This window comes from Zalophus californianus, chromosome 6, assembly GCF_009762305.2.
Source record: "Zalophus californianus isolate mZalCal1 chromosome 6, mZalCal1.pri.v2, whole genome shotgun sequence".
Classification (NCBI taxonomy): Eukaryota; Metazoa; Chordata; class Mammalia; order Carnivora; family Otariidae; genus Zalophus; species Zalophus californianus.
The window spans coordinates 69,450,063-69,522,151 of NC_045600.1; positions in this window are offsets into that span (position 1 = coordinate 69,450,063).

Below are 72,089 nucleotides of genomic sequence, written 5' to 3' on the forward strand. Positions count from 1 at the left end.
AGAAAATGGAGGGGAGGAAGAATAATGTTTCCTCTACCCTTCTTGGTTCTTGGCTGAGACCCCTCCCACCTCCCATATTGGAAGATTAACAGGAGAAAAACAAACACGTTTAATAACACGTATATCTCCTATATGCGTGGGAGAGACACAGGAAAATTGAGTAACTCCCTGAAATGTCCCAAGCTTATAATGTAATAAGCTCATGAAGGGGAACAAAATATACCACCCCAAAATGTGTCTCTTTGGCATAAAGTTTATCTTGAGCTGATTATTTTTAAGTAACAGCAGATATAGGAGAAGCTCTGAAAATGGAGTAAGTTGCCCTTTTGTGTGACACCTTTACATTACAAGGGAAATAAGATCTCACCTGAATATGTGTCCATTTCTGCATCCTACACTTTGAGACATATTGATACATTGTAGTGTTTCTGGGGTGGAGAATAAGAATAGTTGGGGGATTTAAGGAAATGTCCTATGAAGAACAGTCAAAGGAACTGGGGAGGCAGCATAAAGAAGAAATGATGTCTTAGCTATTTCTTTTGAGAGCCCTCTTCAAATGTCTGAATGGCTGCCATCCAAAGGTAAAAGTTAAACTAATGATATATGTTAAAATAGGGTAAAACTGAACCCAATATATATTTTTTCAAAAGTGGTATAGGTTATTTGGGGGCATTAGCAAGCTACCTGTTCCAGATAATTTAAAAAGTGGAAAATTACAGACTGAAGATACTATTAAAGGCATTAACTTGTCTGATATGGCCCTGGGCTAAATTAGTTTTTCATATTAATGAGTTTCTAAACATTTTTTGGAACCAAATAACATTAACATTTATCCTCATTAAATGTTTGTTATTTTATTACTTTGGCCCAATCATTATTTTGTCATATCTTATAATTTGGTGTCATTTACATTTACTTTATTGATGTTTTTATGTTTTTATTTAAGTTATTGATATACAAATGTTAGCTATGTATCTAGAGATTCAGTTATTATTCAACACTTCATAGATTGTGAAAGCCCATGAAGGAAACATTTGTTAAGTACACATTTTACTATTTTATTTTCCAAGATATTACAGAAGACTTTACTCATTGCTTTGCAATCACAATTCTTTGATCTTCCACCTTATAATGTTATAGCAACCCAAAAGAAAGAAGCAGGAAGGATGGGGTGGCTCAGTTGGAGGATAGAGGAAGGTAGTTTGGTATGACCCTATGAGCGCACTTGTGCTGACTGTAGGTGTTACCAGACAAGGGATTGTTACCTGATGTGCAGTAAGCCAAACACTGACACTGGTTTTGCTTCAGAGCAAAAGGGTTTTATTGCAGGGTGTCGAGCAAAGGAGATAGGAGAAAATTTCTCAAATCCACCTCCCCTAAGAGTTGGGATTGGGTGTAGTTTAAGGATCAAGGTGTCAGAATGTCCTGGGCATGTAGGTGGAATGGATTGTGATGATTGGATATAGGGACAAAGGGAGGTGGTCTCCTTTGTGGACATGTGCATTCAGGAATTGCCTCCTCATGGGACACATGTTCAAAAAATGGCAGCATAAGCCTAATGAACAGGGGGAGATCTTAGGGTGGGGGAGATCTTGGGATGTGTCATCACAGAAGTTACTTTTGTTTACTCCTGCTCACATTTCAGTTGCAAGAAAGCTTCCCAGTTTGCTCTAGTCTTAGCTAGTCTTATCAGTGATTGGTCTGTTTGTACAAAATAGGCTTGTAAATCAGTCAGATTAGCCATGGTTCTCTTAGGGTAGGATCGTCAAGCATTTGTTAACTTAACATGTTGTTTTCATACGTGTGTTAATCTCTACATAGGACCCACTGGAAGCTGTGGCCCAGGTTGAGGGTTGGGGTCAGGGCACAATGGACTTCAGGTCTTGGGTCTGCTAATGGGGGACAAATCTTTTAAGAAGAGTCCTGGGGTTAAGCTGTGACCATTCAGTCTGAGATGTGAAAATAATGAAGGGAGGGATAGCTAGGAATGCAAAACGAAGCCGTGGTTTGGAGGAGGTTGGAGACGTAGGGGAATAGAACTTCCATATCCAGAAAATGACAGAAGCAAAAGTCGGACTAGGGTGGTGGAAGTGCTTGGTCAGCTGCAGAGCGGACAGTGCGAAGAGAGGGTTCAGTTTGGAGGATGAGTCCAAAACAAAATTTATGATCAAATCAGCTTCTGTTCCAGCATTCACTTAGATATGGACTTATTGATCCTCAGAAGATGGAGTGTGGCCAGTGATAAACAGTCACAATTCATTTGTTCTGTAATGTTTTGTCTGCAATAAACTTTTCCTCCTTTTGAAGATTAGGATTTTTGTACATTTCTGATCCTAATTATCACCTTTAAATATCCATAATTTTTGAAATATTCTAAGCAGTGACATAGATTGCAAATTCAGCCCATGAGGTATAACTCATTTTGGACCTGGAAATTTAAATAATTTCCATTTCATCCTAGAATCCCCCAAACCTAAAAGGTTCTGAACCACTACAGTTTTTTTCTTAAACTTGGTGCTTTCTCTTAATCTGAACGGAGGTAAGCCGTTAGTTGTATCTCAGTGCTACTACCACATCCCATATGTTTCTACAGAGAATGGATATTTTGTGGTTTTATTGTTATTTTTATTTATATTTGGGTGTAATTGTATTAAGAAATGACAGAAGAAAAAAATGCTGCCTGTGGTTCAGAGTGAGAAAAAGAAAAGGAAGCACCTGACAATAATAGTGTAGAGAGTGGGTTACTGTAGATGCTTCAGTGTGGTACATCTATGAAGCATGTTACTTTTTAAAAAATTTTTTTTATTGTTATGTTAATCACCATACATTACATCATTAGTTTTTGATGTAGTGTTCCATGATTCATTGTTTGTGCATAACACCCAGTGCTCCACGCAGAATGTGCCCTCTTTAATACCCATCAGCAGGTTAACCCATCCCCCCACCCCCTCCCCTCTAGAACCCTCAGTTTGTTTTTCAGAGTCCATAATCTCTCATGGTTCGTCTCCCCCTCCGATTTACTCCCCTTCGTTCTTCCCCTCCTGCTATCTTCTTCTTCTTTTTTTTCCTTAACGTATATTGCATTATTTGTTTCAGAAGTACAGATCTGTGATTCAACAGTCTTGCACAATTCACAGCGCTCACCATAGCACATACCCTCCCCAATGTCTATCACCCAGGCCCCCATCCCTCCCACCCCCTCCACTCCAGCGACCCTCAGTTTGTTTCCTGAGATTAAGAATTCCTCATATCAGTGAGGTCATATGATACATGTCTTTCTTTGATTGACTTATTTCACTCGCATAACACCCTCCAGTTCCATTCACATCGTTGCAAATGGCAAGATCTCATTCCTTCTGATGGCTGCATAATATTCCATTGTGTATATATATACCACATCTTCTTTATCCATTCATCTGTCGATGGACATCTTGGCTCTTTCCCCAGTTTGGCTATTGTGAACATTGCTGCTATAAACATTGGGGTCCACGTACCCCTTCGGATCCCTACATTTGTATCTTTGTGGTAAATACCCAGGAGTGCAATTGCTGAATCGTATGGTAGCTCTATTTTCAACTGTTTGAGGAACTTCCATACTGTTTTCCAGAGGGGTTGCACCAACTTGCATTCCCACCAACAGTGTACGAGGGTTCCCCTTTCTCCGCATCCCCGCCAACATCTGTCATTTCCTGACTTGTTAAATTTAGCCATTCTGACTGGTGTGAGGTGGTATCTCATTGAGGTTTTGATTTGGATTTCCCTGATGCCGAGCGATGCTGAGCACTTTTTCATGTGTCTGTTGGCCATTTGGATGTCTTCTTTGGAAAAATGTCTGTTCATGTCTTCTGCCCATTTCTTGATTGGATCATTTGTTCTTTGGGTGTTGAGTTTGATAAGTTCTTTATAGATTTTGGATACTAGCCCTTTATCTGATATGTCATTTGCAAATATTTTCTCCCATTCTGTCGGTTGTCTTTTGGTTTTGTGGACTGTTTCTTTTGCTGTGCAAAAGCTTTTTATCTTGATGCAATCCCAATAGTTCATTTTTGCCCTTGCTTCCCTTGCCTTTGGCGATGTTTCTAGGAAAAAGTTGCTGCGGCTGAGGTCGAAGAGGTTGCTACCTGTGTTCTCCTTTAGGATTTTGATGGACTCCTGTCTCACGTTTAGGTCTTCCAACCATTTTGAGTCTATTTTTGTGTGTGGTGTAAGGAAATGGTCCAGTTTCATTCTTCTGCATGTGGCTGTCCAATTTTCCCAACACCATTTGTTGAAGAGACTGTCTTTTTTCCATTGGACATTCTTTCCTGCTTTGTCGAAGATGAGTTGAACATAGAGTTGACGGTCCATTTCTGGGCTCTCTATTCTGTTCCATTGATCTATGTGTCTGTTTCTGTGCCAGTACCATACTGTCTTGATGATGAGAGCTTTGTAATAGAGCTGGAAGTCCGGAACTGTGATGCTGCCAGCTTTGCTTTTCTTTTTCAATATTCCTCTGGCTATTCGGGGTCTCTTCTGGTTCTGTACAAATTTTAGGATTATTTGTTCCATTTCTTTGAAAAACGTAGATGGCATTTTGATGGGGATTGCATTGAATGTGTAGATTGCTCTAGGTAGCATTGACATCTTCACAATGTTTGTTCTACCAATCCATGAGCATGGAACGTTTTTCCATTTCTTTATGTCTTCTTCAACTTCTTTCATGAGTATTTTATAGTTTTCTGAGTACAGATCCTTTGCCTCTTTGGTTCAATTTATTCCTAGGTATCTTATGGCTTTGGGTGCAATTGTAAATGGGATCGACTCCTTGATTTGTCTCTCTTCTGTCTTGTTGTTGGTGTATAGGAATGCCACTGATTTCTGTGCATTGATTTTATATCCTGCCACTTTACTGAATTCCTGTATGAGTTCTAGCAGTTTTGGGGTGGAGTCTTTTGGGTTTTCCACATACAGTATCATATCATCTGCAAAGAGTGAGAGTTTGACTTCCTCTTTGCCGATTTGGATGCCTTTGATTTCTTTTTGTTGTCTGATTGCTGTGGCTAGGACATCTAATGCTATGTTGAATAGCAGTGGTGATAGTGGACATCCCTGCCATGTTCCTTACCTTAGGGGAAAAGCTTGCAGCTTTTCCCCATTGAGAATAATATTCGCTGTAGGTTTTTCATAGATGGCTTTTATGATATTGAGGTATGTACCCTCTGTCCCTCTACTCGAAGAGTTTTGATCAAGAAAGGATGCTGTACTTTGTCAAATGCTTTTTCTGCATCTATTGAGAGGATCATATGATTCTTGTTCTTTCTTTTGTTAATATACTGTATCACATTGATTGATTTGCGGATGTTGAACCAACCTTGCCGCCCAGGGATAAATCCCACGTGGTCATGGTGAATAATCCTTTTAATGTACTGGTGGATCCTTTTGGCTAGTATTTTGGTGAGAATTTTTGCATCTATGTTCATCAAGGTTATTGGTCTGTAATTCTCCCTTTTGATGGGGATCTTTGTCTGGTTTTGGGATCAAAGTAAGGCTGGCCTCATAAAATGAGTTTGGAACTTTTCCTTCCATTTCTATTTTTTGGAACAGTTTCAGGAGAATAGGTATTAATTCTTCTTTAAATGTTTGGTAGAATTCTCCTGGGTAGCCATCTGGCCCTGGGTTTTTGTTTGTTGGGAGATTTTTGATGACTGCTTCAATTTCCTTAGTGGTTATAGGTCTGTTCAGGTTTTCTATTTCTTCCTGGTTCAGTTTTGGTAGTTGATACATCTCTAGGAATGCACCCATTTCTTCCAGGTTATCTAATTTGCTGGCATAAAGTTGCTCATAATATGTTCTTATAATTGTTTGTATATCTTTGGTGTTGGTTGTGATCTTTCCTCTTTCATTCATAATTTTTTTGATTTGGGTCATTTCTCTTTTCTTTTTGATAAGTCTGGCCAGGGGTTTATCAATCTTTTTAACTCTTTCAAAGAACCAGCTCCTAGTCTCGTTGATCTGTTCTACTGTTCTTTTGGTTTCTGTTTCATTGATTTCTGCTCTGATCTTTATTATTTCTCTTCTACTGCTGGGTTTAAGCTTTATTTGCTGTTTTTTCTCTAGCTCCTTTAGGTGTAGGGTTAGGTTGTGTATTTGAGACCTTTCTTGTTTCTTGAGAAAGGCTTGTATTGCTATATACTTTCCTCTTAGGACTGCCTTTGCTGTATCCCAAAGATTTTGAACAGTTGTGTTTTCATTTTCATTGGTTTCCATGAATTTTTTAAATTCTTCTTTAATTTCCTGGTTGCCCCATTCATTCTTTATTAGGATGCTCTTTAGCCTCCATGTATTTGAGTTCTTTCCAAATTTCCTCTTGTGATTGAGTTCTAGTTTCAAAGCATTGTGGTCTGAGAATATGCAGGGAATGATCCCAATCTTTTGGTACCAGTTGAGACCTGATTTTGACCTAGGATGTGATCAATTCTGGAGAATGTTCCATGGGCACTAGAGAAGAATGTGTATTCTGTTGCTTTGGGATGGAATGTTCTGAATATGTCTGTGAAGTCGATTTGGTCCAGTGTTTCATTTAAAGTCTTTATTTCCTTGTTGATCTTTTGCTTAGATGATCTGTCCATTTCAGTGAAGGGGGTGTTAAAGTCCCCCACTATTATTGTATTGTTGTCAGTGTGTTTCTTTGCTTTTGTTATTTATTGCCTTATATAATTGGCTGCTCCCATGTTAGGGGCATTGGTATTTACAATTGTTAGATCTTCTTGTTGGATAGACCCTTTAAGTAGGATATAGTGTCCTTCCTCATCTCTTATTACAGACTTTGTTTTAAAATCTAATTAGTCTGATATAAGGATTGCCACCCCAGCTTTCTTTTGGTGTCCATTAGCTTGGTAAATGTTTTTCACCCCCTCACTTTCAATCTGGGGGTGTCTTTGGGTCTAAAATGAGTCTCTTGCAGACAGCATATTGATGGGTCTTGTTTTTTAATCCAATCTGATAGCCTGTGTCTTTTGATTGGGGCATTGAGCCCATTTACATTCAGGGTAACTATTGAAAGGTATGCATTTAGTGCCATTGTATTGCCTGTAAGGTGACTGTTACTGTATATTGTCTGTGTTCCTTTCTGATCGATGCTGCTTTTAGGCTCTCTCTTTGCTTAGAGGACTCCTTTCAATATTTCTTGTAGGGCTGGTTTCGTGTTTGCAAATTCCTTTAGTTTTTGTTTGTCCTGGAAGCTTTTTATCTCTCTTTCTATTTTCAATGACAGCCTAGCTGGATATAGTTTTCTTGGCTGCATATTTTTCTCGTTTAGTGCTCTGAAGATATCTAGCCAGTCCTTTCTGGCCTGCCAGGTCTCTGTGGATAGGTTTGTTGCCAATCTAATGTTTCTACCATTGTAGGTTACATATCTCTTCTCCCGAGCTGCTTTCAGGATTTTCTCTTTGTCTCTGAGACTCGTAAGTTTTACTATTAGATGTCAGGGTGTTGACTTCTTTTTATTGATTTTGAGAGGGGTTCTCTGTGCCTCCTGGATTTTGATGCCTGTTTCCTTCCCCACATTAGGGAAGTTCTCTGCTATAATTTGCTCCAATATCCCTTCTGCCCCTCTCTCTCTTTCTTCTTCTTCTGTGATCCCAATTATTCTAATGTTGTTTCGTCTTATTGTACCATTATCTCTCGAATTCTGCCCTCGTGATCCTGTAGTTTTTTATCTCTCTTTTTCTCAGCCTCTTTATTTTCCATCATTTGGTCTTCTATATCGCTGATTCTCTCTTCTGCCTCCTTTATCCTAGCAGTTAGTGCCCCCATTTTTTATTGTACCTCATTAATAGCCTTTTTGATTTCGAATTGGTTAGATTTTAGTTCTTTTATTTCTCCAGAAAGGGTGTCTCTAATAAATTCCACGCTTTTTTCAAGCCCAGCTAGTATCTTTAAAGTCATGATTCTGAACTCTGTGTCCGACATCGTACTAATGTCCGTATTGAGTAGGTCCCTGACAGATGGTACTACCTCTTGTTCTTTTTGCTGAGGTGATTTTTTCTGTCTTGTCATTTTGTCCAGAGGAGAATAGATGAATGAGAGAACAAAATGCTAACAGGTTAACAACGTCCCCAGCAAAGTTACTCTATACAAATCAGAAAGGACCTGAACCCAGGGGAAAAGAAAGGGAAAGAAAGAAGAAAGAGAAAAAAAAGAAGATAAAAACAAACAAAAACAGAACAAAACAAAAACAGAATATGATCAAATATGATCAGACTAGTGTATAGATCAGTGCCTCACACTAGATTTTGGGCGTATTTTGGTCTGTTAGAAGAAAGTGCCTCCTAAAATTTTAAAGGAAGAAAGACTTATGTATGTACAAAATAAGGATTGATACAGTGAAGCAATGGAAGATGACTGTAAAGATGAGAATTATAAAAGATTTTATAAAAGGAATTGATAAGAAGTTGTTTGAAAAAAGAAAGAAGATTAAAAAAGAAAAGAAAAGAAAAAAAAAGGAGAGAATGTGATCAGGCAGGAGACTAGAACAAAGCCATACACTAGTGATTTAGGGTATATTTTGATCTGTTAGAAGAAACTGTATCTCAAAATTTGAAAGAACAACTTTATATATATATATATATATATATATATATGCCAAAAATAAGGGTAACTACTATGAAGGGATAAAAATATGACTCTAAAAATGAAAAATATTTTTTTTTTAAAAAGGGATTAATAAGATGTTGGTCGAAAATGGGAAAAAGAAAAATTCAAAAAAAAAAAAAACCAGTTAAAAAAATTAACTTTGAAAAACTAATGAATCATGGCAAAAAAGCCGTGAATTCCATGTGCAGTATTCCCTTAGCACTGGAGTTCTCCCCTTCCCCTTGATGGGTAAACTTGGTCTTGGCTTCCTGGCTGTTCGTGGTGATCTTCTGGGGGAGGGGCCTGTTGCCATGGTTCCCAAATGTCTTTGCTGGAGGTGGAATTGCCCCGCCCTTGTTGGTCTGGGCTAAGCAATCTGCTCGGGTTTGCTCTCAGGTGTTTTTGTTCCCTGCAAGCTATCGGTACAGCTTTGCAGGACCAGAGTGAAAATGGTGGCCTCCCAATCTCCGCCCAGAGGAGCTGAGACCTCGGGGCCCCGCTCCTCAGTGCACCGCTCCTCAGTGCGCCCCCAGAGAGAAGCAGTCACTCCCGTGTCCCCAGTCTCTGGCCGCACTCCATGCTCACCCGGCCTGTGACGGAGAGTTTCTATCTCTGGCACCCAACCCCATGTGGAGTCTCCAAACCCAGCAGATCCCTGCGGGAGGTCCCGCGCCGCTCCTCCTGGGGGAGGAAGAGGAGTCTCCCCGGATCTGCTGCTTGTTGGGTCCCTGCTGGAGGAGCAATGGCCTGACTGGGCTGGGGATCACAGTTTATGGCCACCCCGAGCTGAGAGCCCGCGCCTCGGCTCCGTCTCTGCAGCCGGCTTCCCCGCTCCGATACCTGGAGCTCTGCCGCACTCAGGCACCCCCGGTCTTTCTGTGACCTCAAGGGTCCTGAGACCACACTGTCCTGTGAGGGTTCCACCCCCACCTTAGCCACTGGAGCAACGTACCTCAGCGGAGCCGACTTCTGAAAGTTCCAATTTTGTGTTCTGCGGCTCTATCACTTGCCAGCAGCAGCTGATGGAGGCCCCCTCCCCCACCGTCTATCCTCCCGAATATTGCCTCGGATTCACTTCTCCGCACGTCCTACCTTCCAGTAAGTGGTCACTTTTCTGTTCAGAGAGTTGTTGCTATTCTTCTCCTCGATCTTCTGTTGAGTTCGTAAGTGTTCAGAATGGTTTGATCCCTCTTCAGCTGAATTCCTGAGACCAGACGAAACCCAGGTCTCCTACTCCTCTGCCATCTTGCTCCACCCTGAAGCATGTTACTTAAGGGTAGAGTGTTGGAATGACCACCAGGCAAAATGTGGGAGGAAAAAAAAAAAGTTGTTGAAGGTTTACATGATGAATGTAAACAATGAAAAAATAGAGAAAAATTGCATATGGCAATATTTAAATATCTTAACCATTCATTGATCAAGTGAACTTATATTAGGAAGAGAATATAAGTATTGACTGGTATGTTGGTCATGAACAAGGTAGAATACACCAAGAAAAACAGAACATTGAAGGTGAATGGAATATTAAGAAAGTTGTCTACACAGAATTTAAGGACTATCATATTATAAGATTTTAGAAAATCTATTGGAAATGGGTTATATAGGACATGATGCAGCTGAAAATCACACTGATGGATTTGACAGGATAATATAAAAAAAAAAAAAAAAACAACCCTACATGCTGAGCAAGTTTAACATGCTGATGCACTGTGGCTGTCTTCCTACAAACACCATAAACATAGCCCATGAGAGAACACCAACAGAATAAGAATAATAAAAGATCTGTTTTCTAAATCTGTGGGCACACACCAACTGAAGATATCATGGATTGCAAAAGTTACCATGAGATCTCTGAAACACACATGCAATTTACCTTTATGTTATTATGTGGACAAGAAATATTTTTCTAGCAGCACAAGCACATTGCAGGAAACCTAGAATGGGGAAAAAACACATACAATTTTATTGTTTCTGAATAGAAATATCTCTCTTGAACTTCTTATAAAAAGAAATGTTTTGGCATTTAATTTCTCTTGATGAGGAACTCAGCCTTGTGACTACAGAATGTTGCTCTTTCCTACTCCAAACTGATATGAATGACAGTTGTGACACTTGTAGGAGGGGAAATAATATTTTCCCTTTGCCATCTTAGATTTATTAGTTGGAGCCCTGTAAATTAGACTGGCAAAAGATAGATTACCTAGACAAAAACAAAGACAAGTTAATTAACATGTGAATCACACATGCACATAGGATCACTCAAAGATAAGTAACTCAAAGGGATAGTTAGAACTCAGGCTTATGTAGCATCTTAATAAAAGAACAATATTTTTTTTAAAGATTTTTATTTATTTATTTGACAGACAGAGAGAGAGGGAACACAAGCAGGGGGAATGGGAGAGGGAGAAGCAGGCTTCCCACGGAGCAAGGAGCCCCATGCAGGACTCGATCCCAGGACCCTGGGATCACAACCTGAGCTGAAGGCAGATGCCTAACGACTGAGCCACCCAGGCATTCCAAGAACAATAAATTTTTAGAGAAGTGAGATGGCAAAGGAAAAGGACTTTGAGTTTCTAAAGTGGCAGATTGTGGGAAGGTAGCCAGATGGGGGAACTAGTTGAAGATAAGGACTAGTTAGTAACTAGTTTGTTAGCTAGATTCCTTTGATATCCTCTCTGGCCTGATAAGGTTAGCTTCTGTCCTTCCTGTCAGGGAAGAGGAGAACACCGTTACAAATTCATGTTCTTTTAGACAAATAGAATACAGAGAGTTTTTCTTATATCTGCTTCTCAGTTGCCTTCAGGTCAAAATAATCATTGTGTGAATGTGACATAGTTTGGGGTGGCATGTTCTGCTACCCTTCACACTGATGTAGTCTTTAAGACCCTCATGTAAACAGATGTTGTAAACATTTATGGAATGTATAGCACAAGTCAAATTAGTTTAAACTCATGTATGTTTAAAACTTTAAAAAATTAGAAATAAAAAGCAATAAAATGCTTAACATCTCTATCAGTTTATTTCTATATACATACACTGTAATAATTATTGTTTTTATTTGACTTTGGGTGATTATTCTTACATTTTATGGGAGGAATTTTAATGTTGATTATGAGGTATTGCTGTACACTCTACTGTTGTTTGAATGAATATATATCTCATTTATAAAACCTAAAAAAAAATTGAATTTTGAAGTACTTCTGACTTGGCAATTTTCAGATGCAGAGTTATATATATTTATTATCTATGTGATTATTTATTATCTCACTACTAGATTATAAGCTCCAGGAAAACAGCAACTATAGCTGCTTTCTTTTTATTTTATTCTGATCACATTTCTATATGCCTCATAGGGAATAAATATCTATCTAAGAATGAGTTAAATGAGATGTTACTCAATTTTCTCCTCTCCTCTCCTAAGGTATAATTCCTCTTTATCCTATTTTTTCACACCAATTTGAAGGCCACTCACATTCTGGTAGGTGATTATTGGTTTGTATACTCTCAGACTGATATCCTGATGTCCTTTTCCCTGAGCATCAGCCATATCCCTCTCTTCTTTATTAGTTATACTGTTTAGAATGTAGATTTTGAAACCTTGTTTTCTTTTCTTTTTGAATGCTTCCCCCACTGAACCTATGATCATGGTAAATGTTCATTTAAAAAAGTAATTCATAGGTTAATGCCAAACTTTTGTGTGTGTTCTTGGTCTTGTGTCTCTCTTTCAAAATGCACATGTCAGTTTAATCAGATAGCCCTCTGAGTAACTGTAGGATTTCTTTGAATACTTTTTTCTTACTGTCATTTGCAATTGTATAATTCCAATGCCATTTTCTCGAATCTTTTGCTTAGGCCACATTCTTTCCCAAAGTTTCTTATCCTGGTGCCATACTAATCCTTTCTTAAACTATTTGAAATATTTGTTCCTAACCTGAAGAAAAAGTAGAGAGAATTGAGTTGTTAGTATTCACTAGATGTTACCTAGCTTTTACCAATAGTATCTCATTCATTCCTTATAGTGAGTGACCTTAAAAGCTGGCATTCTTATTTTACAGATGAAGAAATGAAAACTCAGAGAGATTAAGTAAATTTTCCAGGTCTTTCTAATTCCAAAGTCAGGTACTTTCACTCCATTACACTACTTACATGTCCAGCCACATCTAGTGTTATCTTTGTTCATTGTCATGAATTCCTCGTTAACCATGTCACTCCTACCCAAGTTCCTGTACCCTTGAAGTAAGCTTGTTTTGTTTTGTCTGTTAAAATAATATCCTATATAAGGTTTTTTTTTTTGTTTTGGGGTGGTTTTTTTTGCATTATTTCTTTTGTCGTCTGTGAGACTGTAACTGTCAAAAAGTTATGAATTGCACTATTTATTTTTCCAGTAGAGTTGAAACTTCTTGCCTCTGTTCAAGTTTTGGAAACTTTATTTGGAAAGGAAAAGTGGGAGTAGGAAACTATAAGTTGTTGAGTGTTAACTATGGCAAATGTTATGTTAAGTACTTAATTTTCATTAGCTACTTTGTTTTTTAGAAAACATATGATATTATTTTCCACTGGCTGTTCTTTTTCTTTCCATTTAATCGAATGAGAATGTTTCTTTCAAAGAAATGTGATTAGGCAAATCTTCTTCCCAACCTTACCCCCACTTCCTCTTCTTCATAGACACTCAATAAAAAAGACTACTGGAGAAAAAGAAAGAGGTATCTTTTGCCTAAAGTACTAACTAAGAATTTCTAAGAGTTGGCATGGAGAATAAAGGACTCTTGCCATGGACAATTCAGAATATTAGAGGTGATTCTTCAGGAAAATACTGAGGTTTTCCCTTCACTCCTACAATAAACATATAATGAAAAGGTAGTATAGCTAAAAGGTTATATTGAGAGAAGACTCAGAAATATATTGTCATTTAGGTAGTAATACAATTTTTTGTGAAATCATCTCTGTCACCTTTAGCACAGGACATCACCTAATCCACAGACATAGAAAATATAAGTAGGGGTCACCTGGGTGGTTCAGTCCATCAAGCATCTGCCTTCGGCTCAGGTCATGATCCCAGAGTCCTGGGATGGAGCCCCACGTCGGGCTCCCTGCTTAGCGGGGAGCCTGCTTTTCCCTCTCCCTCTGCCTGCCACTCTGCCTACTTGTGCTCTCTCTCTCTATCAAATAAGTAAATAAAATATTTAAAAAAGATCATGCTTAAAAAAAAATCAGTAGGCCAAAAAAATCTTCTTAGGTTCAATTGGCCAAATGGCCTGTTTCTCATGTCACCATGGCTACAGAGGTATTAGATTATGCTAAATAATAGTCCTCTCCCAAAGCTGTATCTATAGAAGAGGTGATATATTTCCATTGTCTCATTATAAACAAATTTCATGTCACCAAGTTTCAGAGGATGTAACACAAAAAACATTTCCTTGTTCAAAATTTCAGGTTAACTTTGCTATCTAGTCTATAGATTGGCGTATATTCAAAGATAATCAGAAATCTATTTTTTTCTATTATATTTCCTGATATTGTTACCTGAGAATATATGGAAAAAACCTCTACTAGTATAGTCTGTCACATGTGTTATTGTCCATTGTAGCTGTTTCAGATTTATTTATGAATGTAATGCATTTTTCTTATACCAGCCAATTCCCTTTAAGTCTTTGATCAATTACGCAACTTACTTGCCAACCACATATTCCCTAGTGCTCCTTCCATGTATTCTCTTGTATCTGGGAAATGATTTTACTTTCAGAAATAGAAAGCTCTAATGAACCCTTAGGAATCTTTGTTCAAAGATGTCCAGTCCACCAGGGATCAGATAAGAAGGTGTCTGAAGTGTGAATTACTTACTGATTAGAAGCCAACACTAGATTTTTTTTTTCTATTTTTTGAGGTCACCAATCAAATTCAAACCAAACACCATGTCTTAAATTGCACCCAACACCAAAGCCCCTTTTTTAAACAAAGCCATTTTTTTTTCATTCTTTCTTGCTGAGAAGAATATTTCAAATTCACAGCTTTCAAATTTTGTGGTAAATGAAAAATAATGCTTTAATAAACCTTGACCCTTTCACAAATGGTATACCATTAGATGGTTTAAATAATGCACTTGCTGACTCCTCAGATCTAAAATGCTTTTTATAGACAATGTGATTATTACTAAATGGTAAATTATTAGAAATTAGAAGGTTTTTAAGCATTTTATAAATACAAAGTTTTAAAGCATTTTAAGCATTTTTAAGGCATTTAAAATACAGAGAATACCAAAGAGTGGTGAGTCAACCTCTTTAGTTCTTCCTTTCACTGAATTGAAGAAAAATTTAATTAGCTGGCAAAAATATGGGAAAATCCATAACCATATATACCTTGAAGTTCTTTCTCATTAGACAAAAAGCAACACCAGTTGAGATGCTATTTAGACCAGATGGAGCTTAGTCTGAATGAGGAGTCAATTTTCTTAGGTGGCCTGATAAACAGAGCATTATTTTTTGTGTATGTGGGGATCTATCTCCAAATCTGTGTCAAGACTTGTTTCTCCACTCCTGAGATGAGAGTCCTTCCTAGGAAATCTTAAGTGCTTAATGTTATGAAAGAAATTCTTTATTTGGGTGGGGAGGCGGTAGGGGAGAGGGAGAATGGGAGATGGAGAGGGAGAGGAAGCCTGCAAATGTCTCAGGGCTATAAAATCAAAACAATACGGACATCCTGTATCACAACAGCCAACGAGGCTTTAAGCTATAGCCAATCAATAAAGTCCTTACTTTTTGCTTCTGCCTTTTTAATGTAAAAAAATCCTCCCTGAGCTCCTGTAGATAGAGAACTCCTAACCACTTCTTTTTGGTGCTGCCCAATTCAAACTGACTTTTGCTGAAGAAAACTTTTAAAATTTTTAACATGCTTTGGTTTCTTTTAAGAGAAAAAAGGTAGGAAGAAAGGTAGATAGAAAGGGAGGAAATCATTAAAAGGTAACAAAAACAGGAATAGTAGTTTGCTTCTCTCCCTCTCCTAGGTAGAAAAAAATTGTTACCTTGTGTCATTAACACGTGGAGTTCTCCATTATTTAGTCAGTTTCATTTTCATGTTAATGGCTGTTATTTAAAAGTTTCAGGGAACTCAGAGAGTTTGGTGTCATCGGAGGTTAGGTTGAAATGTCTTAAATCCACTAGTTTGTAAAGCTGCTACAATTTAAACTAATACCACTGGTTGGTTCATCTTATGCAAAAGAGATACAGATCTCCCTGAAAGCTTCTATTTTTCTTTCCTGCCTACCTTCTGCTTAGGGAACTGAATAGAAACTTTAAAGCTTAAATTAAAAGAATCTTCTCTCATTCAATTTGGAGGTGGGAAAATGGAGAGTGCCTCGACTGGAGAATTTTCAAAGGCTTGATACCTAAATGTATTCTTTGGGTGGATTTTTCCCAATGATGCGACATCATTTGAATACACTGAAGCCTCATCATTTACCAGGTTGGTAATAATTTTGATACAAAAATAGGTCTCCATAGGAAAGCGGCTTGAACCAATAACAAGCAACAGTGCTTTCTTTGTGATAAATTGACACTAAAGCCCAATCCTGAAAATCTCTTATATTATTTAGAGGAGCAGTGATCAAAGACGGAAGAGAAGAAAGGACTGGCAGCCTCGTATATTCTCCACTGATGCTGAGATAGTGTCAGTAATAGGTAATGCAGTTACTACCGGGGAGAGCCGGAGAGCAGCTTTAAACCTCACATTCATATATCTTGTGGAAAAGTCAGGGCAGGAGTGAAAAAAAAAAAAAATCAGCACAGTATCTTCCTGAAGTTCTTTAAAACTAGCTGTACAAATTGCTGCTCTCCAGTAGGATGAGGGCAAATATAAATTTAAGTAGAACAAAACAAAATAATTGGAATGTCACTCGAATGCTGATGAGAATGACAAGAAAATTCCAAGGGTTGGCTAATGAGGATGGTTTCAATCCAGAAAGAATCTAGTCACTCCCTTTCCCAATTCATACAACTCTGTTGTCAGGCTACTCTTCTTAAAGTCTGATTTTCTCCACATTGCTTTTTGCTTAAAATTCCCTGTGCTTTCCCGTAGCTTTATAGACTCTAGTGTTGCAGGATAGCTCCACTGAATTATTGGACACATTAAAAAATTCATGACCAAATTCAAATCTCAGGATATAAAATGTTCATTGACAACAATCTATACTACAGCTTCCTAAAATTTTAAAACATTATAGCTAGTGTAACATATACCATTCTAGCAGATCTTAATCATTATCAATAAAATATTAATTCACTTATATATTTGCATTTTCATTATAAAAACAAACATTTCTTTTCAGAGAGGACAAATAATTCAATGATCTAACCCTCCAAAACATGTATGTGGCAGTGTCTATAAGTAAAACATATTTCCAGTTTATTCTCCTCTATATATTGAAGCTTAGTGATCATTTGAAGTGACGAGATCCATTCAATTACTTCTACAGTGTTGTTTCACTCTTGCTCTTTCTTTTTCAGTTTTTTTCTTTTTTCAATATTCTCTATTGATTTTACAGCCAAGTTTCCATTCAATTTTATAATCTGTATTCTAATATTTTGCTCCATGTTTTTTCAGTAGTCTTACAAGATCCCATCTATGTTTATGCTTCTTAGACTTCAAAGGATTTAAGTAAATAAAAGTTCAGAAATGTGTGAAACTTTATATGTCATGGTTACATTTAAATAAACTTATATAAATAATATCAGAGGACTCATGTTACAAATTGGAGGATGGGCTCTATTTTACCACTTTTGTGCTAATAACATATAATTAATCTTCATAAAATAAAGGGCAGAGGCACATACATATATAAGTACATGTGTATATATCTCTATATATCCATTGACATCAATTGGTATGTATTTTTTTCTTTTCCTCCTTCCTTTTCTACCTTTTTTCCTTCTTGTCAATTGGAAGTGGAAATTTCCGATGACTCATAACGTTTTTTCCAGCTTCATGCTGGTTACTTTTCCATATAAGCCTTCTACTTTAACTTGAGTGCACCATCTAATCACAAGACAGTCTTCCTGTTTCTCAACCTTGCCTATATCATTTCTCCCATAACAGTACCTGACCTTCTGTTTGCTCCTTCCAGAACTACCTACTGTACATTGGTCACATCTGTCATGCCCCAGTCTCACAGATGCCTTCTTTGATCTCCTGAAACCATGTCATCCATCCCATTTTAAAAATTTTTTTTAATTTTATTTTATTATGTGGTATTAATCACCATACATTACATCATTAGTTTTTGATGTAGTGTTCCATGGTTCATTGTTTGTGTATAACACCCAGTGCTCCATTCAGTACGTGCCCTCTTTAATACCCATCCCATTTTACCCTTATTCAGAGTCCTGTGCATGTGCTTTGCTAGAGGCTTGCTTTGTCATGCAACTATCCATGCCTTTATTTCCTGCCTCTCCCATTATATTCTGAATCCTGAGAGGACAATATGTGGGTATTCCACTTTCATAGCATCTAGTAATACTTGGTGACTCATGGGGAGTAGCTCTTGCACTAGTAACTGCATAGAATAGCAATAAATTTTCCAGGTTGTCTGGGGGATTATCAAAGTTTTTAAGATTTGCTTTTGATGTCATAGTTCTTTCCTTAAATGGAACAAATAAAAGGAAGAAAAAGCAGAGGACTCTTGCCTCTGACATCATGAGAATGTTATAGGTCTTTGTTGGAGATATTCTCCAGCCTTGAAGCTTGAATCCTTGTCACCATGGCTATCTTAATCATATGACCATTCTGGATTTTATTTTCTTATACTGAAAGCTGAATGAGAACATAGCCCTCCCAGAACAGTAGCAGGATAAGCCAGGTTAAGAGTATAACTTTTCTTTCTTTTTTTTTTTTTTTCCATCTTTGAAAAATAAATGTTTTCCTTTATAGCAGGAGATCTAGATTTACAAAAAAGACTGAAAAGATAGCATATAGGGAGTTCCTATATACTACACCCCCAAGTTTTGCTTCTTATTAACATATTCGTATGGTACATTTGTAACAACGAATGAACCAATATTGATATATTTTTATTAACTAAAGTCTTTTTTTTTCCGTTCCACTATACCATTTTACATTTAGTAGTCATGCTTCCTTAGGCCCTTATTGGCTGTGATGGTTTCACAAATTTTCCTTATTTTTGATTCTCGATAATTTTAAGGAACTGGTCATGTATTTTGTAGACTGTCCCTCAAATGGGACTTGTCTGTTGTTCTTGTGATTAGATTGGTGTCATGTGTTTTGGGAGGAAGACCACCGAGATTAAGTGTAATTTTTATCATATCATATCGAGGGTATGTGCTATTAACATAAGTTATCACTGTTGATGATAACCTTGATCACCTGACTGAGGTAGTACTTGTCAGGTTTCTCCATTGTAAAGTTGGAGTATAACTTTTCAAAGAGGAAGGAGAATTGAGGGATGGAAAAGGCCAAAAGAGGTTGACTTGACAATTTACTGGAGGTTCTTTCATTAAGGCATAAAGCCACTTTCCTACCTCAATTTGAGAATGTACAAATGATTTCCTACTTCCCTAGTTTGATGTTCATTGTCGATTTGAGCTCCTTTATTGTGCTTGATCACCTCCCATTACCTGCTGTGAATATAGATTTGCCTTCTCAGCAATAAGTAGGCCCTCCAGGGTTATAGTCCTGAGAATATAGGAGAGATTGCTGCACCCTTGGGAAGCAGGAAGAGAACCTTCTGAAGCAACTGCTCTCCTGGTAGGGCAGCTTAGAAGATGACTGGGGGAAAACAGCCTTGAAAATGGATTTTTCTTTAGTCAAGATGGTGTTAATATTAGGAAGGTCCTGGTTGCTTTGTTTTGTTTTTGGTAAGTATTTTGGGCACCACAGATATTGGAAAGGTGTTTGAGGGAGCTCCGTCACAGTAGCTGGGTCAGCTGAAAAGGGCAGCAGGAACTGCAACTCTTTGTCGACAGTTTCTATGCCCCGCAGGCTCCCCTGGTGTCCTTCTTTGTTGGCTTTGAATGAAGCAGAACATTGTTTTCCAAAAATATTCCCACTTTCATTATGATCATCATTGCCATTATCATCATTATTGCTATTCTCTGAATCACCCATCAGAGCAAACTTTCACATATTGACAGTGCCTGAATATAAGCACTTTAGTTACTTTCTCAAAACAAGCATCTGCAGGGTCACCCAGTCTTTGTAGCTTCATAGGCAGGGGCCCTCCAATTACAGACAAATGTTCGGAAATTACCTTTGTGTTCCACTCACAAACTGCACAGATGCATTTCTCTCATTAAATGCGATTCCATGATGAGAGCAAGGCAAAGTAGAACATATATATTATCCCATAGAAGGTAAAGCCATACTCAGAATGTCCTAATTCACTAGATGAGAAACAGGATGAGTGTCAAAAGTTAGGGTATTCTGGGAGCAGGTATGTTCTGTGGAAGGCCAAGGTGTTTCTGTACACACAAAAGTTTCAAATCAGGTGTTTATTGCCTAAAACATGTCTGAGAAAATTAATGAGGTAAGTTATTACCTACCCTGTCTGCAGTTTTTCCATTACCAGCTATAAAAGCAGGTAGCAATCTCACTCTTCCTTGAAGGCATCATTCATTATAAATTACTTGCTTTCAATCATGAGAGGAATACAAGGAAAAGGAAGGTACCAAAGAAGGTCTTCACTGTGCTTTGTTAGGAGACAAAGTAGGAGCATTGAGCATTCATATTATTGTCAAACTTCCCTGAATGAGATATTTTGAATTTAAATGATTAGCTGGCAACTGGATCCTTGGCGTTATGTGAAACCAGACTGGTTTTTTTTCTTTTCTTTTCTTATATTTTAAAAACTAATAAGAGCCAGAGGCATACTCTCCTATCTAAAGCAGTAACTCGTGTTACTATATGACTGGAGAAGTATTTTCATTTGTATTTTGGCTCAGGCCTACTTTTGTTCCAACCAAGTGTTATTGAAGATGAAATGTAGGAGTAGGGAGAAAGTGTTCTTGTGGTTAACTCTGCTCCTGGCTTGTCAGAGAGAGCCAAAAGACAGATTTATGTTCCCTAGCACCATGCTTGGTTATAGTTCCAGATTGCTCTTAAAGGTGGGCAAAACTCACTCTCGTTCATGGCTGTCTGTGATCATGAACGGGTCTTCAAGATGGCTAATCTATAACCTTGATCTCAGTGACCAACCATGTAGGTTGTAGACCCCCCAACTTAGACCCAAATATATTTGTACATATAGATGAACTTTGCTACATGATTGTCAGATCACTTCTTTACCTTGTGCTATTTAAATCCAGACTTAAACTGCTGCACTGCATTTTGGAATACACGACTGCTTCACACAGGACTCCTGGGTGAAATAGGTAAGATTTTGACACCAATATTCAGTCCTATGAAGACAACGAAGTTGCCAAGATCGTGGAGCACAGAAGTTCCTCAGGATATTGCTTGTGATGAATTGTGAAATACTAATAATTTAACATTTAAATTGGGGAGAAGAAATAAATATACTCAAAGAGCTTATCAAAATTAAGTGCAGGACTAATTAAGGCCAACTTGGCTGCTATTATTTCCTCTTACCCTGAATATAACCTCCCACAGGCAGTAGGAGTGCCTGATATATGTTCTCCTTAGGAAATGTGTGGTCATGTCTGATAAGCATAGGCAGCACAACATCATTTATTTTTATCAAAGCTCCCCAGGCAGGAGAAATTGATAGAGATTACCATTTAATCTGTAAGAACTAGGATCTTTATTCAGTAGTACTTGTAATTTATGTACTTGAATATTTTGCTATACTTAAAACCTTGAAATCTCCAAGTATAAAAATTGCTGCTAGTTTTCTTAGAGTACCAATGGTAGTAACAACTTACTCTTAAATAGCTCTCTACTTTGGAACTGAATTCTTTATCTTAGTGTCTAGAATACATTATATCTCTGTACCCAGTAGTGCTTTGTGAAATAATAAAACATTGTAATGAACATGGTCTCTTTTTCTGGTTCATGTTCTCATTCAACAAATTATCATCTTCTTTGCCATACATACATTCTGCCAGAATTTGAGGTTAGTTATATAGCATCTATGAGCTTAATGTAGGCTTTACTCTAGTAACAAAGAACCACCAAAAAAAATCTTTGATGCCTTTAATGATAAAGGTTTATTTGTTGCCTGTATGTCTTTTGAAGATTGGCCTTGGCTCTGTTAATTTAGGCAGAGCAGACCCTGTCTACTCATGCCGGACTCATTCTAGTCAGAAAATAGCAAGGGCAGAATCATGGGCTAGCTTTTAAAATTTCTGCTTGGAAGTGGCATATGTTACATTGACTCACATTTCATTGGCCAAATTAAGTCACATCTATAAGCCAATTGTCAATGAGGTGGAATGAATAATCCTTCTGTCAAGAGGTCCTGGAAGTGAAGGCCAGTGAATATTTTTGACAATAATACAATTTACAGCAAGCACTGCCCCAGGGAACTTACTGTCTAGATGGAAAGCTGAAAGTTATGATACAGAAGTGCTACAGGGCATGCAACAAACAGAGTTCCGTATTAGCATCTAGGTTCTTCATTTTGCTCCCTATTAAACATTGCAAATAAGTGCTCTTTTGGTCAATGTTTCTGTTTTTCTCATACTGAGTTAAGGCAGAGATTTGCTAAAATAAAACCAATTGAAGCCAGGCTTTGTGGTAAAAATATAGCATTTAGAAACGTGGAAGAGATGAATAGTGACCTCTCTATTTCCAGGCCATATTGACAGAGTGTCGAATCCAATTGATTGTGCAGATATTGACCATCAGGGTCACAGGACAAAAAGGCTCTGATCTAATGGAAAAAATGACTAAATCAATAGTCACATATCAATACAGCCTCTTGGTCATCCAATAATGATATATGTCCTTAAAAACTGAGTGAAAAGGGGAAAGAAGTAGAAGCATATTAAAATTCTCATGAGATCTCTCCCAGATCCTCATTAGACCAGCACTGGTTTGCTTTTGGCTCAGGCCTTTGTAGAAGTCCCTCCGATTCCAGATGGGGACATATCATACACTCAAGTCTAAACTTCATTTGGGATTCTCGTGTAATTTTATTTAATATGAAATGCTTCTAACATCTAATAATATTTGATAATATTCAGTTGCCCAAAGGGGCCGATTGTTAACTTGTCTGAAAACTTGGGATTCAGTTTAGTCATCCTTAGAATTTATATTGTCAGTAAGTGTATCATATAAATAATTCAACTGCTAATGAAAGAAAGAATCTGTGAAAATGGTGGAATTTGCAAAACTTTCATTATCTTGTTTAACATTTGATGAGCTTTTAAAACTGAATACAAAGTACAAAGATTCATAGCTTAATGAAAGCTGTTTTTAAAAATAAGTGTAATATATAGTGCTTTGCTTGAAACTAAAATTGCAAGTGAAAATCACATTTGTTCTAGGAAAGGAAATTGAATGACTATTTTGATAAAGTAAGCAGATTGAATAGATTTAAGAAGTAATAGTATGTAGGGTGACCATGGATTGCAAATGAAGGAACTGTGACTGCAAGACAGGGCATGACCTACAACCAGCTCTTCCTTCAGTGAAATGTACCATCAGAGCCAATAAGTTGCTGAGGCCAGGCCCAGGTATTCCTAATTTTGAAACTGAGTGATTTGGCTCAAGTGCTAGAAAATTTGCAGGAAATCATATTCCTTTCTCTCTTCCTTCCTTCATTGATTTAAATATAATTTTTGAACCGTTAAATGTGTCAAGCACCAAAGTAGGCACCGAATCATGTGTTAACGAATAAGACAATCATGGTCCCTGCTTTCAGGAGCTTGGAATCAACTAATGGAGACAAAATAAACAAATTGTTGCAGTGGGTACCTTGAGAGAAATAAAGCCCTGATACCTAGAAATCTATGTAGGTAGTGAGGAATGTCTTCTTTGAGGAACTGTCTGTTGCCCAGGTCTAAAGAATGAGAATTGGGAACACAGAGAGCCCATAGGTGGGAGAAAAGAGCTCCAGCCATGTAAAGGATTTGAATTTTATTCAAGTGCAATGGAAAGTCATTGATGAGTTTATAGGCAAGGAAGTGAGAGGAGGTGATTTATGTTTAAAACAATTAGCCTGGCTGTTTTAGGCAGAGTGAATTTTAGAAGGGTAAGGAACAAGAAGGTACAGTGTGGGGAATTGCACTCATCCAGACAGGACATGAGGGAACACTGGACTAGAAGTAGTAAGAGTAGAGATCAAGGCAGGCAAGTAGATTTTAAATACATTTCGGAGGAAGAAACGTCCATATTTGATGATAGTTGAATGTACAGAATGATGCAGAGAGAGGCATCAAGGGTGATTCTTAGCCTTTTCCTTGAACAACTGGTTAGTGGTGCCATGTAGTGAGACTATAAGGCTGGGGAAGAAATTGGCGGGATAGTAGGTAGCAATCAAGGAATCCATTTCAACTCATTTAGCAGAAATGATTGTGAGCTTTCCAATATGGAGATGTCCAGGTGTAGTTGCATATTTGAGTTTGGAGCCCAGAAGTAGCTTTGGGCTGAAAATAAAACATGATATTTAAAGCCATAGAAATGGATGAGGTCACAGATGAAAAAAACAAAAACAACCTATTGAGAGAGGTGTAGAGAGTCTGGAACCAAACTCTGGAGTCATCAGGAAAACAAAAAACTGAGAAAGTGGGGTCAAAACAGAGACAAACCAGGAGAGAGTACTGTCCTGGAATCTTCAGGAAGATAGTATTTCAAGAAGGCGCGCGGCGGGGGGGTGGGGGCAGCTACCACACTGAATATTGATGAGAGGAAGATGAGGTTAGAACAGAAAAGCCTTAACAGCATAGACATCATTGGTAACCTTAGAGTAAATAGCATTTCAGTGAAGTTGGGGAGGGGAGACATAGCCCGACTGGAGTGGAAGGAGGAGCAAATGTGATGCAAGGTGGTAGAGACAGCAGGTATAAACAATTCTTGAAAAGTGGTTCTGTAGAAGGGAATAGAAAAAAGGGGATATCTGGAGGGGAATATGAGACGCTTGGAGGATTCTTCTTAAATAGTAAAGATACAGAGGTTCGTTGCTAATGGGAAAGGTGAGGCGGAGGAAGAGTTTGATGGTGCAGTTAAGAAAGGGATGCAAAAGCCCATGGGAAGCCTAGAGCAGGTGGGGAGCTTGATCCTCAATAGATGGAGGACATTTCTTCAATAATAGGCGATGAAGTAGAAATAGATATAGGTGCAGGGAAATGAAAAATGAGAATATTTAGATTCTATCACTGAAATATGCCTCATCATGACAGGTAGGGCAGCTGTGGGGCAGGAAATCTGAGAGAGGAGAAACGTCTAGCAACGGTAGGGAGCTTTAGGAAGCATTTATACATATGAGTATTCCTAGCATTTGGTAGAGGCTTGATACATGTCATTGAACAAATAGATGAAAGCATGGCATTTTAGTTACGAAAAGAGGTTCACGATTAGTTTGCAGATAGAAAACTTAGAATTGTGCATATACCAGACTTAGTTCAAAACCATTTTTTGCAAAAATCTCTTAAAGGCTTCACTGGAAGAACACCTGCCAATTTGCCCCAGCTGCGGCCTAGAGAATATATTCTCAAGACCCTAGGCTACAAGAAAATGGTCAACTTACATATCTTCTCATCACCCAAATCCTCTGCTTTGAGGGATAAAACCTGGTGAAGTAAAAAAAAAAAAAAAAAAAATGACCCACTGGAAGTTTTGGATATTAGCATACCAGCAATGCCATAATTACATATAGATAACCATTCCTGACCCCTTTATATATGCACAAATGAGATGTTTATAACACTTATTCTGTATTTTTAAATATATTTTCTGTTATCACCTTTAAAAAGCCCCTTTTACTGTTTCTACTTGAGACTGTTCCCCAAAACCATTTCCTAAGATAGGCACTCTGAGTGAAAATGTTCTAAACCTCCTGGTAAGCCTCAGAGTATTGATTATCTTCTAATCTAGTTTTGACTTTGCCTTGAAACTTCAGCCATAAAAGATTTAAAAGATTTTGCCCTTCACTAAAAGCTATCATCTGTAATCCTTGTACTCGCCCATTTCAGAATCCAGATGACTGAATGTCACATTCGGTTACCTTTATAAACCCCCAAATCAAAGCTTCTAATATCAACACTTGCCTTACTCATCACTCTTGCTTCTCAGCTCCCAATTTACTGGTAATTCTTTACCACCCCTTGCCACTTACTGTCTGCAGGGCTTGAGCAGTCAGCGCAGCTAAGCAAGCTGCTGGACTCAAACAGCTTTAAAAGTTCCACAAATTTCATACAGAAAATGGGAAAACATAAGAACCATGCATGTCAAAATGTCATCCCATGTTGACAGTAAATCACTTAGCTAATGTTTAGTTTGTCTTTGGTGTGCTATCAGGAACCACTAGCAGCTGTGTGTGTGTGCCAGGGCATGGGGGGAGGGGGCATGTGTGTTTCAAAGTAATTTCTTAAGCCCTTAGAAAATGCTGCAGTTTTTGCCTCCATTCGTCTTTTTTAACCTTTTACAAATAGCCAAAATAATGTATGGATGTGCTATTTCATTGTCCTTTTCTCTCAAATGCAGGCAATAAAAGTTGATTTGCACTAACAAGCTAAAAGCTCTGAGTGCTACCAGACTGTGATGCATTCCAGGAGGGAGGGTGGCTTTCAGATCCTATGATGGTAGAAAGCCTTTTCACAATAGACACTGCAAAGATTTAGAATCCAAGGCTGGGATCCAATCTATTGTTCAGAAGTCAGGCAGTATGGAAGAAAGGATTCAACTGAAAATTGGTCAGAGTGGAGACAATCTCCTTCTTTGGTTGCTTTTGATTTCAGCAGAGTCCACACGTAGTATAGCTGATGCAGTTTAAGCCTTCCCTCCTCTCTTCAGTATGCTCTGCAAGGATTCTGGTTATGGTAGGTTCATAGCATTAGCAATAAGGCATAAAATCGTTTGTGAGAAAATACATGCTGGAAATACACATGCTCGCAATATCCTATGTTTATGCCACTGGCTGGCAGTTGAAATTTCCATTAGTTACAAAGTAGAAAATATAGTAAAAAATGTGTTAAGAATGAAAATACTCCTCTGATAATATGCATCTACCTTTTCCATTTTACATTTCATTGGCAAATGTACTAAATTTGAAAAGATGTTAATTTGGAAAGCTATTACTTTGGTCCTGCATAGAATTACAGGCTAGAAACACAAAGCTGCCATTTTGCTAGGGTAGATTTAGCCTCAAATAAGTATACACAGTGTTTCTTAAAAGGTAAAAGTGTAACTGGATTGTTGCAAATCTCAACCAGTATACAGAATAGACATATAGTCACTATGTAACCATCATGACCGTGCTGTTAAGGCAAACAAAAAGGTATTCCAGGAAAGGATGGAGCTCCCACAAAGAAAGAAATGTGTCTAGAAAAAAATGAACATGGCCCATAACCACAAGGAGGCTTCTTCATTTTTGTATCTTGGCTTTTCTCCCATCAAACAAAACCAGCAAGACACAAATGGAATGTAACAATGAGTTAGAAAACAATGTGTGTCAAACCATGAACTTACTTCATATATTTATAGGCAGGAAGTAGAGTTGTAGTGATCTAAAAGCTTGGGCTTTGAAACCAAACAGTTTTCATGTTTAAATACCAGCTATCAGTTATATGTTGTGAAATTTGGGGTAATTTATTTAACCTCGTGATGGCTCATCCTCCTTTTCTGTCTTTGTGTGTGTGTGTGTGTGTGTGTGTGTGTGTGTGTATTTGTATTTATATATATATAATAGTCTATATTTAATATATATAAAATATAGCCCCTTCAAGGATTTGTGAGGATTAAATGATTTAATGTATTCAAAGTTCTGGCTGGCACATCTTTAACATTCAATAAATGTTAGATATATTAAGTAATTGCAAACATATTATAAAAAAGAATAGCATGTATGGCTTTGAGAATTTTTAACTCCACAAGTAACTATGTGTTTTTCATGATTGGTAAGCATTTAGTAATAGTAACAATTATAGTGGGGGAAGGGTGGGAGTCCCAGGTAGAGTAGTGGGATTAGCAATGCCTTAATGTTGAGGTAGAGATTTATATGCAGAGATTTCTTGGCAACTGGTTCCTGAAACAACACCTTAATGAGTTAAGAACCACAGTTCGGCAGAGGGAAATGTTGATGATGTGTGTGTTTATGGTGATGAAGTTGCAGTGGAGAACTCAGCCATCTCAGATTGCTCTCAGAAGTTGCAAAGGCCCTTCAAAAATACCTCAAACTGCCTTGTATTGAGGCAGGGGTTGGGGGGGGCTTTTTTTCATTTTCCATCAGTCAGTGGATGCAGGCTGCTCCTGGGGAGGGGCATAATCTTGGGCAAGGCAGCTCTCCTAGACCTTAGCAATTGTGGGGGAGTGGAAGTTCTGGGGGGCATATGCTGCAGTTTTGACTACAGTTCATTGTGTTGCTCAGATCCTGTTGCTTTATTTAAAGTCAACAAATCTAGGAACAACCCTTCTAGGATTCTGGTTGGGGGAAAATTAAAAAAAAAATGTAGTACAGTCCCTGTCACAACAGTTTGTCTTGGGGCTACAAGTGATATTCATCAGGCTTCCTATTCTATTTTAGATTCCCTGGTGCCCTTGGCTAGCAACTCCTGTGATCTAATATACTTACATGGTGATATAACCCTGGCCCTCAACCCTCAGGTTTTGAGGACTGGTTGTCATGCCCTTTTCAGACTGTGGCTACTGTACTTTTCCATTTAAAATTGTGCAGAAGATTATCAATCACCTTGGTACAAACAGTCTTCCCTTTCCTGCTAGGAACATGGTTTCTTTCCTGCCTGCTGGCCTCTTGGTACAATTAAACTAAAGGAATTGGTGGCAGAGTAGCTTCAAGCTTAATGGGACTTTGGCCACATTCCCTGGTAGATGTGCCCCCCCGCCCCCCGGCAATAGGATCTCTGATCCCTCTCAGCATAGAATTGCAGGGATATCCCTGGGAGTAATGATTAGTGAAGTCTTTACCTCCTTGTATCTAATATTTCAATTTTTCTTTTTTCAGACCTATGACCAACCAGCTGATCTCATGGGAAAAATTAAAATTAGAATCAGCTCTTCAGAATTGCTCTAAATTGAAGTAAGTTTCTTGAGGTTTTGTCCTCCAACATTAACCAGTCATCTTACCACTTAAATGAGTCAAAAATAGTTTGATTATCAAAGGATTTATAAAGATTTTGAGAAAACTGATATTATCCTGGAATATTTTCTCAAAAATATGTTCTTGTGATCACCTTGTATCTAATTCATTCTGAGCTCAAAATACTAGTGTATAATTGCAATTTAAACTCAGATGTTGTAAAACCAAATAGTTTTATTTAAGAATGCCTAGCTCAAGATCAAAGTCCCCAAGCTCTGCTTTAAGGAAATGTATTTACTGAACTTTTTTTATTTACTGAATTTTTTAATAAATTTTGCTCAAATATCAATGACTTCTCATTATGATTCTATACATAGAAATGGACACAGATGCCACATATATGAAATTTATTTTGTATGTATTTTTAGTTGTTCTCTAGTGTTCCTCTCTTATAGAATGGGTAAAAAGTTTATTCAGATTTTATTCTTAGAAAAAAAGTAAGCAAGTCTAAGTAAGCTACAAGTCCATTAAAAGTAATAGAACGAGATAGAGATCAGCTCTAAGTAAATCCTGTGCAGAGGAATTTGTCTTTCAAGTATTCACCTCTTCTGGAAGATAAGAAAGGTTTCTTAACCAATTAATTGAGACTCTTAACTAAATGTCATGGCAAACAAATTCAAATTTTACATCATGAAGCCGTTTCTTATTGCAAACCTGGCAAGAACACTGTAAACTTGTATAAAGTGATGATAAAGCATTTCCAGGATCCCTGCTGTGCTTCCTGATTAACAGACTTAACTCCATGGCTTATTGGAAAAAACAATGACTGGGAATCAAAACAGCTACTGATTCAGATTCTAGAATAGCTATTCCCTAGCCTTCTAATGAGAGATGAGACTGGTATTTGACTTTATGACATCGTTATTGCACATTAGATTTGTAGAGTTGACAATAGGGGGCCAAGAATTTGTCATGAGGTTTTCCTGGAAATGATGGGGCCAACCCGAGATCAGGACAGCAACATCTTGGGAGGAATCTGGAATTTACTTCATTTGTTATTCAAGCTCCATTCAGTTATTACCTGGCTTCATGTCAGTTATCAGCATACTTATCTGCTTAGACCTCTGGATATTGAACTCTTAGAGAGAAGGAGTCATTTATTTATGTTTCCACATAGGGACTAGTAACATGCTTCACACATAGCCACCATTCATTTATTTGATAAAAATTAATTATTTTATATGGTAAATTTTTGCCATGACATTTTTTATCCACTAAGAAACCTGTATATTTCAGTGAGTCAAAATGATGCTTATTGAACATTGACCAGGTAGTCACTGTGCTTAATGTGTGTGTGTATGTGTTTATGTTTGTATTGTGTGTATGTGAATTCTCAATGCTTTTTAAATGAATAAATGTGCCAAAAAAATTCAAAGAGGTTCATTATAGACTGAATTTGTCAATGGATGCTCAATGGAAAAGGCAGAACTTGAGCTCCCCTTTGGGGTTAGAGAAATAGACAGCAACATCCTCAGTATTTGGATAGGGACAATCACACAGTAAAAGAACTTTTTGCTTTGATAAGGAGCTAATGTACAAAGTGTTCCCACTCTCATCTTAGTAAACAGCTTGGTCCCCAAGGCACCAAAGGAGACTTTTGACTAATTGTGTCTTCCAGGAAAATTGGTAAGTTGGGTTCAGACTCATATTTGCTTATAACTGGAATCATCCCCAGGATTTTACACAATACAAGATGTGTGTGAAACCAAGGGAATCTGGGTATTTGAATGGGGAACTCAGTTGTCCCTAAGTAGCTCATGCCAATATCAGAGTATGAAAACAATGATCATGTGGCTGTTGTTACTACTGTTACCACTAAACTTGATGAGTTTATATTTTGTTTTAATAGACAGAGATTTTTATTGCCCAGCATCCAACTCAATAACTTCATTTCCTGGGTGGACATTACTCCTATTGCTGCTGGCTGTGTGGTCCACATAAAAAATGAACATGGTTGAGTCTCAATTCTAACACTTTGGACCAAAGGCTGCCATGGAACTTTTGCAACATATTTTAGGCCCTGAAATCTGATTTACTTCTAATTAGTTAAATCTGTCAATATGTATAAGGTGTAGGAAAGACAGGAAGGGATATAGAAGTGTATCTATAGGTTAAACTTCATCCTTTGTTTCTGTAATATCTGCCCTAAGGGGCAATTTTGAAAATCTTTTTATTATGGATATTTTTAAATATATTTAAACCTAGATAGAATAGTAAAATGTGTCTTCGTGTGGTCATCAAAAACTTCAATAATTATCGATACTTGGCAAACCCTAGTTCATCTGTGTGCCCACCCACTCCATCTCTCTCCCTCACAGATTATTTATAAAGCTAATTCAAGACATCATCTCATATCATCTGTAAATACTTTAGTATTTATCTCTAAACCATTAGGATTCTTGTTTTCATAACAGTAATACCATGGTATGATTTTAAAGATAACAGGCAGAACTCCTCTATCCTTAACCTGTTTACCAATGTCTGAAATTCCACAAACTTTTAAAGTTCTTTGTTGGAAGATAGAATACCAACACCTCATTAGAATTGTCACAACTAAAACCTTTCCAGTTATGATTTATGAAAGACAAGGTACCTGAATTTGTGAGACAACAATTGGCCATTTTTGCAGTTATATCTAGAATAGGCATAGTCATCCAAGAAAGTTTAGAAACCATGACAAATATCCCCAAGATCCTAAGGTTGTTACCTGAGTATATAATAATAGTCACAAATGTGCCAGATCACAGAATGGTAGGTGGTAGAGGTAGGATTCCAAGCCAGGTCTCCAAAGGCTACCATCATCTGGCTCCGTCCCGCCCGCCCTCTAGGCCTTTCTTGGATAACTTTCCTGGGACTAATTTGTCCTCTGTAAACTTGCCTGGTAAGTGCATCATTCAAGAATGTTTCTCCTTTCTAGTCATCCCTGCTCAACCTTCCCTGTACCCCACCCCAATGTGAAGTGTGTTGGATTTCTGTAACATAGCAAAGAAAATAAAGCAGATAGATACAGTTATGTTGCATATTAAAACAGACTGAAGTTTCAATTCTTGCTTCGAGTGCAACATGATTATTACCAGTTGTAGGGTATTGGAATTCTGAAAATTCTCCCAAACACATTGGCTTCCTCAAGATTACATGAGTTCATTTCCAGTGTGTACCGATAACTGACCTTGAAGGAAATAAACTAGAAGACATGCAATTATTATCGGCAGCAGCTGCCTGAAGAATACTATGGAAGATGAAATTTGAAGTTCCTATGCCAAGCTGAGCAGCCCATCTATCCTGATGAGTTAAGACAAATGTTACTCTTAATTTTTATAGGGAGAATTTTGTCTGCTTTTCATGCAAAACCTTTTCTTCTACCACAGGAGGAAAAGACTGCGCCAATGAAGCTTATGAGCTGTTGGCATGTGGAAGATGGAGAATTTTGACAAAAACATTAGCCACTGCAGTTCACCCATCTCCCCTTATGACAGGACCCCGCATGGGGCAAAGAACAGGATGCACATTATGACCTATCATGGTTTGATGAAAGGAGAGCCTGAGATGAACTAGATGATTCTAATAAGGAGTTTTCTGCTATCTCAGTACAAATAAGGAAAGTGGGTTAAGATAGTCAATGTCCTTCTGGAGGCTGTGCTTCTAGTTTCTCATCACATTTACAGTAGTGATTTCTCCCCAGGCAACTGATTTAACTAATCCCTCCCTTCCTTCCGACTTTAACTCAAGTCCCTCTTCCCTCACAAGATTTGCTCAACTGCTTTGGTCCTCAGGGATTATTCCTTTCTCTTCCTTCTTGTATAACTCACTGTCCTTTTCACTTTCCTGGGAAATCAGAAGATACCTTGTAAGTAATTTCTAACAAGGTACCAAGTCAGAGAGCTAATTGCACATAAATCTCTGCTTACAGCGATTTCTTGTTATATATGATGTAAGAATTATTGATATTAATTTAGAAAGCATTGGGTATAATATGAAGTCCTAGAAGGAACAGGTAAAAGTGGGCTGCATTCTAGAGGGATGTAGTGCTCATACTCAGAGGGACCACATCCAGCAAGCTATTTACTACCTGATGCCCTGTGAAAAGTGACTGGGGGGCGGGGCAAAGAGGCCACAGTGAGCTGCCCCAGGCCCCAACTAGGAGAACTCAGTTGCCTATTCCTGTGTCTGCACCCTTATGCAATGAATAATAACATATAACTAATTGTTATGTCTCTAATTTTTGGAAGGAACATATAGACAAATGGTTGCATAACTTTTGCATTTACTATGAAACTTCTATACTGTAAACTTCTATACCTGTACACTTTGCTGCATTGAAGACAAATGTCAGTCCCAGATGAGTAGCCTAATTGTTGTTTTCAGGTAACATAAAATTGAAACAGGCACTCATTTGACATTTAACTTATATTTTCCATTGGCTTTTTATCTGATGGGTGTGTATTCGTTTTCTTTTTAAAGATTTTATTTACTTGAGAGAGAGGATGAGAGAGAGAGAGCACATGAGAGGGGGGAGGGTCAGAGGGAGAAGCAGACTCCCTGCTGAGCAGGGAGCCCGATGTGGGACTCGATCCTGGGACTCCAGGATCATGACCTGAGCCAAAGGCAGTCGCTTAACCAACTGAGCCACCCAGGCGCCCACTGTAAACCCCCCTGAAAAAACAGACTCCCCCATTTTGCTGTTCTCAATGCACAACTCACTGCCCCAGGCAAAACAGTCAATACAGTATTCAGTTGCCATTGCAGATAATAGTCTAAGTAAACGCTGACTCTGAGTGTTAAAATTTTGCAAAGTCTTTTCTTGAGAAAAAAAAAAGGTGGTTTTTACCTGATAATTCCCTTGTGGTGCATAATCACACAATGAAGTAAAATAGATTTCTAGATGAACAGGAAAACTAACTTAAAATGCCTAATGTGAATAAGAGAATATTAAGTCTTTTACTTTCTCTATTGTCATTCAAAATATTTTGGATCTATTCTAAGTTATCACAAGTTAGGACTACCCAGACTTTTTTGGAGGTTGTAATCTTAGATTATCTCTCAGCTGTTTATAGTCAGCAGCCCAAATGTCTGGAAGATAATTCAAGTCTTATATCATCTTTTACTACTTATAGTTTTTCTGCAACTTATGCTTGAGCTAACTGAGAAAATAAGAGAGCTAAATCGTTAAACGTTTTTCCCCCAAAGTAACATATAATGAATTGTTATATCTCTAATTTTTGGAAGGAACGTACAGACAAATGGTTGCATAACTTTTGCATTTACTATGAAACTTCTATGGAGGATGTTGTAGATCATGCCTTTCAGTGTCTGCTGTACAGTACCCTAAAATCAGACATTTCATTCAAAGTTGGGACTAAAAAGAAATTTTTTCCTTAGAAAATTATAAGAAGTAGAAATTATATGATTTCTACTCTTGTGCACAATTCTTTCCTTGACTGGGATACCAGGAAGCTTATGTGGTTTTTATGTTCAATTCTAAAAGCCATATTGAGCTTTGTTATTGGTGCATTTTTTTCTCTTCTCTTATTGTTTAATTTGTATTTTTCTACTTTTATATTTTTTCACTTTAGAAGCTGACTTAAAACCCTTTCTGAAAAGATGTGGTACACAAATATATTTCAACTGAAATCACACTTAGCATTAAATAGGCAGGGAATGATTCTGTGAAGGCTGCACTGGTACCTATTGAGCAATGGAGTGACATTTGTTTTGCCTGAAGTATAGTGGTCAGGCCTGTGAAAGAGTTAGATGATAAGCTATTTAAGAAAGCTCACCTAAGCAGGCTAGACTAAGGACTTTTCTATGGAGAAAATAGAGTACATGTGTTAAGAAAAAGCTGAACTTAGCATGATAACCTGCAAGATCCATCCATGTTGTCTCAAATGACAGGATTTTTTTTCTTCTCCTTTTCCTCCTCTCCTCCCCCTCCTCTCCTTTCTCCTTCTCCTCCTCCTCCTCCTTCATCTAAATAACACCCCATTGTATGTTTTCCTATATACAAACCCATTTTCTTTATCCAGTGTTGGACACTTAGGTTGTTTCCATGTTGTGGCTATGGTGAATAATGACAAAATGAAGGTGGGAGTGCAGATGTCTATTTGAGATAGAGATTTCATCTCCTTTGGGTAGGTACCCAAAATGGGATTGCTAGATTGTATTGTAGCTCTATTTTTAACTTTTTGAGGAACCTCCATACTGTTTTCCAGAGTGGCTACTCCAATTTACATTCCCACCAACAGTGTGCCAGGGTTCCCTTTAGTCCACATCCTTACCAGTGTTTATCTCTTATCTTATTGATGTTAGCCATCCTAACAGGTGTGAGATGATATCTCATTGTTTTTGTTTGCATTTCTCTCATGATTTAGTGCTATTGAGCACCTTTTCATGTACTTGTCGGATATGTGCATCAAATGATCACATTGCAACCTTAAACTTATACACAGTTACATGTGTATTGTATCTCAGTAAAGCTGGGGGAGGGGAGAAAATGCTGAATCTCTTAGAGCTGCTGAATGAAGCAAAATAACTGAAAGGGATCCTGAAGATTAAAATTTATATAAGAAAATATGGCTTGCTCAAGAGAGCCTAGGCAGCTAGTGCAGCATTGTGAGTGTGAAAGATCTTTTGAATACCGATTTTTTTTTTTTTTACTTACTTCTGGCTGACTTTTGAACATTTTTTAAAGATTTATTTATGTATGTGTGAGAGAGAGAGAACGCGAGAGAGTGCATGGGCACACGAGTGGGAGGGGGAGAGGGAGAGGGAGTCCCAAGCAGACACCACCCTGAGCATGGAGCCTGACTTGGGGCTTGATCTCATGACCCTGAGATCACGACCTGAGTTGAAACCAAGAGTCAGAGGCTTAACTGACAGCATCACTGGGCGCCCCTGACTTTGGAATGCCTTGTGACTTCATAGGTAATGTTCCCTGAAGGGCTGCGCCAAGACAGCAAGGGACAAGTTCAAGATTTGCTGGAGCCAGGATAACCTGTGTGTAGCCCTAGATAGGACAGAAATCATCAGGCCTCATTTTGGGGGGTCAGGGAATCTGAATAATAATTATTTTTTCCTCATGTTCAGTGATATCTCTGGGTGCCCCATGATGTGAGTGTCAAAAAGACAGAACACAGATCTCACTTACTTGCCTTCATTTTGAGGCATACCAAAGTGGTCATGACAATTTATCATCCAGACAAGTTTGGACAGGAGCGCCCAAGACTAAGACTGATGCTTGGTCAGGTGGGAAAGGGCTGGAAAGTCCCCCAGGCTGTCTGAAGGAGTCAGTACAGAAAAACAAGAGTTGTGGTTGTCAAGGACAGAACACTGGAAGACAGAACTAGAGGCTAATTTTTAGTGCAAGTGGAAGTGTGATCTTAGGGAAGAAACTTCTCTATTTTTAAAATAAATTTTCATTTTTGGAGCTGTATTAGGTGTATAGAGAAGTTGTGAAGAAAAGACAGAGTTCCCATATACCCCTTGTTCCCAGTTTCTCCTATTGTCAACATGTTGCACTAATGTGGTATATTTGCACAATTGGTAGACCAACATTGATATTATTAACTAGTGACCACAGTTCATATTAGGGTTCACTCTTTGTCTTACACAGATCTCTGAGTTTTGGCAAATGCATAAGATCATGTATCCACCATTACAGGTTTGTATAGTTTCACTGCTCTAAAATGCCCTAGGACCAAATATTCACCCCTTGTCACCAGCCCCTTAACTCCTGGCCACACTGATCTTTTTACTGTTTCTACAGTTTTGCTTTTTGTAGAATGTCATATGGAGTTGAAATCATATAGCATGTAGTTTTTTTTTCAGACTGGTTTATTTTACTTAGCAAGTTTCACCCATGTCTTCTCATAGCTTGAGAGCTTTTTTTTTTTTTATTGCTGAATAATACTTCTCATATGGGCACAATACAATTTATTTATCCATTTCCTATCTAAAGACATGTTGGTTATCCTCAATTTTGGCAATTATGAATAAAGCTGCTATAAACATTTGTGTACAGGTTTTGTTTAGATATTTTTCAATTCATTTGAGTAAATACGAAGGAGTGTGATTACTGGATTATATGGCAAATCTATGTTTGATTTTGTGAGAAACTGCCAGACTATCTTCCAAAGTGGCTGTACCATTTTTGCATTCCTACTAACAATGATGACTAAGAGTTCTTGTTGTACCACATCCTTGTCAGTATTTGGTGTCAGCGCTTTGGATTTTTGCCATTCTAGTAGATGTGTAGTAGTATTTTGTTTTAAATTTCAATTCCCCGAGGATATATGATGTCAAACACCTTTTCATATGCTTATTTATCATCTGTTTTCTTTGGTGAGGTTCTATTCAGATCTTTGGTCCATTTTCCACTTGGGTTTCTTGTTTCCTTATTGTTGAATTTTTAATCATTCTTTGTATATTTTGAACATAAGTCCTTCATCAGTTATGCGTTTGGCAAATATTTTCTCTCAGTGGCTTATCTTTTCATTCTGTCAACATTGTCTTTCAGAGAGCAGAATTTTTTAATTTTAATGAAGTCCAATTTATCAATTTTATATTTTATGAATTATGATTTTTGTGTTACATGTAAAGAGACATCACCAACTCAAATCATCTAGATTTCCTATTTTATCTTTTAGAAATTTTATATCTTACTTTTAGGTTTTTGATCCACCTTAAGCTAATTTTTGTGAAAGGATTTATAGATTCTTTTGTGTTTTTTTCATTTATTTTTCTGTTTTTGTTTTGCGTTGTTTTTTGTATGTAGTCCAGTTGTTCTGGCTCCATTTGTTGAAAAAGGCTATTCTTTTTCTATTGAATTGCCTTTGTTCCTTGTCAAAGCTCAGTCAAACACTGTATTTATGTAGGTCTGTTTCTGGAATTTCTATTCAGTGGGGTGGAATTTTTCAACTCTTTTGCTAAGGACACAGTATCTTTTTTTTTTTTTTTTTCATTCTACCAACCCGCGGTTTTATTCAACGTTCTATTACCCTGTTAAAAAATGCTCATGCAGGAAGGTTCTCCTGATGTTGGCAAGCTTGCTCCCAGATGGGGCTCACATTTTCGAGTGTTCCCATTTACAGGACGCTTACCCGATTTTGGAGTTCTTTCCCTTAACCCATCTCATAAAATAAGTCTGTCATAGAAAGGCTTTCTCTGGTACTTGCAAATCTCCCAGCCACAGAATAACCTCCTTCTATCTTCCTTCCGCGCCCAGTGATATCAACTGCACACAGACATTCATACCCGGGGTCTCATAAACCCAGTGCACACCCAGCCTGTCCTTCTTTTTTTTTTTAATAATTTTTATTGTTATGTTAATCACCATACATTACATCATTAGTTTTTGATGTAGTGTTCCATGATTCATTGTTTGTGCATAACACCCAGTGCTCCACGCAGAACGTGCCCTCTTTAATACCCATCACCAGGCTAACCCATCCCCCCACCCCCCTCCCCTCTAGAACCCTCAGTTTGTTTTTCAGAGTCCATCATCTCTCATGGTTCATCTCCCCCTCCGACTTACTCCCCTTCATTCTTCCCCTCCTGCTATCCTCTTCTTCTTTTTTTTTTCCTTAACATATATTGCATTATTTGTTTCAGAAGTACAGATCTGTGATTCAACAGTCTTGTACAATTCACAGTGCTCACCATAGCACATACCCTCCCCAATGTCTATCACCCAGCCACCCAATCCCTCCCACCCCCCAACACTCCAGCAACCCTCAGTTTGTTTCCTGAGATTAAGAATTCCTCATATCAGTGAGGTCATATGATACATGTCTTTCTCTGATTGACTTATTTCACTCAGCATAACACCCTCCAGTTCCATCCACGTCATTGCAAATGGCAAGATCTCATTCCTTTTGATGGCTGCATAATATTCCATTGTGTATATATACCACCTCTTCTTTATCCATTCATCTGTCGATGGACATCTTGGCTCTTTCCACAGTTTGGCTATTGTGGACATTGCTGCTATAAACATTGGGGTGCACATACCCCTTCAGATCCCTACATTTGTATCTTTGAGGACACAGTATCTTGATCATTATAGCTTACTAGTAAGTCTTAAAGTCAGGTATTGTCAGTCTCCTGACTTTATTCTTCTTTAGTAAAGTTTTGACTATTCTGGACTTTTGTCTTTCATATAAACTTTTGAATCAGTGTTGATATCCATAACATAACCTATTGGGATTTTGGTTGGGATTGCATTGAATCTACAGATCAATTTTGGAATATGTTTGTCTTAATAAGGTCATCCTATTCATGAACATGGACTATCTCTTTATTTAGACCTTCAATTTCTTTCATCAAAATTTTATAGTTTCCCCTTACATATGATATGTAAAACTCTTATACATATTTTGTTAGATTTATACCTAAGTGTTTTTTGGTTTGGTCCTAATTAAGTGGTATTTTGTTTTAAATTTCATATTATATTTTTTCATTGCTAGTATTATAGGAAAGCAACTGATTTTTCTGTTTTGACCTTACATCCCACAACCTTGCTATAATTGCCTATTAGTTCCTGTTTTTTTCTATTCTTTTACTTTTTCTACATAGACAATCATATCTCCAAATAAGATGGTTTTATCTCTTCCTTCCTAATATCTATCTATCTGTCTATATACACACACACAATATACATATACACACACACACACACACACACACACATTTTATGTCATTTTCTTGTCTTATTGTATTAGCTAGGATTTCCAGTATGATGGTAAATAGCAGTGGTGAGAGGAGACATCCTTGTCTTGTTCCTTGTCTTAGGGAGAAAGCATCTACCTTCCCACCACTAAGCATAAGTTTGGTTTTAGATTTTTTTGTGGATGTCATTTATCAAGTTGAGAAAATTCCCCTATATTCCTAATGTTCCTAATTTTCTGAGAATTTTTGTCATGATGGGTGTTGAATTTTGTCAAATCCTTTTGTTGCATCTTTTGATACGATCATATGATTTTTCTTCTTTAACCTGTTGATGTGATAGATTATATTAATAGATGTTCAGATGTTGAACCAGCCTTACATACCTCAAATAAATCCCAATTGATGTATAATTCTTTTTATACATTATTGGATTTGACTTGTTACTATTTTGCTGAGGAGTTTTGCATCTATGGTCAAGACAGTCTTAGTAATGTCTTTTCTGATTTTGTTATTAAGGTAATACTGACCTCGTAGACTGAGTTAGAAAGTATTCCCCCTGCTTTCATTTCCTAGAAGAGATTTTAGAGACTTGGTCTCCATCTTTTTTTCATTTCCCTACTGGGCATACCTTTCCCTGAGCTCAAAGATGCTGGTGAGGGAGAGGGTGGGAAAGACTTGTAGTCACAGCTGATCCTCAAATGGGAAGATTAGCTTTACTGAGATGATGTCGTAGTTTCTCTGTTGGTGTCATTACAGCCTATTGATAGCTAATCATTACTAAGTAATGGCTCAAGATGCAACAGGCTTGTTCTAAAGAGTAACTAGTTTATGAATAGAGACAGAGAAAAGTCTTGATTTATAGTAGCTATATTGCATCTATAAACCAAAGAAACAATGTTCATGTACATAGTGTGGGTAAGGAAATACTGATTACACATTGGCTTGGTAAGCTCTGGTTGCTCTGGTACACCACCATCAACAAACAGTCTTAAAAGAAATGTTGTGTTCAATGATGCTTGAAAACAAAGTAAAAATATATATTCTTAAATGTATTTGAATGACATTTGAAATTCAGCTACGTGTTAGAATAAGACAAACCCCCATCCTATTTTACTTCATTTCCAGGTCTGAAATAGGTGGATCATGATCTTATAGAATTTTTAAGAGAATAAAATAATTTATTAGTATTTTTCATTATCTACAATTGTAAGCATTTCAGCAGACACAAAATGAGGCAAACACAGCTTTTGCCTTCGAATAGCGTGTACGTTAGAAAATGATAGTACAATTACAAATATCATTCTAAAACAAAGGCCAGTAAGATAAATACCTTGAAGATGGTACAGACACAGAGCTGTATGGCACGGCTCAGCAAAGCTGTACTTAAAAAGGCCAGATAGTAAATATCTTAGTCTTTGCAGGCTCTATAGTCCCTGCTGTAACTACTCAACTCGGCTTTTGTAGCACAAAAGCAGCCATAGACACTACATTAAAAAATGAGCCTGGCTGTGTCCCAGTAAACATTTATAAAAACAGGTGGCTGGCTGAATTTGGGTTATGGCTATAATCTGACAGCCCCTGCTCTAGAGTCTCAAAGGAAAGAGAAAGAATATTGTGGAAAATGGTTTTCAAATTATAAAGCTCTGTTCAAATGTAAAGTTATTATTCATTAAGTTTATTGAAGACTGATACAGTGTCTAACTTGTTGTTAATGAACAACTAAGAGTCCCTGGCTGATAAACCAATTTGTTGCCAGGTGAATCAAGGGAGTATGACTACAATAATTGAGGGTAATAAACCACACTCATCCTTTTCTTAGAGGAAAGGGAAGAAGAAATACATCCTTCATATTTCTTTTATCCTTTTCAAAGAGCTTTACCTTCCCAAGAGTTTAGCAAATTTTAAATACACCTTTGTCACTTCTCCCTGATGAACTTGGGGATTTAATCTGATTCCCAACTTAATATGAGAACCTACTATCCCCTTCCCCACCTCTGTTAATTGCACTTGAATTCTAACCCTTCCTGGTGCTAAGTCAGGAGTCAGGGGTTGTGAAAGCTCAGCCAAGGGCACCTCAATTTGGTAAGTCTCCCGATAATTATGTCTCTTTTTCTCTTCCTCCTTCTCATTCAGTGATTTAGGCTCCTCCAAGTCTGCCTCTCTTAAAACTAAATTTCTATTTTTCAGAGTTCAGCAAGTAGGTCTTTTGTCTCTCACATTTGGAGCCAAGTAGATGACTTTGAACTGCTCAGTGGAACATTATATTTTAGCATCTTGAGACCAAACAACTGCAGGTTTTTGAACTTGAGGGGTTTGGCTACCAGAGTGGAGTCTATGGCAAACCATTCTCTACCACTTTATTCTCAAATCTGGCTCCTTGAACTCAACACAGATCTGTCTTAACAGCTTAGATATTTTGACAACTATTTTCTGTAAAATATGCAGAGCAGACATGCAAAAATTTTAGCAACCTATTTACCCTATTGTGGAAATCCTTAGCTCACAAGTGGTTTCAACTGGAGTTATGCATGTTTTTCACTCATAATCAGTTAACATCATTTAATTGTTTCTGTCCCTTTAGGTGCCACTCTTTTGAAAGTATGATTACTACTGTTTCAAAATGACAAAGCTTTGCAGGGAATTCATATGTGAACAGTAGCAAAAACTTTTATTGCTATATTAATTACCCCTATGCAGAATTTCAGGATTCAACAAATCTTTTTATCTGGTTCTTAAAACCATCATATTACTAAAAATAAATGTTTCACCTCTTTAAGAAGTTCCATCTGTACGCATCTTAAATTTATTGGCACTCACTTTACATCATCTTCCAAGGTTTATTTTTAGATATAAAAATGTCTCTTAACTAATTTGGAATAAAAATCAGGAACGCATTTTCCAATTATTTGCTTGGTGATTTTTCACCAATATTTTTCATTATTTTAAGAGCTTTATTTCTGCCAGACAGCTAGGTGAAGTTCTGTAATCTGTACCTCATACTTGACATTCCAATTCTGCAGAGTAAATTTAATGCCTACACTCATATCAGTAACTGATTATAATCTCTTAGTGGGTAGGAAGCAGAACTGTTTAATTTTCTATATGCAGCTCTCAGATAGCAACAAGTTCAGGGATTCACCAAACACATACATTTGCAGAATGATAAATAGTTTTTGCAGCAAAATACCCAGGAAAGTGAGAAATTATCAATTTTATCCCATCTTAAATTCAGAGAGAGAAGAAACTAATAGAAGATGCATGTGTAGTTGCCTTGGTCCTGAGGCAAAGGGAGCCTCCTTGTCTGCACAGATGATAAAAAAATAATCAGGTGGGCATCACCCTGGTATATGCACCATCCTGATAATAAAATTTGAAATCCTGTTCACAAGGAACATTTACTGCTCTAGCATAGGAATATTGAATTTCATAACTTGGAAAGTAGGCTCAAAGAGGCTATTAGAAGTTTTTCAAGTCTTAGCTAATGAGCCACATTTAAGTAAAGGATACTTTTGCCCTCACTTGTAAAAACTAAAAGATGCTTTGAATTATTAAACCTTCAACTGTCTGCACGTTAGCCAGTTCCCTATGGCAGAAACATTTTAAATGGATACAATGAAAAACAACTGAAGTATCAGAACCAGCAAGAGGGACCATGAGCTGTGAGGGGAGAAATGGCTGAAGGACTTTATTGTTACAATTTAAATGATAAAGGAAGATTTTAGTTTTGGCTTGTTTTTGTTTTTGTTTTGTTTTTCATTTTTTGTGATATTCTCTGCTTGTTTCTTTCCTTTCCCTTCCCTTCCCTTCTTCCCCTTCCTTTCCTTCTCTTCTTTCTTTCTTTTTAAAGATTTATTTATTTGAGAGAGAGAGAGAGCGCAAGGGAGAGCACAGGGCAGGGCAGGGGGAGGAGCAGAGGGAGAGGGAGAGAGAAACTCAGATTCCACGCTGAGCATGGAGCCCAATGCAGTCAATCCCAGGACTCATGTGATCATGACCTGAGCTGAAACCAAAAGTCAGATGCTCAACGGAGTGATGCTACCCAGGCATCCCTGTCTTTTTCTTTATGTAAGAATTTACCAAAAAAAAAAGAATTTGCACATTTAATTGAACATCTCCAAATAACAAAAATGATGTAAAGAATAGAATTTTGTCATAAAATTATTGAATTTGGGGGAGGGGATAGACCAGAGAAGGTTCCATTAATAATTTCTGATTTTTGATGGTAGAGTGATTTTAGACCTGTCATTTGATTTTGAGAATTTTTATCCTAATTTAGAGATAGAAATTCATTCTACTTTGTGAAAATTGGTTAGTTATTAATAAATTATCAACTTTTTACTATTTCCATAAATATTTATTAAACTTGTTACTAATAGGGATAGTGAGCTGAATTAGACTCAGATATTGCACTCAGGGAACTTATGAGTATTATGTGTGAGTTCTGGTTGTTCCATATCCTTGCCAATACTGGTATGATCAGTTCTTTTAATTTTAAATATACTCATAAGTGTGTAAGAATATCTCATTATGCTTTTTATTTTGGATTTTCCTAGTGAGTAATGATGATGAGTATTTTTCATGTACCTATTTGCAATTAATTTACTTTCTTTGGTCTGTTCGTATTATTTGCCTTTTTTTTTTTTTTTTTTTTTTTACTGAGTTGTTTGTTTCTTATATTGAGCTTTGGGAGTGCTTTACATATTATTTATATAAGTCCTTTAACAGAAATGTGGTTTTCAAATATATTTCCCCAGTCTAAAACTTGTCTTTTCACTCTCTTAACAGTGTCTCTTGAAAGCAGAGGTTCTTAATTTTGATGAAGTTTTCTAATTTTTTGTGTGGATTATGCTTTTGTGTTATATCTAAGAAATCATTTCCTAACCCAAAGATTTTTTTCCTATGTTTTAGTCTAGAAATTTTATAATTTTAGATCTTTCATGTACATCTATAATCTCTTTTAATATATTTACTTATTTGAGAGAGAGAGAAAGAGCATATGCATGTGGGGGAGGGGAAGAGGGAGAAGAGGAATCTCAAGCAGACTCCCAGCTGAGTGTGAAGCCTGACCCCAGGGCTTGATCTCATGACACTGAGATCATGACCTGAACTGAAATCAAGAGTCGAATACTTAACTGACTGCCATGCAGGCGCCCCCATAATCTCTCTCGGATTAGTTTTTGTATATGATGCAAAGTAGTAATGGATGTCTTCATGGATACCCAATTATTCTAGCCCCATTTGATGAAAAGACTACCCTTTTTTCATTGAAATGTTTTTTCAGCTTTTTCAAAAGTCTACTGACAATAGGTGTGGGTCTGCTTTTGAACTTTCCGTTCAGTTCCCTTCATCTATTTGCATTGATGGCAGTACCATCCTGTCTTTATGCAATAACTTTATAATAATTTATAGAGTCAAGTAGTGTAACTTCTCCCACTTTGTTTATCTTTCTCAAAATTCTTTTGGCTGTTTTAGTTCCTTTGCCTTTCTGTATGAATTTTAGAAAAGCTTGTCTCTATGTAAGAAAAAGGCTGCTGCAATTTTATTGGGATTGTGTTGAATCTGTAGATCAAATTGGGGAGAATTAACATATTAAAGATGTTGAGTTTTCTAGTTAATGAACATGGTATATTATCCATTTATTTAGATCTACTTCAATTTCTCTCCACAAGGTTTTGTCATTTTCAGCATACAAGTCTTATAGATATTTCACTACATCTTTACCTAAACATTTAATATCTTGAAAGTCTTGTAGATGGTATTTTAAAATTGTCATTTCCAATTTCTCATTTATTTTGGTATGTATGATCTTGTATTGTACAGTCTTGTTACACTCTCTTACTAGTTCCAGTGGCTCTTTTTGTAAATTCAACTGGATTTCCTGTGCAGATGGTCATAACATCTGAGGAAAAATATAGTTTACTTCTTTCTTTCCAATATTGATGGTTTCTATTTATTTGACTTACCTTATTATGTTGACTAGAACATGGAGTAAAATGTTTAATAGAAGTGATGAGAGCAGACATCCTTGCCTTATTCCTGATCTTAGGGTGAAAGCGTTCAGTTTTTCACTTTTAAGTACATTAGCTCTGGGTTTTTGATAGATACCCTTTGATCAGGTTGAAAAAATTCTCCTCTCCTCCTAGTTTTCTGGGAGCTTTTATTAGGAATAGACTTGGAATGTCTATCAAAAGCTTATTTTGCATCTATTGAGATGATATGGTTTTATTATTTTAGACTGTTAATATGGGGAATTATATTGATTGCTTTTTTAGTGTGAAATCAACCTTTCATTCCTGGGTTAAATCACAATTTGTCATAGTATATTATATTTTTATACATTATTGTATTGGCTTGCTAAATTAAAAAATTTTTTTTTCATTTGTGTTTATGAGGGAAATTTTCTTGTCTTGAAATATTTTTGTGTATTTGAGATCAGAACAATGCTGGCCTCATGCAATAAGTGGAGAAGTACCGCTTCCTCTTTGATTTTCTGGATGAATTTGTGTAAAATTTTAGAAAAGTTAATGAAATCAAAAGTTCATTTTTAGCTGTCAAAAAAATTGACAGTCCTTTAGCTGGACTGACTAAGAAAATAAGATGATTCAAATGAGTAAAATCAGAGCTAAAAGAAGGGACACCATGACCAACTTTTCAGAAATACAAATAATTATAAGTGCCTACTAGAAACAACTGTATGCCACAAATTAGAAAACATGGATGAAATAGACAAAATCCTGGAAAGACATAAACTTCTGAAACTGACTCAGAAGAAATAGAAAATCTGAATAGACCAGTGATACAATTCAATTAAATACAATTCATTTAAAAATTTCCCAGAAGAAAAGCCCAGTTCCAAATGGCTTTCTTTTAGTGAATTCTGCAAAACATTTGAAGAATTGACACCAATTCTTTACATGCTCTTTCACAAAAATGAAAGAGGAGAGAATATTACCCATGTCATTCTCTTAGTCTAATAGTTCCTTCATACAAAACCAGACCACAGTATTTCAATGAAAGAAAATGATAGACCAACATTTCTTATGAATATAGAAGCAAAATTCTCAACAAATACAGGCAAATCAAGTTCAGTAACATGTAAAAGATTCTATACCATGAGTAAGTGGGATTTATCCCAGGAATGTAAGATTGACCTTACCTCTGATAACCCATCAATATAATATAGCATGTCACTAGAAAGAGGACTGAAACATATAACCATGTTAATAGTTGCAGAATAAAAGATTTGACAATATCAAACACTGTTGCATGATAAAAATGCTCAACAAACTGTGAATAGAGGGAACTTCAACCTGATAAAGAGCAGTATGAAAACCGAACAGATAACAACACAGTTCAGTGTGAACAAATGAGCAGTTTTCCCCAAGGATCAGGAAATGACAGCCATGTCTGATCTCACCACTTTAATTCAATTATGTATGTTCATTGTATAGATGCACTATGTTTTATTCATCCAGTCATCTGTTGATGGAAATTTGGGTTGTTTCTACTTTATGTATATTATGATAATTTGTCCAAGGTTTTGGGTGGACCTGTTTTCATTTCTCTTGGGTTTGTAGCTACCAGTGTAATCGTTGGGTCATATGGTAAATTTATGGTTAACCATTGAGAATCTAACAAACCGTTTTCCAAAGTGGCTGCAACTTTTTACATTCCCACCAATAATGTATGAGGGTCCCAATTTCTCCATATTCTCACTCCATCTTAGTGAGTATGAGGCAGTCTCATGGTTTTGAGTCATACTCCCCTAATGGCTAATGATGTTGAGCATCTTTTTGTGTACTTACTGGCCAAGTGTGTATATTCTTTGGAGAAATGTCTCTACAGATTATCTACTTTTTAAATGGAATATTTATCTATTGTTGAGTTGTAAGAGTCCTTTAATATTGCTGTATATTTTCATATATTCTAGATTCAAATCCCTTCTCAGATACATGATTTGCAAATCTTTCCTCCCCATCTGTGAGTTGTCTTTTCACTTTGTTAATAGTATCATTTGCAGCATGCAAGGTTTTTAGCTTGTATGAAGTCCAATTTATCTGTTTTTTTCTATTATCACTTTTGCTGTCATATCTAACAAACCATCACCTAACTTAAGCTAATGAAGATTCATGTCTGCTTTATTATGAATGTTGATAAATGAATTAATAACAATTTGGGCCCAACTGTTATTTGCTGAAATATAGGGGATAGACAGCTTCTTTACAGGAACTAAGTAGAAAGTAATTGTAAGACTCATAAATAATTATCTTAAGGAGAAAAAAGATGACTCAAAGAAAGGCCTAAGGAAAAATTCACATAAAATTAAAACATAGAAATATATATTAGAAGAGAAATACTTCTGTAGGTTGGGCCAAATTTAATATTTAAAATTAGGGGTGCGGTGCTTGGGTGATGCAGTCGGTTAAGTGTCCGACTCCTAGTTTCAGCTCAGGTTGTGATCTGAGGGTTGTGGGATCGAGCCCTGCATCAGGCTCTGTGCTTAGCACTGAGTCTGCTTCAGATTTTCTCTTCCTCCCCCACTCACACTCTCTCTCTCTAAAATAAATAAATAAATCTTTAAAAAATATAAAAATAAAATTAGGGGTAACAAATATTAAGGCTGTATCATGAAAAGGAGATAATTTCTTTAATAATTTATCTTTTTAAAAAGTTGCTTAATCTAATTTATACAAAGAAACCATTTGATATGTTTTATTTATCAGCTAGTCATGTGATACATAAAGCTGTGCTTACACTGTCCAAAATATTTAGGTGGAGAAGAATATAATAAATTGATAGCTGCTGAATAAAACTGCCTTGGCTAGTTATTTTTTCCCAAAGATTTCTTTATGGAATCAGTTGACCAAATTGGCCAGCTGCTTTGCAATATGAATTAAACTAAAACCAATTAATAGGTCTCAGGAATATAGACATCAAATCAACTGATGTTATTATTCTTGTTTTAGTCTCCTTATGTCTCAGGAAAAGAAAGAAAAAATCACTTAGGAATACAAAAATTTCAGTATGTTAATTTAACTCATTTTTATATAATGCAAGATGCATGCAGTAAATATATATAATAGTGGAGAAGGAATGAAAATCATTTAGAGTTGTGAATATTTAGAGTCATCCTATTTGGGCTTAGTGAAAATTTTCACACATACATAAAATAATGCCACCATTACATAATTAGGAAATCTGAAATAGAGATTTAAGAGGTAGAGAGGAAAAAAAATACAGAGAGCTATTTTGAATTCCACATGGAATAAATTGCCATGGTACAGTGCAAACTAATCAGAACATATCCAGTGCTGTAAGGTTACTACTTAAATAAACACACAGAACCACACATACTCAAATTTGATGGCCTTCCTTCAAGATGATGGAGTGTGCTGAACTTTATGCTCACATGTCTCCTGAATGTCACTACCTTTTAGAGGTTCAGCCAATTTTCCTACTTTGGGATTTCTAAAAAAGTAAGCATTGGCTTTCCTCTCTTCTCTGTCCCTAAAATTGTGTGTGTGTGTGTGTGTGTGTGTGTGTGTGTGTGTGTATACTTATGTATTATTAATGCATATTAATAATTATGTGTATAGGTAATCTCCCAATTTCAGGCTCTCTTGAACACTTTCCCTAGTGACACGCTGGGGAATAGAATGGAAAAAAAAGATGCAATACAAGAATGAAGTCATAACAAAAAGCCAAAGATCATTTCTTCCAGGAGAAAAACTAATTTTCTAACCTAAAGCAGGTGGAGAAATGTGATGCCCAGGCTCAGTCTATCCTCCAGTATGTTTCTTTTCCTCATTATTTATTTATTTATTTTAGGTATGCAGAAGGTTTTGAAATATTTAGAGCTGGTTGCCAACCTTTGAAAAGCAGAATATTTCACCTCAAAATCCAGGTTCCTGCCATCTTTTTTAAAAATTAGAAGATCTGGAAAGAGAAACCTAAATCCTTTAAGGCACCTGTGAGCTAGCCAGCTGTTGGTAGCAGGAGCACCCCCTGAGTAAGGCCTGCGCCCCTCCGGCTTACTGCTGGATCCATCTTGTCCACTCCATTCATTTGTATTCCCTGCCTAACCCCAATGAGCATTTGGGTTTGCATCTATGTTTTAGACCCAAATGAACTGTTTTCCTCTGTTTTCCAGCCAGCAATTCTCTCAGCATTCAATTAAAATAAATTACAAGCCTAGAAGCAGTCTGTTTTTCAGAAATGAAAAGAAATTTTTAATATTGCTTTCACAGTTAAAATGTAATCACTGAGTAAATTAGTATAATTCTTAGAGCTTCTTTAGGATCCTGTTCAGGAAGGAATGTAAAAAGCCATCCTTGTTTTCATATGACTTGTTGAAACACAGACTCCATTTAACGTATTGGGCAAAATGAGAAAAGCAATATGTGTTTTTGTTGTTCTGAACAGGATGACAAAACAAGGGAGAACAGGTGTGTAAACAGCAGTAGGAAGTAATGAAAAACAAGATTGCTAAGATTACAAAGGCCAGTCGTATTTTATGATGGCCTGAAGCAATAATGGAAAAACTTTTCTCATAGTCATTGTAACTACAGGCTTCAGAATTCATTTTCCCTTACGAATTAAAAATTTTTAAGAAGTATTGAAAGGCTTTCTCCTTTTCCATGGATACTTTGAAATTGCTTGTACAGAGCGTGTGGCCTAATAGGGAGCGGTGAGCCTGGTTGAAATGTAAAACCAAAACCAGAATCAAAACGTGCTTTTGAATGTAATAGAGTTCTAAAGGAACTGCAAGCCATAAAGTTGAAAACCTTTCTGTTTATGGAATATATCTTTCGCATTGAAGGGAAATTCTAGATCCCAGGAAAATCTTTGAAAGGTATCAAATTTAAAGACCCTAAGCTCTCCTCAGAAGCTTTACAACATCCACCTTTTTCAAAGTTTTGATCTGAAATCAGGTAAACCTCTTGAGACAAATTTCATTGGAACAAAAAGGCAAGCAAAATGAAATGCAGGTAGCTGCTAATCCAGCACAAGTGTAATTGAAGTTCACTGAGCTTTACTCCTGAAATTCCCTGGGATGCACAACTATGGGCACAACCACATTGAGTGCTCTTGTTATGAGAACACCTATCATGGAACAGGCTTGCCAGGGAAAAATATACAAGTAAAACCCAGACAAGAGTCATGAGATTTCCCCCCTTTGGCATTACAAACATGTATCTTTCCTTGTTTTATTCCTTTGTCATTTAGCTTCTAGGCTTCCAAAAATTCCTTCATTAAATCAGTATCATGATAATAACATGCTTTTACATGAACTGAAACTAAAAGATCATGAAGAATGGATGAAAAAACCTACACATGACCAAGGACACAAATGAAATGAGTAACCTGGAACTATTACAATAATATCCACTTGGCTAAAATCCCAAATGACCAGTTTAATGTCTACACATAGCCACATCAACCAAAGAGAGTGTTTTTAAAGTTAGTATTCAAATAAGAAGGTCAATTAAGGAAAGAACAGGTTTCTTTTTGGGAAAGATAATAAAAGATGACAGAGGGGGGACACAGAACTCACTCAACTCCTCTACTTTCATCTAAGAAAAAGACCTTCAAAGTTCTGACCACATGATGTCGGGATATGGGAAGAAAGCACAAAACTCACATGAATTGATGCCAGGAAGTTGCATAGTATGTCACAGCCACTAGAATTAATCTTGGACAGAGATAAAAAATGGGATTGATGTCACAAGAGTGGAAACGGACAAATATCCAAATCTCCAAAAAGCGGAAATGTAGAAACTCAGGCACATAAATTTACTATCAGCTGGTTAGTAAATAGGTTTCGGAAAAGTAATAAACACATAATCTAAGATAAAAGAGAAGAATCTCAAATTTGATAATTTGCGTTAAAACAACCAGTTTCTCTTCAAGAGATCATTAGTAGGTTGATAGTCCAGTAAAAGAAATGCTGTAGAGTAATTGCTTTCTTCAAACAGTCTGACGAAATCTCTATGAATTTCCCTGAAGAAACTGTAATTCACCGCTATCCTATGACAGGGGTATCGTAATCACACAAAGTGATCGCAAGAGAAAGTAGCAGGAATGAGGACTGAAAACCATATGTAATAACTCTAATGTCTATAAATTATAGCACAAAGCACAGTCAACTAAGAAAGGGAACTTGAGATTGTTCAGTTATGAAGTGACTCTGACAGCATAGGGAAAATGGAGACTTGCTACCATTCTCTAACAGAAGTAACTCAAACAGAAGGAGGTACGAAAGCCCAAAGATTCAGACCTGTTAGGAAGAAAGGCAGAGAAGAATGTGTTTAGAGACTTCCCTGTGGGGAGATGTGCAACCCAGAAGCTGAGCCAAATGTAGGAAAATTTTGAGTGAGAAGAAGAGGACCAGAAATGAAGGTAGTGGTACGGCTGTGTAAGTGTGCTGAGAACAGGTCAGAGAGCGAGAGAAGGTGGTGGGGCCTCTGGGCCAGGCACTCAGGCAGTTATGGCAGGGAGGCCTCGTCTCTCTGGGCAGCTGTGAAAAATGTTTAATCAGAAGTAGAACATTCAGAAAGTTATTTTCCACCTTTCAGAAGAAAAGAAACGACAAGGGAAACTGTTACCCCAAATTTCATTTTTACCAACTTGGAAAAACCAATGAGTTTAATTGAAATGACAGAAAGATCCCCAGGGGAGAATGTAGTTACTCCCAAGAGTGTAAGACTTACTCGGTGTTTAACCCTTCTAGGGAATTTTTTTTTTAATTATCATGAATGTAGTAGAAATCCTATTTCTGCATGACCGCTTTCTCTGTCAATATTAAATTCTTTTCAGAATATTTAATATTTAAGTATCCTAGGCACTTACAATAAACAAAGTTTAATATTTTAAGCCAAAACACACCCTTTGTTTTACAAATGTGCACTTAAGTCAAGATGACCGGGAGAGAAAGAAAACATTCTTTAAAATTCTAAAGAAAATAATGTTAATACCTTTTGTTGTGCTTTGTTTTGGAAAAAATAGTGTGAGTGCCATTGTACTGATACAGTATAGTAGCTTCTGTATAACTAATAAGCTCCAAAATATCAGTGGTTTACAAAATAGAAGCTATTTCTCACCCATATAAATTTCAATCATAGTGATTGAGGGTAGGATAGGTTGTTCAGGGAGTGGGAAGGAAGATCAATCTGCCCCATGCAGTCATTCAGGGTCCCAGGTGCATGGAGGCTCTATTACCTACATTGTGTGGTTTCTGAGATTGCTCCGAACATCAAGAAAGAGGGCATAAAAGAATATATGGGAGTTTTGTATGGACTGGTCCTGGAAGTGGTATATATCCTTGTGCCATATTCCACTGGTATACTTGTATAGTTATGCTCCACCGATCACACAGGTGCAAGGGGAATTTGGATTTGTAAACACTGTCTGAGCAATTAGTTCCCAGCAACAGCTCTAAAATCATAGATGGGAGCATGAGTGTTTAATGGAAAACCAATTTTGTGCGTCACACATACATGAAGTTATTTTGATATAGACCATTGAGAAGAATCTGAACAGTGAAGATCCATTGGGAAACACTAAATGTTATTATTTTTGATGGGAGAATCGTTTTTAATGTTCTCAGGGCCACCGTCGTCAAACATTTAAGATGTTATCTCAGTGAATTGTAGAATTTTAGAACTAGAAGAAAGCTTGGACAATATCTAGTCCAATAGCATTTTCTGATAGAGAATCACATGTATATTATGCAGTTAGGTTAAACATTTATTATTGAGTGTAGAAATATCTGAAGCTAGTCTTTTCTTGTGCCTAAATGAAACCCACATAAAAAGCGAGGCACTTAATGAGTGCTGTTAACTGTTTCATGCTTCTAGACTAGTAGACATATCCTCACTCTGACATTGTGAAGTGTGCAAAGGGACAATGATAATTTTGCAGCTTGTCCCATGTGCCTATGTTATTTGATTTATGTGCTGTACCTCCCTCCTATGATGCTGTCTGAATTCATAAATCTGAGTAAAAGAACAGGGACCCATAACTCAAAGAGGATGAGATGGGCTACACCCCGAGGCTGAATATGTACTGTGAAGCTGGAGCTCTGTTCCTTCATGAATACCCATGGGCATCAAAGTTGCTAAAGGTTAGGCATTCATCACAAAGGGTCCCAGTCAGGATACATGGCAGGGTTCCAAAGATAGATTTTTTTTTTTTGTCTTCAAACTTTTGCATAGTACACAGAACAATTTTTGTTGTTTTTGCTCTTTTTACAATAAGATAAACTTGATGCAATCTTGTGCTCTGCTAATGTGTATCTGCACATCATGCAGAACTATTTGTCAGTGCCTACTATGTGCAGAATGTTATCCTGTATAGTTATCATAGGGAGAGAAAAAATGATAAGGTGCAGAGTATGAGATCTCAAATTTGTCATTTAGTAAAAGGATATGACAAAGCTCAGGAAAAATAATGACAGTACATGGCCATATATGAAAAGAGTCTTAGGTATATAAAGCAGTACAGAAATCAGTAGTACAGAAATCCAGAAGAGGGAGAGTTCACTGAGTACAAGGTACTGAAGAACCATGTAATATAAGTAAGATGGATAATATGATCACACTGCAGCCAAGCTGCTTTATATTCATAAAAAGCTTTTGGAGGATCCCAGGCCTTATCACTTTTCCCATCTTTGGTCTGCCTTTACTTTGTCCTTATTATAACTAGGTCTGTATCTCAGTGTTTAGTATGATGCGTACTAAAATTATGATTTATGTCAAGCACTTGGTTTTATTCTGTCACAGGCAGTAGCCTCCTCTGTGGCCAGTCACAAATAGATGCCCTGGCTTTCAGGATAGGAAGCTTAGGCATTCCCTTAATTGATTCATTCAACAAGTAATCTGAACATGTAAGCTTTGATGCTGTGCCAGGCGCCATTCTCATTTTAGGCACACAATATTAAGAAGAATAGATGGGGAAGTCAGGATGGCGGAGTGGGCTAAGGTGCTGTACTCAGGATAGAGACCCAGTCCTCACCCACTTGAGACTCCCAGGCTGTGAAGTGGATAGACCTTTCCATCCGCAATGACATGAAATCATAGTAAGTACTGTGATGAAGAAAGCACAGCGCTCCTTCAAAACACACAACAAAGGGCTGTGGCCTTGTCTCCTGGAGGTCAGGGGAAATCTTTGGTAGGAAGCTACCTTAATGTTAAAACATGAATGATATAAAGGAAGTGGCCACCTGGGGATGAAGGGAAGTGTGTTCTAGGCAGAGAAAACAACAAAAAAGGCTTGTGTGGTTTTGCCAGTTCTAGGAAGCTCCATGAAGAAGCCTCCTCTTGCCCTTAAATAAGGAGACAGGACAATGTAGCAGTTTCCAAAGTGTAGTCAGGGAGTCTGCACAAGCTCAAAATGACTTTCTTAATAATACTACAATATTATTTGCATTTTTCACTCTCATCTTCTCAGGGTGCTGTATCACATGTGATGTCACAACAGATTGAATCTTGAAACAAACATGAAAATCTGGCTGTCTTCTCTTAGGCCAGATGTTAAAAAGATTTCCAAAAATGTAAAACAATGTCACCTACTCTCTGACTGGTTTTGGAAAACAGTTTGTAAACATGTTATTTATGTAAACATGTATTTTTATTTCTCAATGAATTAATAATGTATTTTAAATGTCTGTTTTAATTTATCACATGTAAAGGCTGAGATGTATAATCCACATAAACAAATGCTAGTTTGGGCCCTAATTAGGCTGAGAGATATCCGCATAAGCAAATGCTAGTTTGGGTCCTAATTAATTTTTTTTTTTAATTTTTTATTGTTATGTTAATCACCATATATTACATCATTAGTTTTTGGTGCAGTGTTCCATGATTCATTGTTTGTTCATAACACCCAGTGCTCCATGCAGAACGTGCCCTCCTCAATACCCATCACCAGGCTAACCCATCCCCCTACCCCCCTCCCCTCTAGAACCCTCAGTTTGTTTTTCAGAGTCCATCATCTCTCATGGTTCGTCTCCCCCTCTGACATACTCCCCTTTTCTTCCTCTCCTGTTATCTTCTTCTTTTTCTTTTTTCTTAAAATATGTTGCATTATTTGTTTCAGAAGTACAGATCTGTGATTCAACAGTCTTGCACAATTCACAGTGCTCACCGTAGCACATACCCTCCCCAATATCTATCACCCAGCCACCCCATCCCTCCCACCCCCAACCACTCCAGTAACACTCAGTTGTTTCCTGAGATTAAGAATTCCTCATATCAGTGAGGTCATGTGATACATGTCTTTCTCTGATTGACTTATTTCACTCAGCATAACACCCTCCAGTTCCATCCACGTCGTTGCAAATGGCAAGATCTCATTCCTTTTGATGGCTGCATAATATTCCATTGTGTATATATACCACCTCTTCTTTATCCATTCATCTGTCGATGGGCATCTTGGCTCTTTCCACAGTTTGGCTATGGTGGACATTGCTGCTATAAACATTGGGGTACACGTACCCCTTCGGGTCCCTACATTTGTATCTTTGCGGTAAATACCCAGTAGTGCAATTGCTGGATCGAACGGTAGCTCTAATTTCAACTGTTTGAGGAACCTCCATACTGTTTTCCAGAGGGGTTGCACCAGCTTGCATTCCCACCAACAGTGTAGGAGGGTTCCCCTTTCTCCACATCCCCGCCAACATCTGTCGTTCCCTGACTTGTTAATTTTAGCCATTCTGACGGGTGTGAGGTGGTATCTCATGGAGGTTTTGATTTGGATTTCCCTGATGCCAAGCGATGTTGAGCACTTTTTCATGTGCCTGTTGGCCATTTGGATGTCTTCTTTGGAGAAATGTCTGTTCATGTCTTCTGCCCATTTCTTGATTGGATTATTTGTTCTTTGGGTGTTGAGTTTGATAAGTTCTTTATAGATTTTGGATACTAGCCCTTTTTCTGATATGTCATTTGCAAATATTTTCTCCCATTCTGTCGGTTGTCTTTTGGTTTTGTGGACTGTTTCTTTTGCTGTGCAAAAGCTTTTTATCTTGATGAAATCCCAATAGTTCATTTTTGCCCTGGCTTCCCGTGCCTTTGGCGATGTTTCTAGGAAGAAGTTGCTGCGGCTAAGGTCGAAAAGGTTGCTACCTGTGTTCTCCTTTAGGATTTGGATGGACTCCTGTCTCACGTTTAGGTCTTTCAACCATTTGGAGTCTATTTTTGTGTGTGGTGTAAGGAAATGGTCCAGTTTCATTCTTCTGCATGTGGTTGTCCAATTTTCCCAACACCATTTGTTGAAGAGACTGTCTTTTTGCCATTGGACATTCTTTCCTGCTTTGTCAAAAATAAGTTGACCATAAAGTTGAGGGTCCATTTCTGGGCTCTCAATTCTGTTCCATTGATCTATGTGTCTGTTTTTGTGCCAGTACCATACTGTCTTGATGATGACAGCTTTGTAATAGAGCTGGAAGTCCGGAATTGTGATGCCGCCAGCTTTGCTTTTCTTTTTCAGTATTCCTCTGGCTATTCTGGGTCTCTTCTGGTTCCATACAAATTTTAGGATTATTTGTTCCATTTCTTTGAAAAAAGTGGATGGTATTTTGATGGGGATTGCATTGAATGTGTAGATTGCTCTAGGTAGCATTGACATCTTCACAATGTTGATTCTCCCAATCCATGAGCATGGAACGTTTTTCCATTTCTTTGTGTCTTCCTCAATTTCTTTCATGAGTATTTTATAGTTTTCTGAGTACAGATCCTTTGCCTCTTTGGTTAGATTTATTCCTAGGTATCTAATGGTTTTGGGTGCAATTGTAAATGGGATAGACTCCTTGATTTGTCTCTCTTCTGTCTTGTTGTTGGTGTATAGGAATGCCACTGATTTCTGTGCATTGATTTTATATCCTGCTACTTTACTGAATTCCTGTATGAGTTCTAGCAGTTTTGGGGTGGAGTCTTTTGGGTTTTCCACATACAGTATCATATCATCTGCAAAGAGTGAGAGTTTGACTTCCTCTTTGCCGATTTGGATGCCTTTGATTTCTTTTTGTTGTCTGATTGCTGTGGCTAGGACTTCTAATACTATGTTGAATAGCAGTGGTGAGAGTGGACATCCCTGCCGCGTTCCTGACCTTAGGGGAAAAGCTCTCAGCCTTTCCCCATTGAGAATGATATTCGCTGTAGGTTTTTCATAGATGGCTTTTATGATATTGAGGTATGTACCCTCTATCCCTATACTCTGAAGAGTTTTGATCAAGAAAGGATGTTGTACTTTGTCAAATGCTTTTTCTGCATCTATTGAGAGGATCATATGATTCTTGTTCTTTCTTTTGTTAATGTATTGTATCACGTTGATTGATTTGCGGATGTTGAACCAGCCTTGCAGCCCAGGGATAAATCCCACTTGGTCATGGTGAATAATCCTTTTAATGTACTGTTGGATCCTATTGGCTAGTATTTTGGTGAGAATTTTTGCATCCATGTTCATCAAGGATATTGGTCTGTAATTCTCTTTTTTGATGGGGTCTTTGTCTGGTTTTGGGATCAAGGTAATGCTGGCCTCATAAAATGAGTTTGGAAGTTTCCCTTCCATTTCTATTTTTTGGAACAGTTTCAGGAGAATAGGTATTAATTCTTCTTGAAAGGTCTGATAGAATTCCCCTGGGAAGCCATCTGGCCCTGGGCTTTTGTTTCTTGGGAGATTTTTGATGACTGTTTCAATTTCCTTAGTGGTTATAGGTCTGTTCAGGTTTTCTATTTCTTCCTGGTTCAATTTTGGTAGTTGATACATCTCTAGGAATGCACCCATTTCTTCCAGGTTATCTAATTTGCTGGCATAGAGTTGCTCATAATATGTTCTTATAATTGTTTGTATTTCTTTGGTGTTGCTTGTGATCTCTCCTCTTTCATTCATGATTTTGTTGATTTGGGTCATTTCTCTTTTCTTTTTGATCAGTCTGGCCAGGGGTTTATCAATCTTGTTAATTCTTTCAAAGAACCAGCTCCTAGTTTCGTTGATCTGTTCTACTGTTCTTTTGGTTTCTAGTTCATTGATTTCTGCTCTGATCTTTATGATTTCTCTTCTCCTGCTGGGTTTAGGCTTTCTTTGCTGTTCTTTCTCCAGCTCCTTTAGGTGTAGGGTTAGGTTGTGTATTTGAGACCTTTCTTGTTTCTTGAGAAAGGCTTGTATTGCTATATACTTTCCTCTCAGGACTGCCTTTGCTGTATCCCAAAGATTTTGAACAGTTGTGTTTTCATTTTCATTGGTTTCCATGAATTTTTTTAATTCTTCTTTAATTTCTTGGTTGACCCATTCATTCTTTAGTAGGATGCTCTTTAGCCTCCATGTATTTGAGTTCTTTCCGACTTTCCTCTTGTGGTTGAGTTCTAGTTTCAAAGCATTGTGGTCTGAAAATATGCAGGGAATGATCCCAATCTTTTGGTACCGGTTGAGACCTGATTTGTGACCTAGGATGTGATCAATTCTGGAGAATGTTCCATGGGCACTAGAGAAGAATGTGTATTCCGTTGCTTTGGGATGGAATGTTCTGAATATGTCTGTGAAGTCCATTTGGTCCAGTGTGTCATTTAAAGTCTTTATTTCCTTGTTGATCTTTTGCTTAGATGATCTGTCCATTTCAGTCAGGGGGGTGTTAAAGTCCCCCACTATTATTGTATTGTTGTCAATGTGTTTCTTTGCTTTTGTTATTAATCGCCTTATATAATTGGCTGCTCCCATGTTCGGGGCATAGATATTTACAATTGTTAGATCTTCTTGTTGGATAGACCCTTTAAGTAGGATATAGTGTCCTTCCTCATCTCTTATTACAGTCTTTGTTTTAAAATCTAGTTTGTCTGATATAAGGATTGCCACCCCAGCTTTCTTTTGGTGTCCATTAGCATGGTAAATGGTTTTCCACCCCCTCACTTTCAATCTGGGGGTGTCTTTGGGTGTAAAATGAGTCTCTTGCAGACAGCATATTGATGGGTCTTGTTTTTTAATCCAATCTGATAGCCTGTGTCTTTTGATTGGGGCATTTAGCCCATTTACATTCAGGGTAACTATTGAAAGGTATGAATTTAGTGCCATTGTATTACCTGTAAGGTGACTGTTAACTGTCTGTTGTCTGTGTTCGTTTCTGCTCTTTGCTGTTTTTAGGTTCTCTCTTTGCTTAGAGGACCCCTCTCAATATTTCTTGGAGGGCTGGTTTCGTGTTTGCAAATTCCTTTAGTTTTTGTTTGTTCTGGAAGCTTTTTATCTCTCCTTCTATTTTCAATGAGAGCCTAGCTGGATATAGTATTCTTGGCTGCATATTTTTCTCGTTTAGTGCTCTGAAGATATCTTGCCAGTCCTTTCTGGCCTGCCAGGTCTCTGTGGATAGGTCTGTTGCCAATCTAATGTTTCTACCATTGTAGGTTACATATCTCTTCTCCCGAGCTGCTTTCAGGATTTTCTCTTTGTCTCTGAGACTCGTAAGTTTTACTATTAGATGTCGGGGTGTTGACCTATTTTTATTGATTTTGAGAGGGGTTCTCTGTGCCTCCTGGATTTTAATGCCTGTTTCCTTCCTCACATTAGGGAAGTTCTCTGCTATAATTTGCTCCAATATACCTTCTGCCCCTCTCTCTCTCTCTTCTTCTTCTGGGATCCCAATTATTCTAATGTTGTTTCGTCTTATCGTATCACTTATCTCTCGAATTCTGCCCTCGTGATCCTGTAGTTGTTTCTCTCTCTTTTTCTCAGCCTCTTTATTTTCCATCATTTGGTCTTCTATATCGCTGATTCTCTCTTCTGCCTCATTTATCCTAGCATTTAGTGCCCCCATTTTTGATTGCACCTCATCAATAGCCTTTTTGATTTCGATTTGGTTAGATTTTAGTTCTTTTATTTCTCCAGAAAGGGTTTCTCTAATAACTTCCACGCTTTTTTTTTCAAGCCCAGCTAGTATCTTTAAAGTCATGATTCTGAACTCTAGGTCTGACATCGTACTAATGTCCGTATTGAGTAGGTCCCTGGCTGACGGTACTACCTCTTGTTCGTTTTGCTGAGGTGATTTCTTTCGTCTTGTCATTTTGTCCAGAGGAGAATAGATGAATGAGAGAACAAAAGGCTAACAGGTTTACAACGTCCCCAGCAAATATACTGTATACAAATCAGAAAAGACCTGAAACCAGGGGAAAAGAAAGGGAAAGAAAGAAAAAAGAAAGAGAAAAAGAAAAAAAAAGAAAAAAAAAGATAAAAACAAAAACAAAACAATTCAAAAAAGGCAGAATATGATCAAATATGATCAGGCTAGTGCATAGATCAGTGCCACACACTAGATTTTGGGCGTATTTTGGTCTGTTAGAAAAAAGTGCCTCCTAAAATTTTAAAGGAAGAAAGACATATATGTACAAAATAAGGGTTGATACAATGAAGGGATGGAAGATGACTGTAAAGATGAAAATTATAAAAGATTTTATAAAAGGACTTGGTAAGATAAGTTGTTTGAAAAAAGAAAGAAGATTTAAGGAAAAAAAAAAAAAAAGGAAAAAGGGAGAGAATGTGATCAGGCAGGAGACTAGAACAAAGCCATACACTAGTGGTTTAGGGTATATTTTGATCTGTTAGAAGAAACTGTACCTCAAAATTTTAAAGAGAGAACAACTTATATATATATGCCAAAAACAAGGATAACTACTATGAAGGGATAAAATATGACTCTAAAAATGAAAAAAAAATAAATTTTTTTTTTTTTTTTAAAAAGGGATTTATAAGATGTTGGTTGAAAAAGGGAAAAAGAAAAATAAAAAAAAGTCAACAAAAATTAACTTTGATGAAATAATGAATCATGGTAAAAAAAAAAAAAAAAAAAGAAGCCATGAATCTATGTGCAGTATTCCCCTAGCGCTGGAGTTCTCCTATTCTCCTTGATCGATCAACTTGGTCTTGGCTTGCTGGCTGTTTGTGTTGATCTTCTGGGGGAGGGGCCTGTTGCTGTGGTTTCCAAATGTCTTTGCCGGAGGCGGAATTGCCCCGCCCTTGTCGGTCCGGGCTAAGGAAGCTGCTCCAGTTTGCTCTCAGGAGCTTTTGTTCCCTGCAAGCTCTCGGTACAGCTTTGGAGGACCAGGGCGAAAATGGCGGCCTCCCAGTCTCCGCCCCTAATTAATTTTTAATAGGGTAAAGCAGTCTTGAGACTGAAAGACTTGAGAACCACTAATGTAATCTATTGTCCAAAATGGGGAGATTTTGAGAGTGAAAGGAGATGCTATTAATAATTATAGAGAACAAAGTGACCATGCATCCTAGTTTACCTAGGACAATAACCTGTTTATACATATTTTTCTAGCATAGATTACTAATAGCTTTCAGTTTCACTGTCACAGTGCTCTGGTTTGGAGGATCAGCTGTGTGGTCCCAACCTAGAGGACTAATCAATGATGGTTATGTCCTACACCCTTCTAGGTGTGCTACCAAAGAGAACTCCAACACATGAATTTCTCCGGGGAAATGGATATGAGGGGTCTTGTGGGGACAAAGATGCATCACCATCACAAATAGATTGGTTGAAACAAGTAAGAGCAAACTCTCATTTATATTTTTTTGTTTTGTTTTGTTTTTGTCTCAGAGTATGGCATGATGGATTTGTACATCTTGGGTGTGAGAAGAGCGTTGTTAATCTGTGTTTTAAAAGAACAGGTTTTTAGAGTATCCTGCATTGACTCTAGTAGTTACCAGGACATCTGAAAAATAAAATCTTTCAAGGAACTTCAGCCTTTGAGAGAATGTTGAAAGGAACAAATAATTCCTGTGTTGCATTTTATAGACGGTCACTCCAAAGTATAGATGCTTGTTAGGAAAACTGGAGGAATTTGTATCCTCAAACTGAAATAAGGTCATTGTCTAAACAAAATCCTTTATGCATTAAATGCACGGTGAGAGAGAGAGAGAAAGAGAAAGCCCAAAGCACTAGAAGGAAAAGATATTGTGTTGAATATTTTCCTCCCTTCTTAAAAGTTGAGATAGCTAACATTTACAGAACAATAATGCACAAATCCATAATTCAATACATCATTCAATTGCTACTGAAGATTCTCAGATCAGACACGTCCTTTTAGAATATTTGCCAACAAATAACATAGATATTTTATAGATTCACCTGGAGTATGTTTTAAGAAACAATAGAAGCATTATAAGCAGAATGGAAAAACAAAAGAGAGAGAGAGAATAGCCAGGTAGAGAGGGAAAAAGAAGGTAAGAGCAAGAGTGAAAGCAGTCACCTTATGGGAGCACACACCTTATTTCTGAGGCACATCAAGGGCTTCTAGCCAAGGGCCGTGATGTTATTCTAGACAGTTTTACTGACATAAAATAAGGAGTCTAAATTATGATGAAATCAGAACCAGAAGCCAACCACAAGGGAAGCCATTAACAATTTAACATGAGGGAGTGTGGATTCTACTTGTCAAAGAGAATATTAGAGGACTATTTGATATAAAATGCAACTATCACAGCACTGAGGGTTGGGTACCTCAGCTGGGTTTTCCTTGAACTTATTGCCTTACAAAGTTAAACACAGACCTGGGTGTTTCACAAGGACAGCATATTTTATGCCAAAGCAAAACTCACATCAACTGAATAGGATGAAGTTTTGATTAGATACTTGTCTATCAAATAGTCGTGTGGCAAAGGAGAAGACAGACCATGGGAAACAGCAAGATGTCAAAGTGAACATGAGGAAAACTCAAAGAATTCTTTATTATTATTTTCAATTGAGGTATAACTGATAATGCAGCATTATGCTACAAGAAAATTCTAAAAGTAGGACACATTGAGTCAAATTCTAGCTGGGCTGCTCCCTGTCTGTGTGATCTTGATACATTTTTTTTATCTTTTTTTTTAAATCATTTTTATCCTCTAGAATCCCATTGTGCTTCATCTTTTTTTAAAAAAATATTTTATTTATTTAAGACAGAGAGCGAGCACATGAGCAGCGGGGAGGGGCAGAAGCAGGTTCCCCACTGAGCAGGGAGCCCGATGTGGGGCTCAATCCCAGGACTCCCAGATCAAATCCCAGAGCTGAAGGCGGCCACTTAACCAACTGAACCACCCAGACACCCCCTATTGTGCTTCATCTTAAGATGAGAATTATAATATCTATGTCATTCTAATGAATTATAATATCTGTGTCATTCTAATTTTTTTGTTCATAAAATTTATGAACAAATTTATGAACAAAAAAATTAAGGTGCCTAGCTCAGTGGCTGGCATGGTATGGGAATTTATGAACAAAATTTATGAACAAAAAAATTAAGGTGCCTAGCTCAGTGGCTGGCATGGTATGGGAACTCATTAAAAGTTCCTTGTCTTTCCTTACTTGCTACCCAGCCTTAATGTTGTGGCCTCTCTTTCTCCTCTCCTTTTCCTTCTTTTCTGTTGTTTTAGGAAATTTTTATTTGGATATAATCTTAGATGTACAGAAAAGTTGCAGAGTACACAGAGTTCCTGTATACCCCTCACCTAGTGACCCATCTTTCCTTTTTTAAATGCATTTTTCCCCAGTTGTTGTGTTAGAATGCATGTTCCCTGCTGTCTCAAAAAGGAATAAATTGTATTCTGGTATGATGTTGCATCATTCACTTCAATTGTACCTTCTTTATCCTTTCAATATACAATTGATGAGAATCAAATGATTACCCTAGAGCAGAATTAAATTAATTAAATTATCTGGGGCTGAGTATGATTATTGACTTTATGGCTGTAGGAAACTTTGGAGCAATCTTGTATCTAACTTGGGCAAGGATAGTCAGGGGGAGGCAAAAGAAAAGATTGATATAAGTCCCATTCCAAGCTGGTGGCGCATATGTTATATATATTTGTATATGTATTTATAAATGTATATGCACCCTAACATGTAACAGTAGATCCGGTGATTCCAAAAATTTGAAAATCATTTCAAAGATGTGATGATTAGGTTATAGAGTTTATTTATTATTTATTTCTTTTTAAAGATTGTATTTATTTTATTTATTTATTTGACAGAGAAAGATACAGCGAGAGAGGGAACACAAGCAGGGGGAATGGGAGAGGTAGAAGCAAGCTGAGCAGGGAGCCCAGTGCAGTGCTTGATCCCAGGACTCTGGGATTATGACTGACAGATGCTTAACAACTGAGCCACCCAGGCACCCCATTAGGTTATGGAGTTTGAAAGACACAGGAGGGGCCTCTTTTAACTGGCTGGCTCAGTTGGTTAAGTGTTGACTCTTGATTTTGGCTCAGGTTATGATCTCAGAGTTGTGGGATTGAGCCCCATGTCTGGCTTGCGCTGGGTGTGGAGCCTACTTAAGATTCTCTCTCTCCCTCTCCCTCTGCTCCCCACCAACCCTCATGCATGTGCGAGCTCTCTCTCTCTCTCTCTGTCAAAAAAATGCCAAAAACCAAAATCCCAAAAAACAAAAGGCACAGGACACAAGTTGTAGTTTAAATTTATATCCCTGGAGGGCTTTGCGTAGGGTGCCGATATACTCCCAAGGCCTTAGGTAATGGAATGAAGTGAATTTCTTTAGTTCATCTCCCATCTCATCTTCTTTCTGGGTCTCTTTTCTTTTTGCTTGCAAACATTATCTCCATAATCTCTCTATGGTTATCGTGGAGGCTTTTCACCTTACTGAAAATATCCTATGCTCTAAAATAGCCACAATAGCCTTCCTATTTTTTTTCTCCCAATAACAAATACTATTCCCTTGATACTCTGTTTAAGCTACATGTCAGGGGAAGAAAATGAGTTCAGATGCAGGAATTCACAGGGGCCCTTATAGATAACCAACTTAATGCCTTTTTCCTCCCCAGGATAGTTACACTTTAAGAGAGAAAGCTTTACAATAAAAATGCCGTCATCACCAAAAGTGGACCTCTAACAGTGGGAATTTAGGCACTGTGGCAGGGAGAAGGAAAAGAGAATCTGAAAGTATAACCTTTCCTGGTACTTCTCCAGTTGAGGGCTGCTGAAGACACTATGGAAAAGTATCCAACTTCTCCTGCTCCTTTAAAACTTCTTCAATTCACTACATTCCAGAAAGCTGGGGTAATAATATTTATGAATAAAGAAATGATGCTATGAAGGGGATGGGGGAGACAGGAGGCGGCAAGAAGGATGATTGAACGGAGGGACTTTCAGGTCATCTGAGGAAGGGGCTATTATCCAACCATTTTTATCTCAACATAACGATTAAAACCATGTTGATGTCACAAATTCAGTGCTATTTAAGCTTCCCAGTGGAATGTAAAAACTAACCTAAAGTAGCTGTGCAAAAGAATCTTGTTTTGTCCACTACAAGCTTTTCCTATGGCTGTAGAGCTAGGAGCCGGCTTTTTGGAAAAAAAAAAAAAAAGAAGAAGAAGAAGTAATGAAGAACAATGCTAAAGGCTGGGAAATGAAGAATGATTTGAAGATGTGAAAGGACTGGGAAAAAAGATAAAAAGTAGTGACAGTAGTTTATTTCATTCCCATCATGAGATCGGGCAATGGTTATATTGCTTCTTGCCTTCAGTTACCAAGGCCACAAACCATTATTTTCGGAGGCTCATTGCCCTGTGTGTGCATCAAGATTTGATGGGAAGATAAAATTGCCTGGTGTTCCTCTTACTAGGTATTCTTTTTCCTCTGGAGAGAATACCTGGAAGAAGGAAATGTTCATAAAATAATAATAGTAATAATAACATTATTCATCATCATTAAATGTTCGCTAGAATACTGTGCTCAAATTGGATCCCTCCATTCTTTACACCTTCCTTTTCTCCATCTTCATCAACAGGAACATGTACTAAATCATTCTCTAAAAGTACTGAGGGCTTGCCTACCAGTGAAACTTTTATTAAAATTTTAATAGATGTGCAAAAAAGAAGTAATCTTACTGACAGAACAAATTCACCAGATGAGCTATACAGCTCACAGACAATACAACTTAAATTATATAATGAAATTGAAAACAATGGAGTAAAAAATAAATGAGAAAAATATATTCAGAGATATTAACCAAGGAGGCTCACGAATCAAGCATAGGTTTACGGGGAGACAGAATGAATGCACTTGCATGTGGACGGTATAATTTTCCATGTCTTCCTTTGCTATCGCTCTAACTGCTTTTTCGAATGCACTGGCAGAATGCAGTATTTTTTTACTGGCGAGGGATTCAAAGCGAGAATTCCCTCTTTTAACCACTAATAAGGATTGCTAGCAAGAATATCCAATATTTTTACAGATTTGGCGCACAGTCTGTTAGATTAACTTAGAGTTCCTTATTCTAATATGGAAGTGCAAACCCAGTTCAATGTTTGTACAGTACAAATCGTACTTTTCTAGGAGGTATGTGTTTGCTTCTATTGAACTGCATGTGCAGGAAACGTTTCAGCCTTCGATTTGGCTCTCACATTCAGTACTGCAGGAAAACGCCATCAGGCAGACTGAGGTAAGAAGAAAAGGCAGACAGAAGCCATGAGACCTGGTCCAACCTCCGGCTTCTGTTGATGAGGTGCAGTTACATCCCAATTATGGCATCGAGGTTGTTCATTTCCTACGTGGTCTGAATTTCATGCTACACCCAGAAAAGGATAGGAGACAGAATGGCTCGCGGTACCTCCTCCCCACGGACTGCATCCTGGCTGCACTATTCATGACTTACACATCATCTCAGAGCTGAGATGCGCAAGAGTGTGGCCCGCATCTGAGCCAATTGCTATTTCAAACGCCATATTTGGCTTGTACGTCTTTAAATGAGAGTAGGTTCTATTAAATATATTATTTCTCATTCTGTTTGTTCCCATCTCTTCTTGATGCCTCCAGTGAAAAGGTTTCTTGTCTGTTTTGACAAAAAGGTTAAACCAAATTGATTCTGCCATAGAAAAAGGGACATTGAATCTAGAAGGGTTAAACTAGCTTCAGAAATGCTGAGATTCTGCCCCCGCCCGGCCCCGAAACTGCATGCTTGAACAATTCCTAAGCTGTTAGGGTTACCATGGTACTTATTATTCTTAAATGGAGAGGTTTATTTGCGAAGCAAAAAGACCAAGAAACTTGTTGCCTGTATCTCTAAATTAGTACTACCCATAGCCGTCTTTAAGGAGAAGTGAACTTAAAAAAAAAAAAAAAAAAAAAAAAGGAGTGAACTTTTGGAAGAATTGAGTAATGCAGATCAATCTTTACCAGGGCCTGTAATGGGCGTGCAAAAGAGAAAGGTAGAATGTGAATATATTGGGAAAATCTACAGAAGATGCATTTATTGGATGAGCTTTACAATTTCTGCCTTTTGAAGTTGGGCCGAGGTTATAAATAACCCCATAATCAATTGTATTTTAGGGGAATCAGTTTTTTAGAGCATCTAATAGGTCATTTTCTATATGGCTGATCATAATGGTCTTCAGGTCAATTCATTTTTATGTGAAAATGACTCCCAGAATTTAAATTAACTATTTTTCACTCTTCTTCTTTTTTTTTTTTTTTTAATCCTAAGGTTATGGCCTAAAGAGCCTGTTTCTCCTGATCTTGGGGGAAAGAGAGCTGGCTCGACATAGCAAGAGTGTTCATAGCAGATGTTTGCAACATAGCCTGCTTTTCTGCTTTTGCAAAGTATGGGAGTGATGTTTTGAAGTGGGAAAGCTAGATACCCTTCTTCATATGTATAAGACCCTACTCTAATACTGTCTTATACATTTGGAACAAGTGCCTAAGTAAAAAATCCATTCTATTTGTGCTCTCCCTATTATAGTCAGTTTGACCTTAAAATCTGACATCAAGATTTAAAACTACCCTGGAAATTCCTGCTTGACACATATGGTATATCTCTGTACTTCATACATGCCTTCACTCTTGCCCTTATCAGAACATAATTGTTTTTCAGTTGGTCACCCTATAGACTGCTAGGCCTCATAGCCAAAGGAAGTGGAGGCAGGGACGGGACATGAACTCTGAAGTCAGGGAGCCTTACGTTCAAGCCCTTTCTCATTTGCTGTCTAGGTGACTTGGACAGGTTTCTTGATCTCCCTGAGCCTCAGTTTGTTTTCTATAAAATAAGTATGATAATAAGACCAACTTCATAGGGCTGTTGTGAGAATTAGATGGATTCATACCTGTAAGGTTAAGACTTGCTTCGAACAGCTCCTGGCACAGAGGGAGTGTTAATAACTTCTCAAGGGATATTAGTCTTTTCGTATGTGTATTCTCAGTGCCTATTCTCAATAGAGGGTGTTTTTTTTTTGTTTTGTTTTGTTTTTAAGTAATGAATCAATGAATTTTCCATTCAAATAAGGAGCCCTTCTATACCTTCTGCCATGATTCGTCATCTGGCTTCTGAGTGTAAACTTCTAGGGCCCAGGACTCATAGCATAGCAGCCCATTCTATTGCTGGAAAGCTCTGCTCAGGAACCCTGTTGTCTTCCTGGCAACTCTCTTCAATGGGGCCAAGGAAGGGTGAGCAGGCTGCCTTCTGGGGAAGTGTCTTCTTTAAAGCCTGTATGTTTTGATTATAAAAAGCCTGTGGTATTGGGCAGGAGAAAGAGGATTGCTTTCTCTTCTTCACATGTCATTGGGCAAGTTGTATGTGCCTGTCTGAATCCAACAATGAGAAGTGAGTTACAAGATTTTTTCTTTTTTTAAGAGAGATGCTTATTTCACTTGGAAATTTGATCTCTAAACAAATCATCTGGCCAATTTTGTGGAGTTATTTTTCACTATCCCATTTTACAAGAGGTATTCGGAGAAAAGAAGTCTTACTTGACATTTCTAAGCCACTGGGATGCTTTTTAATTTGTTTCTAGAGTATTTAATCTGTAAGACATACCAGGCTGAATAAATTATGTAACAAAACAATGACAACAAGGTCAAAGCAGAAGTATGACTTTACAGTGGGGAATATTCATGACATGATGCTATTTGAGATATACTTCTTGAATATTAAATAGTTTTTCCTAATGTTATGTTCCAGTTAAACAAACAGGAAGGTATAAGAACAAAAATTGTATTCTTTTTGAATTGGAGAAATTAAGCAAATTCTAGGATAGCAATTATCATATCGCTAATTGAAAAATGTCAACCGCTGTCTATCCACATAAAGTTTAGAGATGGTAGCTGGAAATGTTTTCTCTTGTGACCCAGTTGTGGTATAAACCTTAGAGTACAGATATTCTGCATCAGTAGATCAGATGCTCATAATCTGATTTATTCAGTGATACATAACCTTAATTATTTATTTTTGGTTACATTTCAACTTAAAAAGAGAGAGCCAAAGGAACAAAGTTTTGCTGCTTAAGGTAATTATAAGATGACTTATAGATTGAGGTTCTGACAAGATCTAATTCTGCTCTCCCTTTTCTAGCAAGTAGGGTTTATTCTCCAAAAGAGATAATGGCTTCCTCTGCACAGTGGACAAAAAACAGGTCACCTAGTAGATAGTGGAGAAGAACATTAGACAAGGAGTGAAGAAACTCAGATGTTTGCTGACATCCATCATCAATTAATGTTGTGGTCTGCAGCTGACTACAGTAATATCAACATTTAACATTTATTAATGACTCACTGTATTCGTTAATTCTTGCATTTGTAATAAACAAGCCAAGAATCTTAGTGGTTTGATGTAATAAAGGTTTATTTCTTGCTCAAGTCAAATCAGAAGGGGCCTGTCCTCATTCCAATTAGTGCCTCTGCTATCTTCTCTGGCCTCAAAGTTCTCCATTGCATCCCTTATTGACAGAAAGATGAGAGGGAGAGAAGAGAGGAAGAATGTGGTAGAAGTGAGAGCAGGCTGGGCCTGAAACTGATGGTCACCACCCTGTTCACACTTATATGGACAGAACTCAGTCACAGAGCCCCACTTACCTGTACCCACAGCAAGGAAGTACGGGAAAGCGCTGTGGCAAGAACAAGAGGACACGGACAGCATTGAGCAGCTGTAGCTCGGCTCTACCACGCGGTGATCAGCTCCCCCAATACCTCACTTAATTCTCACAATCAGTTTTTGAAGAGTAAGAAACTTCAGTTTAGAATGGCAGAGCTGGACTCATCCGTTTGACGGAGTCTTTGCCCTAAGCTCCTATGCTACACTGCCTTCTTGGCTTTTGAAAATCACTATGTGTCAGTTTCTTCACCTTTATAACTAAAATGACAGTATTTACAATCTGTGTTATACCTCATGAGATAATGGAAATCACAAGCATGTCAGGACTTGCCTTGTCTCTGTTACACAGACAAACTGGGCATCTTTGTATGGCTAACTCTTCTGCTTGTACAATATATGCCATGTCCTCTTAGGCTGTCCAGCAATCCTTCCCCCTCTCTTCTGCATCATAAAATCTTCCCTCTCTACTAGATCATTCTCACCAACATACAATATGCCATCATTTTTCTTATCCTGAAGAGAAAACAACTTCTGACTCCACATATCTAACTAGTGATTACTTTATTTCTCCACCAGCAAACAAACAAACAAACAAACAAAAACTTTGAGTGATATATACTTGCCATTTCTGATTCTTCTCCTCCATTTCCTCTTGAATTCCTTCCAATCAGGTACACATCACTGTTTCAAAACTGACCTTGGTAAACTCACGAATGGCTTCTATCTAGTCAAATCCAGTCAATTCCTAGTCTTCATTAGACCTGTCTGTATCATATGACATCAGATTATCTTTCTCCTCCTTGAAAGTGTTTCTTTACTTGGTTTCTAAGACCCTAAAACTTACCCGGCTTTCTTTCCACTTTTCCTGTGTTCCTCTTCATCTCCCTAAACTCTAAATAGGGAATTGCTACAGGGCTTAACATTTTGATTAATCTTATTTTCTCTCTACCTCCCAGTCCCTTGATGATCTCATCCAGTTGTATAGCTTCAAATACCATCTAGAAGCTGAAGGTTTCCAGATCTGGTTCCCTGATACAGATTTCACCAGATTTGTGTCAATACATGAAGGCATTATCAGTAGCTCAGCTCAAAATGCCCCAAATTAAAGTCACTCTTCCATCATAACTGTCCTGGTTCGAGCCACTACCATCTCTCATTTGGATTGTCACAGTATCTTCTTAAGAAATCTCTTTGTGTCTTCTCTTAACTCCTATAGTCTAAAGTGATCCTCTTAAAATAGAAGTCAGATCACATCACTCCTATGGGCCAACCATCTAATATTCTTTGCTTGCACTCAGAATAAAAGCCAATGGCCTTATAATGGCCCCAGAGACTTTTCAACATCTGATTCCCCCATTATTTCTATGACCTTATTTCTTACTATTTACCCCCTCCCCTTAGTCCACTTTGCTCACCCTGACCTCCTTGATATTTCTTGACCATGGCAGTCACTTCCCGCACCCCAGAGCCTTTGTATTTATTTGCTCTTTTCTCTCCTTGGAATACCCCTCTCATATATATTCTCACGTCAGTCCCTCAACTTGCTTAGTTCTTTGCTCAAAATGTACTTTGTCACTGAAGCTAATTAGCAGCATCTCCTAAACAAGTGTCTGTTCATTTCAGCATTTAACTTACTTAATGTCTAACTGCCTATCAGGGCTACTCCAGCATATGTCCTTTGGATAACTCAGTTTCTTTAGGCAAAATGCACAATGAGGGTCTCAAATATCGACTTCCTTCTGTTTGCAAAAACAGCA